The sequence below is a fragment of the Microplitis demolitor genome, chromosome 4 (genome assembly GCF_026212275.2).
Source record: "Microplitis demolitor isolate Queensland-Clemson2020A chromosome 4, iyMicDemo2.1a, whole genome shotgun sequence".
In the NCBI taxonomy this organism is placed as follows: Eukaryota; Metazoa; Arthropoda; class Insecta; order Hymenoptera; family Braconidae; genus Microplitis; species Microplitis demolitor.
In genome coordinates this window covers 7357269-7429357 of record NC_068548.1, presented here as the reverse complement: position 1 = coordinate 7429357, position 72089 = coordinate 7357269, and the positions used below count along the sequence as shown (strand labels likewise).

Sequence of the window (72089 nt, the reverse complement as noted above, 5' to 3'; positions counted from 1 at the left end):
AAAAAACGCCTGTAAGAATCAGAGCTCTTAATATTAATATTTAGAGGTCGCGCATCGCAAATTTCTATTTACCGTTTAAGTAACATGGGAAAATTTGTTTTTTAAGCTTTGGAATTTTGTAGCTCACGGTGAAACCAATACCAATACCAATACTATAAGAAAGGTCTTTTGTCATTTTTTGATATTTTTATTTCGTCAAAAATTATTCGAAGTTAAAGTTAGATTGACGATAAATTTTTACAATTTTCAAATTTTTTGACGCAACCATCAACTTTATCGGAAAATTTTATAGGACATTTTTTGTAGAGCATTTTATTTCCTATAACTTATCTTGAAGAAAATTTTTGATATTTCTCACAAGTCGTAAGTTATTTGTAATTAACTGAAGATTTTAATATAGTTTATTTTAAGCGACAAAATTTGAATTTTTTGAAGAAGATTTCCAGTTAATTGCAAATAACTTACAACTTGTGAGAAATATCGAAAATTTTCTCAAAGATAAGTTATAGAAAATAAAATGCTCTACAAAAAATGTCCTATAAAATTTTCCGATAAAGTTAATGATTGCGTCAAAAATTTGAAAATTGTAAAAATTTATCGTCAATCTAACTTTAACTTCGAATAACTTTTGAAGAAATAAAAATATCAAAAAGTGACAAGAGACCTTTCTTATAGAGCGTCAAATTTCCCATAAGCACATATCTTGAACATTTAAAAGTATTGGTCCCACCGTGAGCTACTAAATTCCAAAGCTTAAAAAACAAATTTTCCCATGTTACTTAAACGGGAAATAGAAATTTGCGATGCGCGACCTCTAAATATTAATATTAAGAGCTCTGATTCTTACAGGCATTTTTTCTTGTCTCTCTGAATATATTTCACAGGGGATATCGAAAAAAAAAAATAGTCCATTTTTTTGAATCAGCCTAATATATATATATATATATATATATATATATATATATATATATATATATATATATAATAATAATAATAATAATAATAAAAATAAAAATCTCGATATCAGAAACTAGGGCTTGGTTTTTCTTTCTTCTTCTTTGTTCTTTTAAAATAATCGATTACCAGTCTCTATTAATTATCATATTAATAAATTATCCAAATTGATTAATTTAAAGAAATAGATTATAAATTATAATTATAAACTAGGACTTGGATTTACCCTTGAAATAGATAAATAATATTAACAAAATGTTTGGTTTTTATTTTAAAATTAATTAATGTCCTCAAGGTATTTCTGTTATTGCACTTGAAAGTGATATACTCAGTGAGTTAATTTGAGTGGTGAGGTTTGTGTCTTAGAGGCTTTTGTGGTAATGTATCATGTCACATATATATATATATATATATATATATATATATATATATATTTACTGATAGTTGTAGTAGTAGTAGTAGATGTATAGTTTCGTTTGTGATGCAAGTTACGCGTTGGAGGAGTTGATGAATATTCAAAGGAACGTCTTGTACGATTGTTCCACTTGAAGACGTCAGAAAACGTCGTCCCACAACCACCACCACTACCATTACCAGTACTAGTACCAGTACCAGTATACTAGCACCAGCAGCATTATCATGACTTAGAAACGACGTTCAGAGCTCTGTTATATTTCATGATCGGCACGTATCGTCAGCGTACTATACCGTCTAAATGATAAATTCTACAGATATTCTATAAAGCATTTTTTATTGAATAGTTTAACTTTTTTTTTAATTAAAAAAAATTTTTTTTTTCCACTAATTTAAAGGAGGAAAAGTCGGTATGATAAATCTCTTGGATATGATGAGACTCGTTATTACTCTTGCAATTTTTAAAATCAATAATTCAAGTAAATGTTTAAATTATTCGTAAATATTAAATAAAAAAAAAAAAAAAAATAATAATATTTTTATAAATAATTTTTTTTTCTTGTACATACAAGTGAAATCGTACGTGCTATTAAGTTTTCAATAAATGTTTACACAAGTGCTCGTGACACATTCGACCGAAATGACGTGTCGTATATATATATATATATATATTTGGATGTGAATATTTGCATCAAATACCCGATGAGATATTTAAATAAAAAACATGTTATTATTATTATTAAAAAAGGAATAAACGAAAGCACACCTTTATCATTGTACCAATAATGATAATAGCTGTCAGTATTGTTTGTTATAAATATCTGAGATTTTTTTTTCCACACGAATAATAAAAAAAGAAATAAATTATAAATATTAAAGATTATTGGATGAATAATTTGTCGTGTTGCAAATTATTAAACAATTGGCTCATTTAATGAAGCTGACATTTAAGTGTACTCTTGACAACTAAACTTTATTCAGATATATGTGAAATACAATGTAAATTATAAACTACAAATGATGAGTTTGTCTTGATGTCTATTAATTGTTGGTAAACACTCGTAAAATGAATAAATAATAAAATAAAAGTCGAAAAAAAAAAAAAACAAATAGAGATAGAGAAAAAAATATAGTTGGTAATTTTTAGGTGTACAATAGACAGTACAATAAAATAATAATAGATATACTAGTATAAAGAGTTTTAAATAAGCTAGGTACGGATTGAGGTAGCGAGAGGGTGGGTACAGGTATATAGAGATAACCTGGAAGTGTGTCAAGGCGAATAAGAGGCCAACACTCTCGCCTGACCTAGATCACTAGTTCACACACCTGTGCCCTGCAGGCTGCCGGGGTAGCGGTGGTGCCGGGTAAGGTGTGCAGCTAACCCCCATGACCCGGTCATGTACAGGGGTAGTTGTTATCACGCTGCTACTCTGTGCCGGCTCCTGCTACCACTCAATTTTATATATATCTATAAACTACCAATGCACGAAAGGCGTGTCCTTTATGTAGCTAACAACATCAACAACAACAATAACAACAACAACTGCTACTACCACTACTACGATTTCTGTGCCGACATCACGATCGACAATATTATTTAACTTTTTATTAGTTTCCTACCTACGACAACTAATTATTATTTAATTTGGCCTTTTAATTATATACCTTTGTCGAGTTTTTTTTTTATCACAAATAGTCCTTACGATCATCATTTAGTTTTTTTTTACTCATTACGAGGCTTGTAATTCTTTAATTTTAATTTACTTTTTTTTCCCAATTTATGAAAACGAAAGAAAAAAAAATTGTAAAACTTGATAAGCTATAGTTTGAACTGGTGTGTTAAATGTTGAATTTTATAAAAAGTAATCGAAAAAGCTTTGGAGTTTACTTTTTCCAATCATGAGGCTATACAAAATACAAAAGACTGAAGCTTTAATTTAGTTGGGTTTACTAAATCTAGTTTGTAGTTTAGTTTACTGTCAGAATAAGAGTGTGGGTATTTATCCAAGTCCACAGAATAAACGAGTAAAGCTTAATTACTCGAATGTTGTTAGTGTTGTTATATGACTCACAATTCACAACTCACCGCCCCACAAGAATACAACAATAACCTGACCTACGACAAGTCTAAAGGCGTTGAGCGTACCACGCGTGAAATAGCCAACATTTCACTAGCAAACCCATTGTATTGCTAAGCGAACCCGGTGTCCGAAGAATCTTGACTACGCCGCTTGGATCGTTATTAATCTTGTTCGTATAGGACCTCCTCCTCTTCCAATAGAATCCCATATGTGCGTTTATTATATATATCCTTGGATCTATTTTTTGACAGAAATAAGAATGTGTATATATTTGATGTCGAGCTGATAAGTGATATCGACAGGAATGGGAACATTGCTCTTCGCTGGCTTTAAATTCTTCTCTTACTCCCTCTATTATATGGAAGTATAAGTGGGTCACTAGATCAAATTGCGGTGGCATTTTATTGCTTATTAATTCGATTATTAAAGATAGATTGATAAATAAATAGTTTGATGATTTTAGTGCTATTTATTGTCGTTAAATTATTTTTTTTTTTATCAAATAAATATAAAACAATAGAATTTGTTAGATTACTGGTATTATTATTATTATTATTATTATTATTATTATTATTATTATTATTATTATTGTGTGCAGTGAATGGAATCGTTGAGAATTTAAAGCTTGCTAAGCTTTTGCTCCTCCTTTCAGCACAATAATAAATATCCTTCCTTAAAAGCTGAAATAAGATGAGATTCGTCGAGAAAATCACAAACTATCTTTTTTTCAACTCTCAATCTTTTTTCTCTCACTGGTACTCGTTGCAGTACCAGCATCAGTAGTAGCAGTAATAGAAGCAAAAGCAACGGGCCGGTCGTTTTGTAAAAGTTAAAGCGACAGAATTGCTCAAGATTGCCACGAGAATCCTGCACTACTTTTCTTTTTACACACTCTCTCTTATTTTTTCATTTTTTTCTTCTTTCTTGTCGTACCAGTAGATTGAGTACTTAGTGGTCTATTTTTTCCTAAAATCAGTCTTTATAATTTATTGAATAGTAATTAAAATAATTAAACAAATAGTGGATTTATATTTATGTTGAAATAAAAATAAATTTAGTAAAAGATTGGATTAAATGTGAGTGTTGGTGTAGTAGGAGGGTAGGGAATGGATGAGTAGCGCGATGCGATTCTGGTGCAACGGGTTGATGTAGGGAGTGGGAGTGGGAGTGGGTGGGCTAGTAAAATAGGCAGAAGGGTCGCGGTAGGCCGCGCTAGGTAGACAGACGGAGACATGGCCTAGTTTATATACTTGCTCTGTTCAAGGTCGTGCCTCGTGAGAAGATAATTACGTATCTAGGTCGCAGACAGTTGTTCCTGCTTTGGGTTTAATTTTTTAAGCAATTATTCGCTGATGATGATAATAAATTATAAGAAAAATCTTTTTCAGTGAATTTTATTTATAAAGTTACATAAATAAGTAAGTAAATTTATTGATGGAATAGATTATTTAATTTAGTGACTGATTTGTTGCTGGATAATTTTGTAATTTCCACCTGGTGAACAGGATTCTCGGATTTAGATGCATTGTATTACTACCACGATTATGCTGAATTTCATCATGTTGGCGAGGTTTTGTCGAGTTTGGATTCGCTCGTTTGCTCATGGCTACTGAAAATTTATTACTACTGTTATTGTGTATGCGACCTTCTCTCTCTCTCTTCCTCTCTTTCCCCAATTCTACAACTCATGTTAATGTTAAGTCTGTATGTGTCTAGTTTGCTCCTGTCCAATCTCACATGCTAATCAATCATACACCAGCATATCATCTGGTAAATTCAAATTCAATTTCACCAACCACCGACCATCCGTTCAATTCACCCCCAGCCTTCCCTTCCGCGGCTCTTTTGTTTTGTTTAAAAAAAATAGACAAAAATTTATTGCCCAGATATAAAAGGCCATATCTTAAATTGTATAAAGTTTATAATCCAGGTCATTTAGATTACAAGTAGTTATATAGTAAAATATCACTTGTTAAAGTCTTTGATGGTGTTTGATAAGTGTGAAAGGTCATATTCCTGGTCCTGATGTCCCGTTGCACCCAATGATAATTAATCGATAAGTGATGCAGACCAAAGAGTTATTATATATATATATATATATATATATATATATATATATATATCCATGAAACCCAAAGAATAAGGTCGCGAGGGTTTGTGCATACAGCAGCAATAGCACTACCATCACTACCAGCAGCAGAAGCAGAAGCAGTAGCAGTAGTGGGTCGGCGAAACCTTGAAGGCATTTGAAACCGGGGCAGTATCCTCAGTAAGGTGCAACGCGTCTGCGCCTACCGATACCTTTATAAAACTATATAACGAATCCAGTAGGCTTGAAGTACATCAGCAAGCAATCTAAACCTCTCTGGTAAATCTTAGCCTGCTGCAGAACCCAACAAATGTACTCAAGCTTTAATGTTTAATGCCAGCCAAAGCCAGCCAAAGAGCATTGAAAGCTGGCATTTAGGCTGTCCCTTTTTAATATTTTTCCATCCGCTCATCTTTTAAAACTAAACATTTCCGTTTTTTTTCTTTTTCTGTTAAATTTTTTATCTTTTATTCAGGCGTTTATTTAAAGCGAATGTCAGGATGTAATAGTCACGTGTTGTATATGAGTGCATTCATGTGCTTTCTTTACTTTTTTTAATGTTTTTTTTTTGTTCTTTCTCTGTCCCGTAACCCCCCAGTCTCTTTTATCATACGGATGTTATCATTTATACTTGGTGTTTGTGTTTATCCACCTATAATTATTTATATATATATATATATTTAAAAATTTTTTTAATTTCTCATTGTTGTTATATATTGAGTCTATTGGAAATTTATTGAGGGCGATAAAAAATATTGAGGGTAAAAATTTAGGACAAGATACTGATGATAGATATTGATATAGAATAGATGTCTTAACATCTAAAGCAGCAACGGCAGTTAGTAGCAATGAGGTTGGTACTCGATGACCGATAGAACGATAGAACGTGATGTAAACTAGTTATAAGTAAGGCCCTTTGAGAGTGTTTTCCGCAACGACCGCACTCTTATGAGATTATCTGATCTGTGCACTTGAGGTGTCGATGAGTACTCAGTACTCACTCACTCAGTCCTTTCCTTAAGGGGCCAAGTGATCTTAGTCGCTCTAAATTGCTCTCAGTAGAATAAGTCCGCTTGTGATCAGACGCGATCAATAAATTAAAATAATAATAATAATATATATTTGTTTTATTAAATTTATTGGGCCACTACTTTATATTCAGTTATGGGCACAATGTGTGAGTCCTTGCACGACTTTTACAACCAAGTTTGATCGATAATAAATCACTATCAAGTATTCCAACCAGGTTTTTTCTTTACTTTCAACTCGTGAAAGTTTCTCCGGAACATTGCAATTATGATACCACAATAACTTTTTTTTTATTTCTATGTATTTTAAAACTTTTTATATGAAAATAGAATAATACCACATGAATGAAACCTAAATTATGATATATATTTTATTTATTTATTTAAGTTGGGTGGTAAAAGTTTTTTAATTTAATATTATGACTTGGCCATTTCTTCTGTCTATTGACTTGTTTACTTTTTATAGATCGTGCTTTTCTATAATTATTTTACAAATATTCTGGAGATCTTGTCACTAAATAATTATTTAAAGAATAAAAAAAAATTATTTTTTTTTTTACACCAAGAATATTTTCTGGCAAATGAACAGGATTTTAAAGAAAATATTAAATATATAAGATCCTCAAAATTCATGTTTTGTGTTTCGATACATTACAAGAAATGAATGAATGAGTACAAGAGTTTGTCAAAAGTTTTAGTAGCTAAGGATAAAATATATATAAAGCAAGTTGATTCACCGCCAAGTGATAATTTTAGTTTTAGTGATCGAGCAACGGGATTTTAATTCAAGGTCTTGGTCAGTCCGTTGGCTATTTTATTCCTGTTGTGTAGAGTTTTTATTCGATCTTATTTGGTTATATATATGTATATATCATGTAGAGTATATAAGAAGAATGGACATGTGATTTACCCCGTGGCCAAGGCCAAGTGCAACGGAGTTACGGAGACATAGGATTTCTATTATAACGTTTAATAAAATGTTGGTATACCGATGCTGCCACTGGAATTTATATATAATCTCGTCGCGTCATTCCTTTACTCCAATCACTGGCATTATTGTCTTATTCATCTGATGCTCGACATTCATCTGAGGATTGTAAGGCAACGGCTGTAAAGAGACTGTGCTATTATATAATCTCATTTTAATTCATCATCTAATTGGATTTTTATTATTTTTTATTTTTTTCTAAATTGTAAAAAATTAGCGGAATGGATCCGGAGTAAATGCGGAGTGGATGACTGTTTATTTATTTAATTTCGGAGTGAAATTCACTCCGAAGGGGAGTTCAATTTAATTTCGAAATTCCGGGTCAGATTGAAATTCACTCCTTAAAAGAGTTCATTTTAATATTGAATGCGGATTTAAATGAAATTCAGATCACTTCAAAATCACTCCGCTAAAAAAACAAATTCCCTATTTACTCCTTATGCGGAGTGATTTTTTTTAAAACTCCAAATGATGAAGTGAATTCGGATTTAATTAAAATCCGTAATTACTCCGAACTCACTCCCAATTTTTTACAGTGTAGTGAAAATCTTATGTACATAGTATGATTTTATAAATTCATTTAAGAAAAAAAAAATTATTATTAACGTTTTTTTTTTCTATTAAATGTTAGCTTTGATTTGCAATTTTTGAAATAACTCGAAATAAATTGATTATCGTTTAATCATTAAGACTCTGATGTACTTTATTTCAAGACCTAAAAGTACCAGTTCAAAAATAAATTTTTAAATTTGTTCAACCGTAACTTGGAAGAATACAGAAGACATTGGAATTTATGGGTCTCAAAGTAAAACCTTTAAGCTTTAAAATGACATCTTTTCTCCCGATACGATAATCTGCGCCGAAGATACAAACATTTTGCGAAATTACAATTTTTAAGCAGTGATTTTAAATGTATTTGAAATAAATTAGATCAAAAAATTAATCCTAAAAATATTTAAAAGTAAGAGGAATAAAAATGTGAAAAAAAGCTTCTGAATTAACGAATTTAGTTTTTTAAATCAAGGACAATTTAACAGATATTTTCACACGTACACATACATATTCAAGGCGGAGGAGGAGAATCCATTGTATACTATTCAAACTGTGAATTTAAAATACGGATAAAGAACAAAGTAGTTCATTTTATCATGCATCACGATCTGTTGATACTCTCAACCGCATTAGTAAAAATTTAAATTTTTATAAAATCTTTTTAAATTATTATTATTTTTTTGTGTCATTATCAATGAAGATAAAGATAAAACTAAAAGGTGTGGCAGATGATTTATATGTATAAGAGGAGAGAGAAAGCGTTGAATTAATCGGATCCTGGTGTCCCAGGTGAAGAAGATCCGAGTAGGGCACTGACGAGGAGCAGCGGATTTTAACCTCTACCTCCCCTGTGGCACATCCATCGGCTCGTCGAGGGCGTCGACTCGTTCTCAATGATCGATACATTCTGCATTCGAGCTCGTCACTCTTCGTTCCTGGCTAGCTCTTTACTTTTTTGATATAATACTACCAGTTTGACTGATGCTTGCTAAATCCTTACCGCATTCATCACCTGGGTTACTTTTTGTAGAATATATATATATATATATATATATATATATATATATATATATATATATATATATATATATATATATATATATATATATATATATATATATATATATATATATATATAGAGGGACTTTTTAAGTTTGTTGATGGGTGAATGCTGACCAAGATTTTGTTGAAAAAAAAAAAGAAAAAAAAACTGGATTTATTCTTTTTAAAAAGTTTTAGCTGTATATCGTCTTATGGTCTTAGATTTTTGTTCAAGGATAAAAAGTTTAAGGTTTAATTTTTTGTGTTTATCATCCGAAGGCGGCAAAAGACTGAACTTCGGTAGTTTATACTTTGCTTACCTGAATATTCATCGACCGATATTCCCAAATTCCTCCTCTTAAAACTCTAAATATTATGATTTGACTGACCTACTTATTTATATATTATTTTTAACAAAAGATATACTTTTTACTCATCTCATATATATATATATATATATATATATATATATATATATATATATATATATGTATATATATATACCTAAAATACGAAAACGGGATAAATTATTTATTTTCAAAATGAATAAATTTTTTTATTAAATTGAAAATTGAATAATTATTGTATGTTTATAAAAAAATTTTATCCACCAAAAAGTATGTATGTAATATAAAGAAAATTAAGTTTTAAGTAAACAGTTTGAAAGTTTCGAGTAGTTTACAAAGTTAATATACTTTAATATAAATTTAATTAAATATTTTGTTTTAATAAAATTATTATTAATAAACATAATTAAAAAGTCGTTAATATTTATGCATTTTAAAAATCGGTATAATCGACTTAAAGTGTATAAATACACATACAAGCTTTTACAGTATATGCCAATAGGTTTAACCGTGAGATCGATAAGCTGTTAACTACCACATCTATATTGACCCCGTAATACTCAATACCTATATAGTCTTTAAACTATTAAGTCTCCATATATCGATATAGTACGATAATAATATTAGTTGAATAGTCTATAGAGATAACCAAAATTCCTTTTCCTAAATTACTATTTTTATTATTTTTCACACAACACAACAAAAATTTATTATTTTTATTAAAATTCGCTATATATCTATTTATATACATATACAAACAGGTGCCATTTAAATGGCTATTTCTTCTGAGAATTAAACACGATTGCGTACTTACGGAATGTCATGAATACAAGCCTATCGTTTAATTTCATAATATAATAAACATGAGGATTTGTGAAAGTATTATGTTCATTATAATCTTTTGATATTTAATTACTTATTATTACTTTAAAAATAAAAATATTGATTTATTAATTTGTCGTAATATTTCAAAGCTTGGAAGAAGTTATTAAAATTAGTATAAAAAATAAAAATATAATACTAATAAATGAATTTACAACGGTGAAGTACCAAGTGGTTGTAATTCAGTTGGGTTCTGCCTCGGTATTTATACTGAAGCTTAGGTAACTGGGTAACTGTCAGACCGGGTTGCTGGTAAAAAAAATCAACGATGTATTTATTTGAAATGTCTGGATGTGTGTATATATGTATTACAGAAAGGGAGAGTGGAGAAGTACAAGAGAGTACGACTGTAATGTAATATAATATAATAGAAGAAAATAGAAGATAAAAGTTTGAGAAAAGAGATAGAGTATGGAGGAGGAAAAGGTAGAAGGAGAAGGAGAAATAACAGACCAGAGATAAATTTATAGACCGAGTGTGTGGGACATGAGGGTCTACATATTTTCCCTGGTCGCCTACATCTTTTTATTATTGCTCCTGTATATATACATAAATTTTTTTTACGTATACTATTGCCTTTTTTTTACAATTGAGATTATTCTTTTTTTCTCTTTAACCTTTTTTATACCTCATAAAATTCGTTAGATAAATAAAAAAACAAAAATATTATTTGCTAGTTGATATGAAGAATTTTATTTATTATTCGTAATCTTTAATCCTTAATTCCGAATGTGATTGTATCGGTATTGAAAATAATTACCATTTAACGGTTGATCGGTGATTCGCTTTTCTATTTCTCTGGTAACACATGTAAAATGTTCAACATAATAAGACCCTTCACTTTTATTCTATAAGATATTATAAAATACTCTCACACTTACTTATGTATAAAACACATACATATTTATGCACATGAAACCTATAACTGGTTACAACTTTAACCAAATAGACGGTCTATGTCCTGCCTGGGAACTTATTCATTAAATTAATTCCGTGACATTTAAAATGCTGGATAGTATCCTCAGCACATCTACCCTTTTAATGTATATTTTATACCTTTTATAATAATAAATAAATAAGTATGAATGATAAGAAATAAAAAAAATAATGAATTATGTTTATATTTTTTTTTTTTTATCTTTTTAGCTTGGGTTCTAGGACGATTTATGTGCAAGACTGTATCCTATATTCAAGGAGTATCAGTGGCTGCCTCTGTATATAGCCTGGTTGCCGTTTCGTTGGACAGGTGAGTAAAATAAAAAATATAATCTCTTGAGTGAGGTAGATTTGAAGAGGGTCAATCATCCTCGGTAGCTAAAAAATAAATAGCATATGACAAAAAATTTCAGATAAAAAAAAAAAATTATAAAGGTTCTGTTTATGGTTTCCGTGAAATTGCGTCGATTTTACAGATCAGACTGTCAGACACATCGGGTATCTAGAGAACAAGGCGACAACTCCGAGAGAGCAGACTGGCAAAGTGCCTTCTGTTCGCCGGAAAAAGAAAACTCTTTCCATATTCACATATTACAGAACGTGGGATTATTTTATGTATCAAAAAATTGTCTTTGTACCCTTATTTGTTTTTTTCTCCACTAAATTTTATAATATCCATATTATAGTATTTCAGTTATCTTGATTTTCTTCGGCTATTTTTTTTTTTTTTAATCAAATTATTACTTTTTTTAAATTCAGTTCTTCTGCTAACCATTCAAAGTAATCAGAAATCTCATTGCCCTAGAATGTATGTCAATAAATAATTAGATTAAATTATTCAGTAAATGAAAAGTACAAAGTTAGCATACATTTTTTTTTATGTATTTTTTTTTCACACAAAAGGTATAAAAAAAAAACGTCTGTCGCAATATTTTCTTATATCACTCATCTAATATAAATAAATTAGCATGAGAAAAACCACATATTGAACTATTTTACAAGATATACGATCTACTTGATTGTCGTTGTAAAACTAGAGCCGCGAGTTTAAACAAACCAGAGAACCGACCATGGACTATAGTATTATTTATCCAATCCACTGATAGCTAAATATTCACACAACTACATATATACATAGATATATAGGCTTCCTAAATGTTATGTAATAATAGGAATATTGTAGCACAATATACAAGACAATAATCGATAATTTATGTAAACAAAAGTTTGATTTAGGATGTTCTGGTTCGTTTGATGAGCCCAAAAAAAACTTAAAAATTAAAATTGGCGGTTACCTTACTGATAATTGGGAATAGAGAGGAAAGGGTTGATGTAATGAGTTATAGTACATATATGTATCTACAAAGATAATAATTAGAGTGTAAATGATTGTGATTGGTCGAAGGACTGTCCCACTCTGAACAAAGAGATCGGCTGACTCAACATTTGCCGTTTAGTCGTCATTCTGGTACCACGTGACTATTTTTGTTATTTGATTTTTTTTAAAAATCTATTTGTATAAAAGGATCGTTAAGTTGCACTATTGTCACAAACTTACTGACTACCAAACAGTAAACTTATCAAGATGTTCAAGCTGGTAAGAGCATTTTATTTTATTTTTAAATTAATTCACTCTCTGATTATTCTGTCCTCATGACTAATATTATTGATTCGTTAATTGAATTGGATGTGTGTACGTACTGGCCCTACAATCTACATATACTACCCCAACTAGTATTGACTCGGCTTGTTCCGACACGTTAATTATTCACGATTTAATCAGCTGTTAAAAAAAAAAAAAAAAAAAAAAAAAAAAAAAAACAAATCTGCTTTACGATTTAATTTACTTTTATTTTTTGTTGATTAACTCACAAATCCATAGAATCAAAAATATGATTTTTTTTACATATTAATTTAACGATTATAATCTTCATTAAAAACTCATTTATACTAATTTATTTATTAATTTTTTTTTATAAAAATCCCAAGAGTGTAAAGTGATAGGAAAAAAAAAATTTTTTTAGATCGTTGTCGCTGCTGTTTTGGCTGTAGCTGCCGCTGCACCAGGAGGATACACTGGAATCCACGTTGATCACGGACTTGGTCCAATCCACGCACCTCACGTCGTGTCTCACGTCGATCATCACGTGGGAACACACGTTGTTCATTCAGCACCTGCTGTAGCACCAGCACACGTAGTTCATTCTGCACACGTAGTTCATGCTGCGCCAGTAGTTCATCATGCTGCACCACACGTAGTTCACGCTGCACCACATGTACATGTCGCTCCCATTGTCACCAAGACAGTCCTTCCTGCCCATGGACACCATGCACCTCTTTTCTTGGGTCATCATGACGTCCACGGACACTACTAAGCAATGGAATTCATCTTGAAATTAAAATAAAACTCGCTCTGTCTTCTTCCTCCTGGATCTAATCAGCCTGCTATTTTTTAGCAGGTCACCAAAATTATTTTGCTTCGGACATCATTTCCATTACCCAGCTTTTTATATTTTTTTTTATAATTATTAATTTTATATTTTTTTATTGTAAATTTTATTTTTTATTCATTCCCCGATTTACATTACCCTGATTGTTATTAAAGAATTTTTAATAAACACTAAATTTTAAAATCCAAATAAAATTTTTTGTATACTTTTTTATTTTCCTAAACTGAGAGAAGGATTATTGGACAATGTAAGCGATCCACGAATGAATTTGCAATTTATTGGCCATACCTCAAAGTTTATATAAAACAAAACAAAAAAAAAAATGTAAAGGAGAATCTAAACTCAACGAGATTAAAATGCAGGTTTGTTGGACGCGCGTGCACCAAGCACAAGAATTAAATTGGTCTTTCTTTGTTGCTCGATCGATCCTCCTACTCGGTGTTCTATGTCGAGTACAACAACTGACACACCGTACTTTCTTTCATTGCTTATTGTAGTCCTAGCCCTCTCTTTTGGTTCTCTTGTCTCTTCAACAACTAGAACACAAGTACAAATAAAAATTTATTTCTATAACTCATTACACCAAAACTTAATTATCAAACTTGTTTATTTAATAATTATTGTCCTCAAACACAAATAATCAATATAAAACAGTGTTGGGTTAAAGTAAAGGTTTATTATTTGCCGTAAAAATAATAAATCCACGATTATAAAGAGTAAAGTCAGATTAAAAAATAGATAGAGAGTATCGTTGTTGTAAAACGTTTTGGATTCTGCACTATACGATTATTCGATTAGTAAGAATCTCGTGAGATTCCTAATAAAATACGTGTAATGTTACTTCTGGTACCAGTACTACTATTAGGATTTGTTCTTGGTTTATAGTTAAATTTAAATGCAAGTGACATTAAATAAGTCATAATGCGTAGTAGTTTGATGTGCGTGAGCGGTCGCGTGCCCGAGTTTATAGAGCGTAAAAACCTCATCTGATTAATTATCTTTTTAAGTGCTATGATGTTGTTGTTGTTATTGATAAAATTAATCGCGTAATATAATGATAATGATTAAATTAAAAAAAATGAATAAATAAATAATAACAACAACAAATGATTCAGCATTAAATGGATTTTAACTGTTTACTCAACCGTGACTCGTATAGATTCATAGCTTAAGAATAAGCCAGTGGCCTATTGTGAAAGGGTTCGCTTGGTACCACTAGGTACATAGGTTTATATATATATATATATATATATATATATAGAGGCTGGCGAGTTAGATTGATAAACCGGTCTTTGGAGGTCTAACTTGGAATCCCAAGAGTAGTTTAGCTATTTCTGTCAGGTATAGAGGGTGTTATACGATATGTCTAATGTATATCATATCCCCGTTCTTATTTCTCAAAGGGCTATGTATATTTTTTTATTTTGTTATATTTTATTATATTGTAACCAAGTCACTGACCTGAAGTTACATAATAAGTTTAAGTTTACCTCATAGAAAATGATTTTTAAATTTTTATTAAAACACGAAATCATTTATATATTATGCTTATAATGCAACAGTTGAATTATATATAAATTGTTCTACTTTTTTGCCCTAGAATACATAATCATTAAAAGATAATTAATAAATTTAAATTTCTGTTATAATAATCTGATTGAGATTGAAAATAAAAAAATATAGAAAACAGTTTACTCTGCAGGCCAACCCCAAAACTTCCCGCTGTTTTCGATCTCTTTGATCTCAAAAATACTCTTGACTGCATTTGTATTTTTTTTTTTTGAAATCTATAAGCTTAAAAAAAAACTATGTATTGCATCGAACTACGAAAATTAAAAAAATCTGAAATAACTGAAAAACATGAAATTTTCTATTTTTCCAATTTATTCTCAAGAAAACGCATCAATTTGGGTAGAACTAACTGTAAATAATCACGATAAAGAGTGAAAAAAGTTTTTTATTAGATCATAATCTCGAAATATGAAACATCCGAAAAACATTCAGAGAACAGTAATTTCTTTAATGTTTTGTTGACGATAAAATCCATACTAACGAATCGATTGCTATAAATTATTCAGTAATCAAAAGAAACCGTGAAGGTGAGGATCTGGTATAATTTTTGAATCATTTAGTACATTACATCATGAGGTATTTAGGGAAAATTGTAATTTTCGAAATTTTTGGGCATCGATATCTCTCGAACAAATGAAACAGTTTTGACATTCGATACAGCTATCGACCCATTTTATCAAATTTTAGAGCTGATATGATTTAGAATGGATCGGTTCAGTCGCCTTAAAGATATTCGAAAAAAACTGTTTTTTACCATTTCTTTCTTTAACGATATCTCTCGAACAAATCAACCATTTGCAATGGTTTTTGCGGCAATCGGTACTAAAGCTGAATAAATTTTGGAATTGATTAATCAAGTCATTTTAAGAAATTTCAAAAAAACTACAAAAAATATTTTTTTTTTGGATATTTGAATTATTTTAGAGCCTGTTTTCGAATGATCTGAAATTTACAGGAAAGTTGCTAACCAATACGCTCTTTTGATTGTCGCAAGATCGGTTTATTATCGATTAAAATGCACACACACACACACACACACCTAGGATCTTAAAGTGTTGACATCTGATGAATATGCGGTTTTTGAGAATCGGAGTAAAAAACTATAATTTCTCCAATTTTTTGAAAATTGCCGATTTTCGAGGCGGGAATTTGAACAAATAATAATGATTGTAAATAAAATAATTATACAATTTATAAAATTTTTGTTACAGATTTTTGGCGATATGGTGGCCAATGAAATGTCAGATAACAAAACGTCGAGCCCGAATGATTATAGTTGTAATATGGTTTATCGCATTAACAGCAACTTCCCCTTGGTTGTTATTTTTCGACCTGATAAAATACGGTGATGACCCAGAGTTGAGGTTCTGCGTGGAGCGATGGCCGCGTCCGCAAGACGGTACACTCTTCTTCCTAATCGGTAATCTTTTGCTGTGTTACGTATTACCGATGATACTAATATCCTTGTGCTACATTCTTATCTGGATAAAAGTGTGGCGTCGTCACATACCAACGGATACCAAGGACGCACAAATGGAAAGGATACAACAGAAATCAAAGGTTAAGGTTGTAAAAATGCTCGTTGTTGTTGTTATTCTTTTTGTCCTGTCATGGCTGCCACTGTACGTTATATTTGCGCGAATAAAATTGGGCGGGGAGCAGGCCGAGTGGGAGGAAGAAGTACAGACGATTGTTACACCAATTGCCCAGTGGTTGGGATCAAGTAATTCATGCATTAATCCGATACTCTATGCATTTTTTAATAAAAAATATCGACGGGGTTTTATGGCAATACTGAAAAGTGGACGCTGTTGCGGTAAGCTCAGGTACTATGAGACAGTTGCCATCATGTCTTCTTCAACAAGCATGAGAAAATCATCATATTATGTTAACAATAATTCATCAACACGCCGTACTTATCATGCGCCACCAGTACATCAAGATAGTAATGTGTCTTACATTTTTAATCATACTGGAGTGTAATAATAATAATAATAATAATAATAATAATAATAATAATAATTATAAAAATTAATAATAATAATAAAAATTAATAATAATAATAATAATAATAATAATAATAATAATAATAATAATAATAATAATAATAATAATAATAATAATAATAATAAATCCATCACTGGAGTTTGATAGATTTTTTGTCATTTTTGTAAGAAGTAACAAATATTATATATATACATACATGAATGAAAATATAAAATAAAAAAGAAATTGTTTCATGAAAATTGCTGGTCCGAGAATTTGGATCAATGATCGATTGTAACTCGGATTAGATAAAGATGTATGATTTAAGTGGGAAAGTAAAGCAAAGATGTAATTTAATTTTGGTGGTAGATAGAAAGACAGAAAAGATAGAAAGGCAACTGGTTGTTTTCAATAAAACGTCTGGCAGTCTCTTATATATTTAAATCGTTGTCACGAGCAGATGGAAAAGTTGATTGATTACGGTCTCTTTCTGAGATCTTAGAGCAGTCCGAAAGATAAATTTATCTCTTAAAGTCAGCGACACGTGACACATGAGACGAATCACTTTGTCATGCTTAATAAGCATTTTTAAATATTATTATATTTTAATATTTATTGAGAAAGAAAAAACCGTTTTTAACAGTTATTAATACACTTTTTCACGCATGGTTCTCTAATTGTGACGCATTTCGCGTTTGTTGTAACCGTATATTAACTATATTTATATAAATATATAAATAAATAAAAAAATATATATTTATTGAACTATACATATTTATCATATCCGGCATTAGCTTGGCCGAACACCCAACACCTTATTCTGAAAAATTAATAGTAATAAATATATATAATATATATATTTTCTTACCGAATATCCAATTTTATCTGTCCGATCAAGTGCGATTTTTGTGTAGAAAATAAACGAGAGTTTAAAATAATACATATTTTTTTTTCTCTTTGTATACTGGTAGGCAATTTAGGTTTAAAAAAAAAATGGAACAAATAAATTTTTTCATTGGATTTTGAGGGCTGGATATCGTACTGCAATACGCTTGAATGATAATAACAATAAGAATAATAATAATAATAATAATAATAATAATACATATACGTATGTTTGTGTGTTTGTAAATGTGTGGTATGTAAATAGAGTACATATTTTCTTAATAAATAAAATAAAAGTTCGTATAGTTGGTACAGAAGATGAAAAATTTTGTTGGAGGATTTTTGAGAGTAAGTGGTTCAAATCCACAGTGATAAGATTCAATTTAAATTATTGAATTAAACAAAAAAACAATAAACACATGTAAAATGCACAAATTATCTGCAATACTGAGCTTTCAGATATTTTATTATTTAATAATTAATCGCTTTACCAATAAATAACAACAATAATAACAATAATACATAGTCTATACATATTTATCTATATTTAAAGTTATTTACAATATTGTAAAATACTATCTCTTTTATATATAATAATAACAATAATAATAATAATAATAATAATAATAATAATAATAATAATAATAATATTGAATTGACTTGTGAGCTTTTAATCGTTGCAATGTTACTATTTAAATAAATATAAAATTTGCTTGAAATAAATATTTTTTTTAAAGCTTTTGATTTTTATAAAATAAGTTTTAATGTAAAATTTATTGAAATATTTTAACTAATATATATTAGTGCAAGGTAGAAAAAACATATTATAATATTTATTGATTATTGGAATTAAATAAAATATGTATCAAAATATCACATCGAATACAGATTTATGTAGATTATATATTTAAATGTTTGATTCGATAGATAAAATAATTATGAGTGCAACGAACTTATTATTATATCAAAGGTGAGCTATAAATGGAGGAAAGTAGAAATTTTAAAATAGTGAATGAAATATAATAAAAAAATTAAATTTAAACTAGTAGCGTCCATAAATATATATATGTTATATATGTATATTACAGAGACTAAAAAGGTATTAATAGCAAATACTTTTAAGCAAAAACAAGCTACGTCCACCATCTTATTTATTTTCTTTGGTTTTTGAAATATTTCTATTGTGTTCGACATCGCAATGGTTCAACGAATCAACTACTATGTTCAAGGTAACCAAATAAAAATAATGAGTTGAAAAAAATTAAATTATTTTATGATTTTAGAGTAAGAGGTCGAGGTCAACGATAGTTAAGGCCATTCGATAATCGTTTTTTAATATTTATGTATTACTAATTTATATTAATACAACGGTGATTATGCAGTCACGCATTTTTGGTCCTAAATATCTCTTTTACGTTTTTTTTGTTATTGAAACTAATTAGGTTATTTTACTTTGTTTAGAAATGAAAAAATTTAATTAATTTAAAGTAGAATAAATTGAGATTTAAATGAAAAAAAAAGTGAAAGATGATTAATAATGACCAAAAATATATGAGCCCCAAAACTGCATAATCACCAATATTCTTTTATTTAATGTGTAAAGCTAGGTAATTTTAAAACTATTGTTAAAAAATGTATTCTAAAAAAAAAAAATTTTTTTTAAATCCTGTTATTAGTTGATTTATATCTACTTTTGTACTTTTTTATACGATTTTTGTGATTACTGTTGAATAATTTTCAGTTTTTCACAAAAATAGTTGAAGAAAAATATGTGTGTAATAAATATGAATGTATATTAATATTATTCAAAATTAAATAAATAAAAAAAAAAAAAAACGACTACCGAATCGCCTATAGATCGTCTTCGTGGTGCAATAATTAGATTTTATGAATTTTTTTTTAAATAATAAATATAATCATTTGAATACTAGTTCAATAATTAAACAATTATTATAATAAAAAATAAATAAATAGTTATGAAATAATTAATTAAAACATAATACTTTGCTGTTGCTGTATTAATAGACGCTGGTCGCAATTTAAATGATAAATAATAATTAATTAGATTAAATGTTAATTAAATAAATATGTGTCCTTAAATTATTAAAATGTGTAAATTATACTGGGACCTGTATTGCCATTATACAAAAAGATGAGTATATATATTTAATAATACAAGTATGGTACGAGGACGAGTGATTTTGTATAAATGAGTGTAAGTAAACATGGCCTAGGAAATGATATACTAATTGCCTGAGTGGCTGCAATTATTTATGTACATATATATTTAATATAGGGGTGTGTGAATCGTGTCCGAATCGAATAACTCAAATCGAGAAAATTCCAAGTAGCTTTGGAATATTCAATGTTTATTAATGGTAAGCTTACAAGAAAAAATTATTCTCGTTTGAAATATTATGGGGTGATAGTAAAGCAGGATCATGATGGCCCCCTCAGGGAAATTGAAATTAATACATGTAAACATGACAATGATTATAGTAAAATTCACAATGGTTATAATAATCTGCAATACAATTATTGTTGATTTTACTATGGTCATTTGCGATATCCCGGGAAAAAATAATCAGACCTGATCATGCCTGTTCATGTATGATCAGGCCTGTTCATGTCTGTTCATGGCTGTTCATGTCTGAAGCGTTAAATACGCTCAGGCCTGATCATGCCTGTTCATGGCTGTATATGTCTTCTCATAGATATAAAATTTTGTTGACCAAGAATCTATCACATATAAGATTTTTATTACTTAAAGTTCATACAAAACTTACTTATCACCTAAATCTCTTAGGTCAGTGGGTAGCGTGTTAAACTTTCGAGCGCAAGGTCCACGGTTTAAATCCTGCACACGCTCGAATTTTTTATTTTTTTTTATATTTATAGCAATAATTATATATAATAGAATATAGTTATACATAATTATATATAATTATATAGGGCCATTTTTTATATATAATTTGTTTTCCCGGATGGGCATGAACAGATATGAACATACCTGATCAGACCTGAACATGCCTGATCAGGCCTGGTCAGGCATGGTGATTTTTCATGTTTGATCAGGCCTGAAGACTCATGCCTGTTCATGTCTGATCATTTTTTCCTGGGTATGTTTATTTTAATTTCTGTATACAGTCGAAAGTATACTCTCTTAAAATGAATCAGTGAAAAGTTCTGCAAATCAGTGAATACCCGAGTCGAAATTTAGCTTCGCTTTAGGTATTCAATATACTTGAATATACCTATTTTCATACTTGACATTCTTAAGCGGACCTAAATAAGTATTTTTCATACTTTATACTCTTATTAGCTCCTATGAATTCTAAAAAATCAAACTTTAATATCTCTTTAGAACCTATAAAAACTATTCATTCTTATTTAGTAGGATAAATTCTTGAATTCTTGATTAAAACCAAGTATTCTACGTACGACCAATTCCCAACTTCTACATTAGTCCTTTAAATTCTAATTTTTTTTTTCTTTAACTTGAAATATTTCGGTGGACCTGTCGAAGCTCTAGTAGCACTTTATACGATTAATAACTTATAACGATTCTATATCAGAAAAATATCATTCTTTTTAAATTTAAATTGATAGGTTCAAATAAATATGTTAAAACGGTAAGTCTATTAGGCCCTAATAAATAATGTAGAATTCATAGGCTTGAATAAGCTTTTATGGTATGTTTTAGGCTCTGATAAGTATTAATAATTTTAAATTTTAGGGCCTATATAACAAATAACATGTCATTTTCTCCCGTAACTGAAATTTGTAGGATTTATATAAGAGTTATTTTTCCATACAAATTAAGTACTTAGTGAGTCTTTTTCTTTTTTGATCCTAGAATTTCTAATTTCTAGCAAGGTTCAAATTTTAACTCGGGTATTCACTGCGAGTCAGTCCCAAGTATATCACCGATTGAATTAGTTATATACTTGGGACTATTTCTGCAGTGAATATTCACTGATTGGAGTACTTCTCAGTGATTTATTTTAAGAGAGTAGGTGGCAGACATGGGCTGGCTTTATCATGACACCATAGCATTTATAAAAAAAATAATTTCTCCGTGTAGTTTTTTTAAAGTAATCAATAGTAATTATCTCGTGAACTCGGGTCTGAGCTTTATTGACCTATGACAAATATTTGAATTATTGGAAAAAATATCACAATTTTAAGTTGTTTAAAATTGTGATGTTTAAAAGTCAATTTTTAAATTATTCGTAAATTTTTGAATGATTCGAAAAATTACAAATAATTCGAAAAGTTGCGAATCATTAGAAAATTCAAATAGTTCGATTCGATTCGAATAATTCGTAAGTCTGAACTATTCGCACACCTCTAATATATAATAGATACGTAAAGATATTATTTATATTTTTAAAATAATGATAATTATAATTATAATGGGTTGACAGGTGTTTAAATAAAATGAAATAATAGAAACATATTAGGTAAGAGTACCACAAATATTATAAATATTGTGGGTGATTCAATATATTTTGATTGGATTTGTGTCTGGGACAAAGGTAATAATTAAGAATAAAATAAAATTTTAAAAGTAGTCTGTTGAATAAAACCAGTTATTATGGGGTGCTTTTATTTTTGATTGATTTTCAAGCTGAAGTAAAACGGGGCAGAAATTTAAAAAAAATTTTATGTTCCATCTTGCCACGAAAATTTCTTTTACTAAATTTATTAAAAATTCATCGAATATGAATAGTGAAATTAAAATTAGAAAATATTGAGTGCTAATGTACCCTGTCATGGTTCGTTCTTTATTTTTAGTTGACGCCAAAAAAAAAAAACTTTCATGCTGTTCCATAAAAAATAAAGAAATATTTAAAAAATGTATCCAATGCACGCTTGTGTTTATGGAATATACACGTCTTGAATTATCTCAAGCAATATAAAGTTTCACAAAATAATAATAATAATAATAATAATAATAATAATAATAATAATAATAATAATAACAGAAAAAGAAATAAGATATAATATTAATAATAATTAAAAAATATATAACACTCTGGTATTACTTTCGAGCTTTGAATTTGGTATTTAATACACATAGGTAATAATAATAATAATAATTATTATAATTATAATTAAAATACCTGTATACTATGTAAGACACTGAATCACTCGCAAGAAAAATAAAACAATAAATTATACGTATTTTCTGATAAAATAAAATTAAAAAAAAAAAAACACCTGGACTAATAAAAAAATTAAAAAAAAAAAAAAATTAATTAACAATTTTCTTTAAACCTTGATCCTCATTTTTTTTTAATCGCAATTTGATGGAACAAATGCACGAGATTTAACTCGAGTTTAATTCAATCTTTAGCTTCTTGAGTCATAAGTTAAATAATAAAAAGTTTATAAAATATAATTAGCAAGTGCAATTAGTGGGAATATACAAAAGTAAATTAAATAGAGATATTACTTGTTCAAGAACTGAAACTAAACTGACAACTGACCCCCTGAGTCTTGGTATAAAAATTAAAAATTCAATAAATCTTTGATGTCGTCTACGGTATAATTTAATTAATAATAGGAATGAACAAACGATAGAAGCTTTTATTCAAGTTTCGATCGTATAGAGAAAAAAAAGTACTAAAGAATATTCCGATCATAGCAAATTATAGAGTATTACATTTGATGCAGTTTCTTTAGATCTTGAACGCTTTGATTCTTTTTTTTTATTGTAATTTAAAGGTAAGAAAAAACAAGAATTCGATAAAAAAAATGTCTAATGACAGACTGAAATTTCTTTGTCGTTTGATAGAGAATAAAAAAAAATACTAGCTCCTGATGACTACATTGCCAGAAGAGAACGTTAATAGTCATATTGCTGTCAAGACAACGCGATTTTTTATGCGGATGATCGGCATGTGGCATGTTGAAAAATATCGCGACAAAGTTATAGAAAATATTGGACTTGCTATCATTACTTTAATAATGATTACTACCGGTATCATTCAGTGCATGGAAGTTTATTATCGCTTAGATGTTTTGACAGTAATAAGAAATTGTATTTTTTAAATTAAGCATTGTCAACAAAAATATAAAATTATTATTAAAATAAATTTAAGGAACTAACAACGACTATGCCGCTAGCAGCTATTGGAATGACAGAATTATTTAAATTCACAGGATTTTTAATCAGACGAAATGAAATATATCAACTTAATGCTTATACGGAAAATAAATTTTGGAAAATAAAATATAATGAACGTGATGTAAAGGTTTTCAATGATTGTAATAGATTGATAATGTATTTTTATCCAATTTTCATAATTATTGTTTATACTATACCTACTCAGTACACATTGCTTCCAATTCGAGGTAAGTTTATGATAATTAATTAACAATTATAATAAATAAATATTATAAATTTTAGAATATATTTTGTCAAATGGTACAGTCAGAATATTACAATATAGATTTTATTTTGGTGTTGATTGGATGAAAAATCCATTATATACAGTAGCATATATTGAAGAGGTAATTTTATATGTAATTTTTATATTCCTGGTTAATAGTATAAATTTTATTAGATATTTGGTGGTTATGGTGTATCATTAAGCGCAATGGCGACAACAAGTTTTCTTTTCACGATAAATATTTATGCTGCTAAAATCAATTTACTGAATTTTGTTCAGATATCACTATTTTTAATAATAATTTTAGATTATCTGAAATTCATATAAAATTAAAAAAATTAATTGGAAAACATCAGTTGTTGCTAAGTTATATATCTAGAATCGAGAATCTTTATAATTATTTTCTTCTTTTGCAATCATTTGGAATTCTTTTGGCTATGTGTTTCAATGGGTTTGGAGTACTTATGGTAACTAAATTACTTTAAAAAAATAATTTCATTTTCTGAACTCGGTCTTTTCGTTTTTCAAAAAATTACTAAATAATCAAATTTATAATACTTGACAAATTATAGAAGTTAGGAAAAAATATAAATTTAGTTGTGACTAATTCATTATTTGTCATTGGATGTACAATACAACTATATTTATTTTCATTATCATGCCAAGTGATAATTGACGAGAGCGCAGCGATTCAAGAAGCAATTTACAGTGGTAATTGGTACAGCATTTTTCATACACTAGAGGGTAAAAAAATTTGCCGATCTTTACAAATAGTAATGATCAGATGTTTAAGGCTATGCAAACTCACTGTTGAAAAGTTTACTCCAATGTCTCTACAGACTTTTGCATTGGTAGGAGAAAAAAAAAGTTTTATCACACGAAGAGAAATTTATGGTAAAAATTACAATATATTTTGGGAATGGTCCCCATATCGTATAGTAACAGGTTTTTTTTTTAAATTATCGATCATAAGAATAACACCCATACAAATTATGATAACCACTCCTACCTATAAGGAGTTTCATTTTTTTATGATATCGGAGTAACTCCTACAAAATTATGGCAACAATTCCTATATTATTATGGTAATCGTTCCCATACTACTATGGTAACCGTTGTCGAATGTTATGATAATGATTACCATAATTTATAATAAAAGTTACTATAATATTATGATAATGGTTGCCAGATTATAATAGGAACTGTAACCATTAGGGGTGTGCGAATCGAGTTCGAATCAAGTCGAATTGAAAATAACTATTCGATTTGAAATTTGAAACTACGAATACATAGTTCGAATTTTTTTAAATTATTCGTCAATTTTAGAATTATCTGAAAGTTTTTTAATTATTTATAACTTTTCACATTACCCGATTCAAGTCGAAAAAATTCTCATCGGCTTCCGAATATTCAATTTTTTTTTTTTTTTAATGAATTCGAGCTTACACAGAAAGAAAATTATGGGAATGGTTCCCATGATTTTGTGAAATTTCATCCTATACTAGTATAGGAATGACAACCATGAATTATGGGAGCAGTTCCTATAATTATAGGAATGTTACCCATAATTATAGGAATAGTTCCTATAATTATGGGAATGATACCCATAACGTTATGAAAATGGTTCCTATAATTATAGGAATGGTTCCCATAATTTATGGGAATACTTCCTATAATGCTATGGGAATCATAATGTTATGGGAATAGTTCCCATACTATTATAAGAACCATTCCTATAATATTATGGAAATGGTTCCCATACTATCGTGAAAATATTAATTTAAAGGAAAGTGTGGAAACGACTTCTACAATACACAGAGATATTATTAAACATAAAAACAAAAATTCAAACAATGAAAAAAAAAATTCGTATTTGGCAAAAAAACGTTAAAATTTTTAACAGAAATTTTTTGTCAGCACAGAACATTCAAAAAAATTTAAATTGTGGAAATGAAAATTTAAATTTCGATAAAAACTCAAATTTGGAAAAATTCGCGAACTTTCAAAAAAGCTTCATTTGAATCTTTCCATATCACGAGGGAAATTTCTACACTATTTAGCGAAAAAAAATTTTATGACATTATAGGAATAGATCCTATACCAATAATAGTATGGGAATAGTTCTCATACCATTATGGGAACGGTTCCCATAATATTACGAGAATTGTTCCCATATCGGTATAGGAACTATTCTCATACTATTATAGGGATAGTTCCCACAATATATAGGAACCGTCCCTATAATAATATGGGTGTAATTCCTATGCCATTATAGAAACCATTCTCATAATACATAGGAATATTCCCCAAAACATTCTTTCCGTGTAGTTTTTTAAAGTAACCGCAAATAATTTTTTCTTAGATTCGTGTCTGGGCTCTATTTACTTCTGACAAAAATGTAAATTATGGGAAAAACTTTTACAATTTTAGGTCCTTTAAAAGAAAATTTTGGAGGTAGTCGTAGATTTTTGAATTATCCGGAAGTTGGAATTATTTGATTCGAAGTTTAAACCGAACAGTTTGATACGATTCGATACAAATAATCTTAAAGTTTGAACTATTCGCATATCCCTAATAACCATATATTGAGAAATTCCTCATATCATGAGAATAATTACGATAATATTATGGTAATGGTTCACTGAAAAAAAAATATTGCTGTAATAGCAATATCGTTAGGTTAGAGTATCCATCTAAAGTTTGGAAAATCGTATATTGTTAATATAGCAATACTTTATTTGCGTAAAGGCTAAATTGGGGAATCTAGTATTCCCAAGTTAACGATACATTTTGTTATGACAACTATCTACCCTTAACAATATTTCAGATGGTTACGATAACCACATTTTTTTTCAGTGTTACCATACTATCATAGTAATCGTTACCGTACTAGTATGCTAACTATTACCACACTATTATGTTAATAGTTATCATATACTATTATGGTAACTATTACCATAGTAATTGGTATCGTTTGCTATAGTAGTATAAGATCGATTATCGTAACATTACAGGAATATTTTACATATATTATGGGAGAAGTTACCATGATACATAGGGTTTATTTTCACATGCATGTAGGAACCATTCCAATGTGCATATACGATCTATTTCTATGTGACTATAGAAACTATTGCCGTGAATATGATAATTACCATTACCATAATTATGGAAATTATGCTCATGATAATGGAAACTTTTACCAAAAGTTACAGACGTATATCCCATAATTCCAACGCGGAGAGAATTTTATAGTAAAAGTTATCATTTAGTTATAGTACACTTTTTTGTCGTAGTACTGAATTGGGTATTAGTAAATATCATTTACTAAATAAACAATCTGAATAGTAATATTTACCAGTTATATGTTAAAATCAACAATTATTGATAATAGTCAGAAATTAAAACTTCCCGAGAAAAAATGATCATACCTGTCCATGCCTGTTCATGTCTGTCCATGTCTGATCAAGCCTCATATATGGGATTAAATTTAAAATCTTAGTTATAATTAAATATAACTACCTTAGTTATAATTACATATAGCTAACGTAGTTATAATTATATATAACTTATATAGAATTTCATATTATTAATTAGTAATTAATAAATTAGATATAAAACTTTGTTGACTAAAAATCTATCATGTATAAGATATAAATTTTGTTGACCAAGAATCTATCACGTATTTATATATATCACAATATATCACAATTTCTTGCAGTTAGTGTGCAACTGTAGGCTCGAATGAAATGTGTTTTATTTATGAATTAATGCTTCAATATTTATATTTATTGCATTCTAGAGCAAGATTATACTCTTTTATAGTAAAAAATTCAACAAACATTAAATTTAATCAATTGTCACTTTTAATTTACTGCCGCGGTAATTGTCACGAACTTTTGAAGTATGTCAGTATTACCCTGGTTTCACTATCATTCTACGGTAATAGAAACGTACGCAGTAACTTAGGTGAATGCGACAATCGCCGCGGTTGAAATATAATTATTTATAACCTCAAAATTAATATAACTCATAGGTTATCGTGTACACTCGTAATTAATGCTTGGTCCTCTGTCTGGTTAAGAATTTATAGTCTAAGGGACCATGCAGTAATGACAACGAGTGCACCCCTTGTATTAAACATTCAGAATTGCAAAAACTCAAAAAAATTCTGAAAATACGAAAAAAAAAGTTAAAAAGTAATCAGTGAAGAAAAAAAGTGTAAATAGAAACATATAAATTTATTATTAGTCGTGAAAAGAAGCGCAAAGTGGCAACATTATTGCAGAGCTGTCAAGAAAATAATGATACTGATTAAATCGTATATACTTATATCACTCATAATATTAATTATATTGGTTAACTGTACCATATTTTAAACGTGATGTGCGTTATTAGAGTTAAAAGTTTGTTTTTTATAAAAAAAAACTATTCATTATTTAGTTAAACGTTTGCTTTTATAATTTATTTCATTGATTTTTGTTTTATTGGATTCCGCGGTAATTGTCACACGGTAATTGTAACATTGACGGTAATTGTAGCGGGGTAATTGTCACAAGTCTCTGTAAGGTCCACGGTAATAGTAGCATATGAAAATTTTTTTAAAATGCTAATTATTTTATGAAATCGAAATTAAATCATACGCTTAATTTTTCTTGAGGTTTAAGATAAGTTCATTATTATTATTATTATTATTATTATTATTATTATTATTATTATTATTATTATTATTATTATTATTATTATTATTATTATTGTATAATATTGTTATCTGATCAGGCCTGAAGACTTATGCTTGTTCATGTTTGATCAGGTCTGATCATTTTTTCCCGGGTAACCTTTAGTGATAACAGTTACCATCGTCGATTGTAACAATTATAATATTTAATAATTACAATTAGCATCTTCGATAGTAATCATCATCGCAGCATCAATTGCCTTTGTGTTAACTATTCGCCGATAGTAATAGTTACCATCTAGATAGTAATATTTCTTATATTTGAAAAATTTTTTAATTTTACCGTCTGAGATAGTAATGATTATTATTATTCTTAATAGTAAAACTAATTAATTGACCACTGAAAATTTTTGCTACCATTCCAAGTAGTTAAAATAAAAAATTTAGTATTCTAGATAGTATAATAAAATTTTCTCCCTGAAGTAATTATTACTTAACATTATGGGTTGATATTTCATAAATGTACTACGAATGGTTACCGAAATTTTCTCTCCGTGTAGCATATTAACAAAAATTTTTTTAAATCATTCCAAGTATTAAAAACATCATTATCTTATTTTACGGTCCTCCGATCATCAAGTCAAGATTAACTAAATATAATTCCACTGATTGTTAATTTTTAGTAATTCAAAAATTTTTAATTTTAAAATAGTTAAAAAAGTAAACCAAGTTCAAATAAATTAAGGAGTTACTATTAATTCTATTTAAGTAAGGGAAGGGGGGCAAGTGGGCCCCTTAAGAAAAAGGGGCTCATATTCTCTGTGGCTCTCACTTGTTTTACTTCTTTCAAGCCCCTTATCATGTTGTTGGTCTTGATATGTCACGTCTGTTAAAAATTTAAAATCTTTAAATTTTGGGTAAAATGCCCCCCCCCCCCCAAAGTTATAGGTTTTTTTTGCCGCTTTTACATTTTCGAGTCTTTTGATATGTATTTATAATCAATATGCTGCAAAAATAAAAAATTAAAATTTGGGGCAAAATGGGCCCTCTAAAACATCTACTAAAATTCGATTATTATTTTATTTAATCTTAATACTATGTTACACATCAAGAGAGAAAAGTAGGACATTCCAAACTGAGTGTATAATTATACCTACCCGAATCGAAGGTAAAGGCCGCAAACACTCGGATCGGGATTTCCTACTTTCCTCCGTGGTGTGTATACGATTTTTCACCAAATCTGCACTAGTGTTGAAACAATCGAACAAAATGATCGATTGTTGACAATCGATTATAATCGAACTGAAATTATCGATAGAGCTGATTAATCGTTTGCAAATAATTGATTTTTCGAATAATCGATTATTTCCGACTCAAAAAAGCGATTGTTTCTTAAAACAACTGTATAGTTGCACAATCGAGTGTAGAACAATTGATTATAAAAATCGAATTTTTGACTTATATTTTTCAAAATTCAAAAGCCACACCTACTAATTAATTATAATCCCAAATGACACAAAAAATTGTTGTCTTTTCGTTAAATTTAAGGTAACAATTTGTTATAATAACACACATAAAAAGTAGATGACTTCTTGAGACATCTACATTTTCATAGCGCATAATTTTTGGAATTAGAATAAATCAATTAGGGTATCAAAGTAACAATCAATTAACATGTAAATATCGAAGATAATTTTCTTATGAACATAATAAAAAATGTTTTTGACAATTTCTTTTTAATAATCGATTATTTAAACCCAACTTTAAAGTTGCAAAATCGTATAATAAACAATCGATTGTGAAATAATCGATTTTATGTTTTTAAAATATCAGTTTGGGAAATGCTAACAATAGGTTAAATGGTAGACAATGGTTTTTTGATAATTTGTTTTTACTATTTAAATAATTATTTTTCTATTAATTTTTTTGGTTGTTACGATTTTGAGACAATCGAATGTTCAATAACTCCAACTTTAAAGTTGCGCAATCGCATTACTAGCAATCGATTATTATAATCGATTGTGAAAAAAATTTTTTTTTTTAATAAAAATAAATTTTCTCTCAATATGTGTTTAATGCGCTCATTAAATTAATTGAAAATTATTGTAGGTATTAATCTACCAAATGAAAAGAAAAAACTTTTTTTTATTATTTTGTGAAAAAAATCGATTTTTAAAAACCGTATTTTAGAATTTTAATCGATTTTCTATCGATTAATCGAAGCATGTAAAATCGATTTAAAAAAATAGATTGAAATTAAAAAATCAATCATTCGATTAATCGATTGTTTTTTTGCAACACTAATCTGCACCTGTAAGTTTAAAATTTTGCCTCTGTTTTGTGGGAAGAATGGCACATGTACTGTTGTTTATCATTTGTTTTTTCGTAAAAGAAAAGAACGAATTTCTTCCTTTTAAACAGGGCAATAATTTAAACTTTCGGTGTATGTGTGATGAAAACGCTAATTAATAAATTTCTTTAAAATATTGTTTTTTTTGCGCTTAACTATTTGAATGTTTTGTATACTGATACATTAAACGGACTATGGCATAAGCTCGGATAGCTCAACTGAAAAACCATTTTTAAGCATCAAAAAAAAAGAAAATAATAATTTTCAAATTTAAGTTCAGAAAATTTAGACATGTTAAAAGCAAATTACAATTTCAATAAACACGTTGCAAGGGTTCCGTATTTATATCTCATTTAAACTGAACAAAAATTTTGGGGGCCCATTTTGCCTCCTCCCTTCTCCGAAAAACTTTAGGTCTGATTTGTAAGGCAGTTTCTATCAAATTGAAGAACATTTTATCTTTCCCTTAAAAAATATGTATGAAATTTCTTTTGGTATCGTATTGTTTATGTATTTTTCTGTTTGGAATACTTATGGCAAGTATTTTATTTATTTTTTATAAATTACTTAAATGAACTTTACTGGATTTAAAAAAATATAAGTTATTATCTAACGATAAAAATGATATCAGTTATCCACAAACGAAAACAAGTCTACTGTTGATAAGAAATATCAGACGTTATCGATTGTTTATCTTTGCTATCTAGAGGAAACCAGAGTTTCCGCTCAGAAATTTAAATTAAATTTTTGACATCTGGATGACGTACAGTGTATATAAAAAATTTCAGTTCAACTTTTTAACTCTCATATACGTAAAATAACATGTAAGTTTGACGTAAAATTAAAGCTGCTATTTTACATCAAGATTACATGTAATTTTACGTATGGGAGAGAGCAAAAAATTGAAATGAAATTTTTTATGTGTACTAGACGTCATCGAGATGTCAGATGTTTCATATCAACTTTCGAGTTAAAATGTTAATCATCTAGAAAGTTCTCATTAAAGTCAATTTTTGCTACCTTAATTTTTGATTTCACATATATGTGAAATATCTGTTTTAATTTTTCTGTTGGTTAAGCTCAACTGGCCGTTTGGGATCCAACGTGGGTTTTGTTATTCACCAGCTGTAGCTGTAGCAGTAACAGCAGCGGCAGTAGTAAGAGCAGAGTAGCATTAAAATTCTATTTTATCAGCTTTTGATAACCCGGTCATCATTAAATGATAAGAAATATATTTAAACACTGATAAGGACGATATTGATATGCAAATAAATTTATTAAGTGAATAAAGTGGCTTTTAAAATCAATAAAACTAGCATTAAAATATATGTGTATAGATAACATAGTGAGTTGAAAAAAGGAAAGGGGTGAGGAAGAGAGTGAATGTAAAATATAATAATTTATTCACTCATTGTCATTATTATCATCTGGTTGAGTCATATAGTTTTTCAACAACTCGACACCCTCACCATTAGCAGCTCTGTATCCTGGGGCAGAACTTTTCACCCTCTCCGCCCACTCACTCACGTTCTTATAGTCGTCGAGCCCGAAGCCAACTGTCTGCAATTAAATTTTATATGAGAGAGAGTATGCTGCTGTATATATACTGGTAAAAAGAAAAAAAAAGAACAAGACTACACACAAGTGCCCAAGTATCAAGTAGTTTGTTACTTGAAGCAGACTTGTATAACTGTTACATAGACTTGTATTTAAAAGAAACTCAAAAAATAAGAAAAAAATTTAAGTACTTCGGCTGTTGAAACAGTTGCGATCAGAGCTAAATCGGCGATCGTTAAATTTCGTCCGGCGATGTAGTCATGCCCCTCAACAAGTTTATCCAGCACTTGGAATGCCTCCTTCACTTTATCGTGTTTCTCTTCTTCATAACCATCTTGTCCTCTAAACAGCCATCCATACTAAGCATACACAATATGTATTTATAAAATCTACAGTATATAAAAATTATTATTTAATTATCATTATAATTTATAATTATTTTAATGTACATAGCAATTTACGACTGATGGATTTAAAATTCCAGCGTCAAATTGTAGACGTGCATTAACTAATGCACGAGCTTTTGGATTTGTTGGATACAGCCGTTGATTTTCTTCACCACCGTACTGATCCACTAAGTAACACATTATTGCACGACTAAAATAAAATTTTATTATTTATAATTATTACTTCTTCTATTCATTCAATTTTTTAATAATTTTACACTGAAAAAAATAATCGGTAGCAGCTACCGATTATTTTTTGGTGGCCGTTACCGATTAATTTTCGGTAACAGTTACCGATTACCAATTGGTAGCTGCTACCAATTATTTTTTTCAGTGTACTAAACGATTATTTTTTTCCGAGTTCAAGTATATTGATTGAAAAAACAGTTTGCTAAAATTAAAAAGCAACTACTGTCTGAGTAATGAACGAAATAAATGTAAAGACGACTTGAACCTTGAGCGTATAAAATTATTAAAAGTGTAAAGATTTAAAATAGGAAAAAAAAAAAAAAAAGAAAAATTTAATACCTTTCACTTAATTTATAATCATCATCAATCAATAGCGGAATAGTTTGCTGAGGGTTTAGCTGGAATAAAAAATTAATATATTCAATTATTATATTGGCAATTATTCGAATAAAAAAAAATGAAAATTAAATTTTACTTGTTGATACTCATCAGTTAAATGTTCTCCATTTAATACATTAACCAATGTATAATTAACATCAAGACCCAGAGCTTGTATTACAAGTCGAACAGCACGACATGGACTGCTTTCTTCCATATGATAGAGCTCCAGTGACATTATTAATTAAAACAGTAAAATATTACTCCAGTAATTTGATAACGACAAAAAACTAAATTATATTATTATTATTTTTAATTTATTGGATAATAAATAATCGGTAGATTTTAGTTTTTAAAATCACCTGCACCTACACTCGCCGGTATTTATCGACATACTGAGTTACTGTGCCACTAGAACGCCAATATATATTTATAAATGTTACTTTTTACGTTTCACTACTATTACCTTTATATTTTATACCCTTTCAAGGCTATATTTATTTATTTATTTATTATTATTATTATTATAAATCATGCTTAAATTATTTATTTAATAGCTGAAAGTAAAGTAAAATGGTTTACTAAGAAATATAAGTGAAAAAAAAAAAAATAATAATAAATAAATAAATAAATAAATAATGAGTTTTATTTTCTTCCTCAGGACTCGAACCCACGACTTTACTTTCAATAATAGTTGTTTAAACAGCGATAACTCAACAACTAGTTAATCGATTTACATGATCAAGGGTTCATATAACTCGGGATCGAATTCTCTGTCAGGAGTTAAACAAGTATTAATCGAACCGGATAAGTGGGCCTAACTCCACTGTGATTTCTCTTATGAAATCATGGTGCCCGAAAAAGTTCGAAGATGAGATTATCACTTAGTGATGGATGAGGGCAACTTTGTAACAATAACATAACTGAAATCTTAGTGATTATAATTAGAGAAAACCCTTTTTAGGGTATTGAATTTGCGACTCACCAACTATCACGATGATGCAAACTGTCTTCCAGTATAGGGAATTCCGACACGAAAAAATATATATCCCGGGAAAGTTGTATATATCCGGCTTATATCTTCAGTATTGTCGTATGTATGCTATTTTGCCGGCATATATTTTTTCGTATGGGTTAGTACCACGGGGGGCCTTTCCAAGTCCATTTTGACTACATGGAGAGAAAATTATGGTAACTGTTCCTAGTACGTTTATGAAATATCATTCCATACCGTTATGGTAATGATTACTTGGGATTATGGGATATAGACCCATACTTTCTGGGAAAATTTTCCATAAGTATGGGAACAATTCCTATCATTATGGTAACAGTTTCCATATCGCATGTGAAAGAATCATGGTAATGATTACCATACGCATAGGAATAGTTCCCACAAGCAAATAGTAACCGATCCTATAACCACATTATAATGGTTCCTAAGTGTGTATGGGAATAAGCCTTATATATTACGGTAACTATTCCTATAATATTATGGTAAACATAACCATCATATTATGGTAATCGCTCCCATAATGTATGGAAATTATTACCATGATATTATGGTAACCATTATCATAGTTACATGGTAACGATTACCATGATTCCATAGGAACTATTCCGATACCATATGGGAATTATACCCATAATTATAGGAATGATTACCATAATATATATGGGTGCCGTTCCTATAATCAACATTTGAAAAAAACCGGTTACCATGCAGTATGGGAACCATTCCCATAATATATTGTAACTGTTACCATAATTTTCTCTCCGTGTAGAGACTGTTTATTTCCTAAAATGATAGCAGTGCTTGGCCCAAGAGAGGTATGGACTCGTGGTGGCTGCTAGTCAGGCATCCACACGCAAAAGGATCTTTGATCTGATCATCGATCTTAGGGTAAGATTATATAAGCTTATGCTTAATATTTTGCTGTGATTATATTATGGTGGAGGATAAGAGTGTTACGAAGCGCGTGTATATCCAAAAGGGCGAGGAAACAGCCTTCCGTAAAACGGAAGTGGACTTCAGTCCCGTTACATTAGTTAATTATTAATCGAAACGGTTAAAAATGGGTCAGTGATAAATATACATTTAATAAGTCGAATTAAAATCAAATTGTATACGTAATGAATTATAAAAATAAATAAATAAATGTATGATTTATGAATACAAATAATTAATATTTATTCGAATTATTAACCCTGAACAATGGATTTTAGAATCGTATTGTAATATTGCCGTCGGAACAATTTTAACGTAATTTGTTAACGTATAAATGCATTAGTGGTTGGTGGTTAACAATGTCGAAATATCGTACTATTGTGGCGAGTGAATTCATCGACGCATAAGGGATCTGGGTGGTGGTGCATTGAAATGTTATGTATACATATGTTGTAAATATGAGGAATGGAATATATCGTGGCAGTATGTAAGCTATTTGAGAGGGTATATCGGGTATGAATGGTATAGATGCTTTGACTTGGAATATAGACTAAAGTTTAATATGTCCACGGTCATTTTTCCTATAATGCTCTATCAAATAGAGTATAATGCCGTACCATACATACTCCAGGGCATTCGTTCAGTCTTTCTTTATATGTAACGATCCTTTAAGGTTTTATCTTACGAAAATACTATCTACTTTAGTCTACTTTATCTTATGAATTTATAAAAAATATCTGCTGCTTTTTTATCTGAATAAACTATTTTTTCTTTTTTTTTTTTTTTTTTTTTTTTTTTAAATATAGGAAGAAATATTCAAGATTTCTCCGTGATTTTTTTATAATATGTGACGGATGATATGAAATGGACTGGAAAATTGAGAACATTGTTGTTTGAATTCCAGACTCGTTTAAAGTGATAAGAAGACTACTTGATTCGGCTTTTACTTTATAAACTTGTAAAGTTTTCAACGATTTTGTACTTGTAGTGAAAAGATAAAGAAAAGAAAATCCACTTTTCCCATGAATTTAAATCACACTATTGTTTTTTTTCAAACAATAATCATAAATATTCATTTTCAATTCACTTAAACTTCCAATTATCAATAATATGATAACAATTTATACAAACAAATTCGTATAAGATTAAATTTCTTTAAAAAATGATTTTGATAAATTTTTACGTAAACTTAGTAGTAAACGAGTTAAATATAAAAAACTTTTGATAATAAAATAAAAATAATAAGATAGCAATTTCATTTTTTTTTATTGTGCAACTATCAGAGTTTATAAATTCTTAATTATCAAGTATACAAAATTTAATAAAAATTTTCTATTAAAATATTAAATGAGCAAAATAAAAGTGTTAAATAAATTCAATTTGAGGTGAGTAATACTTTGAAAACAGTATTAATAGAAAATGGGATGAAGTAATTATATAAATGTAATATAAAATTTAATTCTTCAAGAGTTTATCGATCAAAGACTGGAAAGCTTTGAGACCTTCGCCATTCACTTCGTCATACTTGACTGCTTCTGATTTAATCTTTTCAACCCATCTTGTGACATTCTTGTATTTACTTATGTCGTATTTAATCAACTGAAAGATAAACAAGTTACATTAAGTAATTATTCATTAAATATTAATTAAAAATAAAAAAAAACGTAACGAATTAAACTAATTTGAATATTTATTTAAAATTACCTCAAAGTTTGAAACAGTACAAATTAAAGCGAGGTCAGCAATAGTCAAACGTTCACCGGCAACGTAATTCTGACCTTCTAAAAATTTATCAAGGTAATCAAAGGCCGGTGCTATATTGTCATACTTTGATTTATCTTCCGGTGCTCCTGCAAATATGATTGGATACTGTCCAAACCAAAAACACGTTAATATTTATATTTTTAATTAATTAATATTCACTCTTATTACACTTTTTATCTTTATAGGATTATCGTTCATTTTTGTTCTTTCGCTCATTACTGGGGCTGCGAATATTTAATTTTAACAAAATTTTTTTTTCCATTAATACTCCAGAAGTAAAAAAAACGATTATTTGAATTAATTAATTACTGCCAGAGTAATAATTAACGTAAACAGAGGTTGACTAATCAAAGAGGTGGATAATTAAAATGACTCACGTAATAATCAGAAAATGCCGGATACATTGTTCCCATATCGTAGTAAAGTCTTTGATCAACCATAGCCCGTGCCTTGGGGTCTTTTGGGTACAGAGAATCATTTTTTCCGTATTGATTAACCAGATATCCCATTATTGCACGGCTGGAAATTAGTAATTATTAGGATTAATAATTATTAGAAGTTTTCGAAACAATGATAATGATAACAAATTTATTAAATAATTATAATAACAAAATAAAATAATAATAACCTTTCCCAAAGACTAAATCCATTGTCAACCAAAGTTGGTACAGTGTGCTGAGGATTTAGCTGTCGAGATAAATGAAATATTAAACTCAGTTTATAATACCGTCTTATCTATTAACTTTTAAGATACTATTTAATGTCACAGCTTCGCGAAATACTTAAATACAAAGTATGTAACTGTAGCGAAATTCTGAAAATGTCAAAAAAAAAAAATTAAGTAAATAAAAATACTTGCCTTGATAAATTCGGGTTTGAGGTGTTCACCGCCCGCGAGGTTCAGGAGTTTAAGATTAAGATCAACTCCTAAAGCCGCAGCGACTAAACGTACTGCTCGGCAAGGCGAACTTCCGGGTGTGTAGTAAAGGTCAATAGCCATTCTAGTCTACGGCAGAATGAAAAAGAGTCAGCTATTTATTTAAACTGGTCTTTTTTGAGCAACTTTCACCATTTCGTTTCAATGGCTTCCTTCCAAGATCTCATCACCTAAACTTTTTCTTTAAATGTTTTTTAAATTTTTCTTTCTTTTTTTTTTTGTTCTATTTTATTCTACTCTATATTTAATTGTATAAAAAATTCCTACAGTTATTTATCCATGATACAATTCCATATCAAGGGAAGCGTCAATGACCGCAGTGACGTTCTCTTAACCTCGCTCCACTATTTTAATAACGACTCCTTGTAACAATAGTTTTTTATATTATCAAAAGTTTCGACAAGTACTTTTTGAATTTATTATGACAATCATCGATATTTTCTAATAAAAAAATTTGAAAGCTTTAATAAAAATAATTCACCGGTATAATGAATTGCAAATGTATTAAATAAAAATTTTGGACAATTTAATTTGCTCGGTCTTCTACTAAATAATGTAAAAAAATTCATGAAAAATGAATACTTATTGTGGTAAAATATGAGTTAATATACTTACTTGTGTGGTGTAGTAAGAAATATTGTAAAACAAACTGAGCACTCACTAACGCTGGCACTTGGACGACTAACTGGGATTATAGTTAGTCACGACTTTATAATAGGTGTATGGTGGGGCCATTACTACTTGGCAATGTAGTAAAATAAGTAAGGTAGTATAGTGCTGTAGTACTATACATAGAAGTAGAAACGGCAGGCAGAAGGCGGCAGGCAACCCGTACCAGTACCCCTACTACTAGTCCAGACTTACATACAGACACATTTACTGACTGGCTAACTAACTAACTAACTAGCACAGTTAAGTATGAGAAAAAGTTTCCGTTCATACTTGTATCTCACCACGATACACCTTATCCTTTCATTATAACCCACACAATCCGGAGTTATCAGTATATTAAAACGCGTAAATATGCTAAGATAAACCCCAACTCAATGACGCATTTTATTATCGCGAAAAAAAAAAAAAAAAAAAAAAACTTAACATGAATATATGATGAAAAATTAATAATAAATTTATGATGGCGATGCTGAAAGTTGGATTGATTGTTAAATATTTGTTTAAGTCGATTTATATAGATTTAAAAAAAAAAAATTTATATGTATATACATGAGTGAAGAGTGTGAGTGCCTGTATGTTTAAGTAGGTGGGTTGAAAATGCTTGGCACGAATTTCCATAGTCTGGAAGGTACATCGCGTATGCGATTTAACTCGGAAAAATGTTGGTCGCGTGTTAGTGCCGCGGGTATGCATGACACAAAGAGAGTAGAGCAAAGGAAGTCGATATTAGTTTGTCGACGTGTTTACACCCACGATCGATTCTTTCGCATATCGGTTCTACCAAAAAAGGAACAAAAAAAAAACAATGAAAAGTACTGAAAAAATAGGATTTTTAACATTTCAACACGAAAATAATGAAAGAGAATCGAACTCTGAATATATTTTTATGAAAATAATCCACATATTTGCTGTGGTTGGGAATAACTACACACTATAATTCTTTGTTTATTATGATGTCCTCTAATAGGAGAAACTCGAAAATGTCTCGAGAAAAATGTTTTTTTGACTTATAACCCACATGAGTATGGATGAGGATGACACTGTCTATGTATTTCGATGGAGAGTAGCCTGTAATTGTTTTTCTGTTAGGAATAATTACATAATACATACGTTGCTTATTCATTATGATGTCCTCTAGCAGGAGAAATTCAAAAAAGTCCCGAAAAATTTTTTTTTTTTCCTTATGACGCTATGTCGAACCGGAAGAATGGGGAAGGGTCGTAGAGTTTACTGCATAAAATTTTTAGACTCATAACTGATATGATAATAGTTGAGAATATATTTATTATAGTGTACCCGGGTCAAAAATAAAACTTGATTTAGACTTGGTTACCAAGTCGAAATTTGGAACCGTTTTTCACAAGACAAACTCGACTTTTTTTTTACGGAGATATGAAATACATTGAATTTTCGTTTTGGTTTCGACTTAACTGGCTTACTTAGTCACGATTTAAGACAAAAAAGTTAAAATCAAGTCGAAATTGACTTGATGTAGACTTATTCGACTTAAATTATAAAGCGAAGAAGTCAAAACTAAGGTGAAATAATTTTGATATATTAAGGCGAAGTAAGGCGACTAAATAACTTTTTTTCGACTTGGTTTAGCAAGTTAAAAGTAAGGTAAATGATTGTCGTGCTCGAAGTGAAGACGAATAAGTTCAAACTAAGATCAAAAAATATAAACAAGTTGAAATTAAGACAAAAAAAGTTCAAAAAGTTGAAAAAAATGAAATTTAAGTCAAAAAAGTCGAGATCTTATCGAAAAGTCGTCGGCAAATCGATAACTTCAAAAGAAAATAAGTCGAAGCGAGCCTGAATAAAGTTTTATTTTTGACCCGGTTAAATTGTTGCGTTAAATGATTATATTTCAATCTTACAATCTGCTAATTACGCTGCAAATAGTTTGGCTTTACACCCATTCCATGTCTTTTTTATTATACAGAATATTTTAATATGAAGATTGGCAAGAAAAAAAAATGATTGTGGAATAAATTAAACGATCGTAATAAATGAATTATCAAAGAAATAACAGTAAAATGTATATGGAGGTACTTAAGGTTTTATTTGCAATTGTTTTTACCATTTTTCCATTTCACTGTCTTTACACGTCCGGGATAGAAGAGAAATGTCTTTCTTTCTTGATTCCATTTCGTTTATAATTTTTGTTGCATTATACTTTTTATTTTCCCTCTTTTCTTTATAATTTTTTTTTTTAGTACACTGTCGTTTTTATGCCATGTCATTGTTGAGCAATCTTCCGAATGGCTTGGGATTGTGAAACCGCTTAGTATTATACCATCATGAACGACGTTGAGTAGACGCAGGGAGACAGGAGGTGAAGGAAAGGAATATGACTGTTTACGTCCTTGGAACGTCTACCTAATGGATTCGCATCTCAAATAAAAAAAAAACCGTAGTGCACTAAAAAAAATAATAATTGTCAAGCGTTTCTGGCTCTTTAGGATAATTAAAAAATAATTTTTAAATAATTGCATCGCGATAAATTTATATTTTTAATTATCTTAAAGTTTTATAAATTTTATTTAGCAAGTTTTATATAAAAAAAAATACTAGAAATTCCTAGGTAAAATTTATAACTGATACTGCGGCATATACTTCTGTTTCTGACAGTGGGTGAACTTGATACAAGCATTTCCGACAATAAATACCCTTCTACAAAATGCTTCTGCTCAACTGGAGAGTGAAATTTGAAAGGTCCTGTCTAATGCAATGCGTTAAAATTATTATTTTTTTTTTTTCACAGACCGGACAGCTATCTTTAAAAGAATAAATTTTTTTTCTCGGTGGAAGTATTTAATTTTTTTTAAAATGAAAAAATTACAAAAAAAAAAAAATAATTAATCATAATTTTCAGAATTCCGATAAATGTGAGACACCCATAAAATAAAAATGGCAACACCTATTTCTACTTGACTTGTGTTTTCAGAATGTAAAATAATAAAAATATAATTGAATATCCGGTTGAATTAAATTTAAAAGTATTGAGTGTGCATCAACCATTAAATTTCTTAATTCTATTTTTAATAACCTCGTTAACGGTAGGATAAACATTACAAAGAAATCTTTGAATTAAATTCTCTTTGATATTAAATAATAGAGATTTTTGTTGAATTAATAATATTTTTTTATTTCAGATAGTAGGATAAATTTATTAGGTAGTATATACTAGAAGTAGTTAAATTTAATTAGTTATTATGTAGGTATCAGTTGCGCTTACAAGTGATTGGTGAACAGATATAACATTAATTGGGAATATTGATCTAGATAATAGTTGTATGGGAGTGTTGGTAGTGTTGGTAGTAGTGAGTAAAATTGAGTACAGAGTGGGAAATTAAAAGGAAGTTAAACAGCTTCCAAATTGGCTTGAAACCACTCGCCTAGTAATTGAGCCGGAGCATTAACTTGTTCGTATTCGTATTTTTCAAGAGCTTCTTTGCAACGCTCGTACCAGGAGACTACATTATCGTAAGCTGTTATGTCAAACCCAAATATCTGAAATTTTTTTTTAAATTTAATTAAAATTTTACGCTATTTTATTTGGACTTTTCATATTTAAGGCACACGTTAAACTGGCATACCTCGGCAAGGTCAACGCTTATGACAATCGAGAAATCAGCGATTGTTAAATTTTCGCCGGCAACAAACTCACTTGTTCCTAAATAAATGTTTAACATTTCAAAAGCACGCTCTATTTGCTTTACTTTGTCTTCGTCTACGACCTTTGACATTCCAAAAGTGACAAAAATCTGTAAAGGAAGAAAAAACAACGTAAAACTATACTCAGTTTTAAAGTTAAATCAATTTTTTTTAAATTACATAAGCGTTAAAAATATTATAGTAGAGCCTCGTTAAGTCAAAGTATAATCTCTCGTCGACAATTCCTTTCTGTTTGGGATCCTTTGGATACAGAGAATCATTCTTAGCGTATTTGTCCACGAGGTAACCCATAATTGCACGGCTAAAACAATTAGTTTTTTTATTTACTTTATATATTGATTTTTTTTAATTAAAATTACCTTTCAGTTAATATAAATCCATTGTCATCAATTGTGGGAAGAGTATGCTGTGGATTTATCTGTTAATTTAAATAAAAAACTTTTGCTAAGTTATGTACACATAAAGTTTTAGCAGCTCTATGAACCTGACAATCGACCTTTGAATTTTGGACGGAAAATTCTGGGAATAGATTGTAGTGAACCTAATTGTACCACTGATTTTTTCGTTTGAACTCGAAATGATATAGTGATAAGATGAGCCCATAAAAGAGCTAAAATAAAAAAAAACATTTTTTCTAAAAAACAATCGACAACCATGAATTAGCATATACACGGAAAGAAAATTATGGGGATGGTTCCCATAATTTTGTGCAATTATTTCCTATACCAGTATAGGAATAATGACCATACATTATGGGAGCATTTCCTATAATTATAGGAGTGTTTCCCATAATTATAGGAATAGTTCCTACAATTACAGGAATGTTACCGATGCCATTATAGAAATGGTCTTTATAATTATAGGAATGGTTCCTATAACTTTATAAGAATGGTTCCTACAATAGTATGGGAACGATTCCCATAGTACTATAGGAAATTTTCGTATGAATATTGCCATGTTATTTATTCTAATAATTACTCTAAATCGAGTAATCTTGGGCCATTACGGCTTTTTACTCTTGAGTTACAAAATTTTACTCTCTCAGTAAGTAAAAATCAATCAGATTAATTTTTACTCATACTTACGAGTAAAAATTACACCTAGCGGCTGTCTAAATAAATTCTCTCTAGTTCAATTTGTACTCGTCGGTTATGATAAAAAGTTGATGATTCAATTCATAAAATTTATATTGAATTATAATCAAAATTGCAATGAATAGGCTGAAATTTCTATAATAAATTTAAAAACCATCTAATTGCCTTAGAATATGAATTAATATAAATATTTTGATAAAGAATGAAAAAAAAAAAAAAAATTACTCATATTGTGTTGAAAAAGTAAAGATACAATTTTTTTTTTTAATTTTAAAATAAATATTAAGTTATAGAGAGATACAGAGATCGTCTTTTTTTCCAAGCCTACGTTTGTGTGCGTAACATGTCAGTTGTCGCAATAATACAGTCTAGCAATGTTAATATTTAAATAAAAAATTCTGATTTATCACAAAAAATACCAATTTTTTGCAATGGCCCAGGATTATTCGAAAACGCAGAGTAATTTTTATCAAAAAATTTTTTCCGTGTGGGAATCGTTCCTATACCATTATGGGAATCATTCCTATAATATCATAAAAATATTAATTTAAAGAAAAGTGTGGAAATCACTTCTACAATATACAGAAATATTATTAAACATAAAAACAAAAATTCAAACATTGAAAAAAAAAAATTCGTATTCGGCAAAAAACATCAAAATTTTTAACAGAAATTTTTTGTCAGCGCAGAACATTCAAGACAATTCAAATTTTGGAAATAAAAATTTAAATTTCGATAAAATCTCAAACTTTGAAAAAATTTCTACACTATTTTGCAAAACAAAATTTTAATGATATTATAGGGATGGTTCCCATAACATTGTGGGAATAGTTCCCATAATATTATAGGAATACTTCCCATACCATTATGGGAACTATTCCCATAATGATATGGGAATACTTCCCATAATATATAGGAACCATCCCTATAATAGTATGGCTACAATTCTTATACCATTATGGGAACTATTCCTATAATGCATTGGAACACTTCCCATAATTTTCTTTCCATGTAGACTCGATTGTACTGTCCTTGATTTTTATCTGAATATTAGAATTTTTAGAAAAAGTGGTAAGGCTGCTGATGGAAGGTCTTTGCAATCGATCGGGATCATTAAAATGAGAAAACGAAAAAAGAGAACATTTAAGTGTGGTACAATTGGTATTGACGAAGTACAATCGATTGGTAACGTGTACAAGTATTTAGATGACAAGCAATAAAATTTTTATAATGGTCCTTACGTTTTTTTTCTTCGTAAGACGTTCTTAAACTAGTATTTTAGAGTAGTACAATTGGGTACTAACGGAGTGCAATCGATTGACAGCGGATACAAGGAATTAGACAGAAAACAATGAAATTTGTACGGTGGCCCTTATGAATTTTTCTAGCAGGACGTTCTCTAAATATTATTTGGAAGTGGTAAAATTGAGTATTAACGAAGAATAATGAGTTGATAGCGAGTACAATGTTTTCGATAAAAGAGAATGAAATTTTTACAATGGCCCTTATGCATTTGTTTCTCATAAGGGCAATCTTTTACTATTATTTGAATGATACAATTGGGTACTGACAAAGTACAAAATCAAATGATAGCGAATACAAGGATCTAGATAAAAAGGAAAGAAATAATTACAATGGCACTTACGTTTTTTTATTTTTTATTAGGACGTTCGCTATATCTAGCATTTTAGAGCGATACAATTGAATACTAACAGAGTACAATAGATTGATATCGGCTATAAGAATTCAGACAGAAAACACTGTCATTTTTACAGTGAACCTTATGTATTTTTCTAGTAGGGCGTTCTCTAAATACTATTCGAAAATGGTACAATGGGCTACTAACAAATTAGAATAGATTGATACCAATTTTAACAATCTCGATCGATTGCAAGGAACTTCCATCAGTTGCCTTAGAACTTTTTCCAAAAATTCTAATATTCAGATAAAATCAAGGGTAGTACAATCGAGTCCATACGCTAATTCATAGTTGCTGTCGATTGTTTTTCAGAAAAAAATACGTGGTACGATTTGGTATCTATCTAGTACACTCGATCCTAAGAATTTTTGGTTAAAAATTTAAAGGTTTTAATCGCCAGGTTCACAGAGCTGGTTATAGCATGACTACATTTTTTTGTGGTCATTACTTGGATTAAAATAATTTAATTTCAAGGAATTTTTTTTTCTTTAATCGATATGCCGAAGGTCAGAAATAAATATACTGAAAACGAAATTATTAAAAAAAAGTGTTCGTAAAAGATATGACAAGAATAGTTATTGTATGATATTTGTGAAAATTTTATTTTAGAATTTTAGCGATTTTTTTTTTTTAATTTTTTTTTCTATATGAATAAATAGATAGCAATAAATAATGTAATCGTCATTCTTAAGCTACCGGGGGGTCGTTTAAAAAAAAATTCATTAAAATTTATGAATAACAGTCTGAGTAAAAATAAAATAAAAATGTCAGTATCCAAAAATCTCGAGATCATAACCCCAAGTGTATAAAAAGATAAAATATATATGAAAAGTTACCTTAATAAATTCTGGGCTAAGTTGCTCGCCTTTAGAAACATCAATAACTTTTAAATTTAAATGAATACCAAGTGCTTTGGCTAACAATATAACCGCACGTGAGGGTGGACTTGGCGGCAAATAATACAAATCGATTGTCATTATTCTTACTTAATTATTTTTCAAGTTCTGTAATCAAGTTCATGGTCATTGAAAATTAAAATTTTAAATTATTATTTAAAATAAATATCAATAGTTTTTAGTAATTACTTATCTTGGAGAACAAAATAAAAATATATATTGGACGTTATTGAAAATATTTCATATACTTGCGTCGAATTATTAGTTGTTTTTTTTTTGTTTTCACTAGTTATTTTACTATTTTTAATATAAGCAGAAGATTAAAAAAAAAATCTGTTGGCGTATTACGATGGAAATATTGGTTCTCGTACACGTCGTGAGTTGAAGTAATACATTGGCATACGACGTGAAATGAATTCGTATTGTTGTCGAATATACAAGCCAAACTGTGCTACACTGATGTCTAGTACCCACTACACCTAAACGCAAGCGCGCTAAAGTTGCCATGACGATGTTGCCAAACAATGAACGAGAAAAATATTACAACCTCGTATATGTCACTATTCAAATTTTTTCACTTTATTGATAATATAAAAAAATTTTTTTTTACTCGTTATTACTATTCACATTGTGCCGTGTAAATAAATAACAACTTCTATACTATCTAAATTATTTATTAAAAAATTTTTAATAAACAGATTTTATTATTTTTTTTATTTATATCTGATATTTAATTAAATTATCAAACATTAAAATTTTTATTTTTATTTTTACATAAAAATTTTAGAAGACCTTTCTTATGAAAAAAAAAAATTGGTCTATCGATTGACCCTGCGGGCCATCCTCAAAACTTCCCGCTATTTTCGAGCTCCTTAAGTTCAAAAATATTGTTGTAAATATATTTTCAAGCTCGAAAATACTTTTGTATGCCTTGATTTTAAAACAAGTTAGATGACATTATACGATGATCGAAAAAGACTATAAAGAAGAAGAGTTGGTATGATTTCAGACACATTTTAGTACATTATATTTTTATTTATCCGGAAAAAAAAATTTCGTTATTTTTTTTAACTTTTCAGTGCCGAGATCTTTCGAACTAATTAACCGATTTTGACGTTTAAGGTTGCAATCTGTGCGTTTTCTTGAATTCTATAGCTGAATAAAATTTGAAAATGATCGGTCCAGCGGTTTAAAAGATATTCGAAAAAAACCGTTTTTTACCATTTCTTTCTCCAACGATATCTCTCGAATGCATTAACCGATTGAAATGGTTGTGACGGCGATCGACGCGTTTTATCAAGTTCTAGAGCTGATTAGATTTTTAAGTGGATTGTTCGAGCTGTTTCGGAGAAATAAAAAAAAAAATAATTTTTTCTCCATAATTCGCAAATGTTTTCGAGTCTCCTTGATCAAATGGTCTGAAATTTTCAGGAAAGTTGATGGTCAACAAGCTCTTTCGATTGCCATCTTAACAATTGAAATCGGTTCATTAGTTAAAAAGTTGTAGAGCGTTCACATCCACACACACACATACACATACGGACACTCGAACATCATTCTGAAAATAGTCAGAATAGCTTTCTACGACCTCAAAACGTCGACATCTGATGAAATTTCGATTTTCGCAAATCGGGGTGAAAACAATAACTTCTCGAATTTTTTGAAAATTATCGATTTTCTTAGCGGGAAGTTAAAAAGCGTAAGTAGAACACATCTCATTGCTTCGCAAATGAGTTGTGCAATAAATAAATCTCTTTGAATTTTTAAAAATTCTAATAACATAAGCCCAATTTAATTTAAAAATTATAATAATGTAAATCAAAAATTAAATTTATAAGATTGAGATTGATTAATATGTATCAATGTTAACTTTTAATTATAACATTTATAAAATGTGTAAATAATTTATGTACTCTTTGGATCGAGGTATGGTAAAATCAATATAAATTGATGATGTGTTATAAAGGGTAGTGAAAAACAGCCAGTATTTAATTTAAACGCGGGAGTAGTCGAGCAGAGCAATAGTGATGCCTTTTATAAATTGTGTAGCAATGCTATTTCAGAGAGTTAATAGAGAATAACTTTTTGTCTGATTGTATTCACGATTGCGTTATTTTATGCACATAAATAAAGTCTGCGTTAATGGACGGCAGTATGTGGACATTTTGTAATTGAATGCGGATATGCACTACACCGCCAAATACCTTCAATATATAGAAATATATATATATATATATATATTTATTTATTTATTTGTGCGTATCTAGCTCTATATGTGTATATATAAATATATGCTTACCATTGCCTACAAGGGAATTGTTTAAATCATTAATGGTGATTAAAACGATTGTACAATCGTACATCACGCACGTATTTCACCAACTAGTTTAAACGGCTAAAATTAACGTTCTTCCATCCTTTCCCACTCCAACTCACACTCATTCCACTAAAGTTATTTATGTTCATAAGTCCTGCTATTATTTACAAATAATTTCACCAGAATTTACCAATTTATACTTTATCCAAATCTCTACTTTGTCAATTAGTCGTCCCATAGATTTTGATATTTTTTTTTAACGTTTTGCTGTGAAAATTTAAGATTAAAAAAAAAGAAAGTTAGTGAATTCAGTTTGATTCATTAAAATTGAGTTTCATCACAATTTCTTATAAGGATTTTTTCTAAACAGCCAAAAGATTACTGAGATATTACTTGGCTCAAGTAATACAGGCCCAGTAGTTAAGTTTGGCTAAAAAGTTTTCCAGTCCCTTTAAATATTTTATTTACAGGCTAAAAATTAAACAAAGTACAAATGAATATTATATAAAAATCACGTCAATCTTTGCAGCACGGATTTTTTTACTTCTTCATCAGTTATTCTTTGACATCATAATGAATATAATATTTACACTTACAAGATCACATATGTATGTCAGCGCAGTGGATAGCATAAAGGACTTTGGATCGTAAGGACGCAGGTTCGAGCCCATCGGTCATCGGGATTTTTTAATCAATAAAAAATCGGTCGGTTAGTTGACCCTGCGGACCAGCCCCAAAACTTCCTGCTGCTTCCGAGCTCCTTGAGCTTGAAATCATTGTTGAGAATACATTTTCGAGCTCGAAAATACTTTTGTATGCCTTTGTTTTCGAAAAATAACGTTTTTTACCATCTTTGCTACAACGATATCTCTCGAACGAATTTACCGATTGAGACGATTGAGGTGGTTATCGACACGTTTTATTGAGTTCTAGAGCGGATCAAATTTTAAAATTGATTTATCAAGACGTTTTTGAGAAATTTCAAAAAAAACTAAAAAAAAAAATTTTTTTTAATTCTTTCGTTAACGGTTTCTCTTGAACGAATAAACCGGTTTTGATGGTTGAGGTAGCATTTGACGCGGCTTACAAAGTTTTAGAGATAATTAGATTTTGGAATCAATCCATCGAGCGAATTAAAAGTTATTCAAAAAAAAAACATTTTTGAGAAAATTTTATTTTTGAAATAATTCTGAACGTATTCTACCGATTAAGCACAAATTCTCAGTGCTTATGGTAAATAAAAAGCCGCGTCGAATGACACTTCGACGATCAAAATCGGTTCATCCGCTCAAAAGTTACAGAATATTTACATGCGTACGTACATACATATATGTATACGTTCAGAAATCATCTTGAATTTAGTCAGAATAGCTTCCTAGAACCTCAAAACGTCGACATCTGTTAGAATTTCGATTTTCGCAAATCGGAGTGAAAACAATAACTTCCTGAAATTTTTGAAAATCATCGATTTTCTTAGCGGGAAGTTAAAAACATGTTCACTTCCTCTAATTAATGCTTTTAATACAATAAATAACATTCCCGATCGAATTAAAATTCTCTTATTTTTTTTTCGCAATTTAATATTTTTTTTTTAAATAATTACTGAACCTTATTTAAAATAAAGTTAACCTGATAAGGACCTCGTCAGGCCCTTATGAAAAATTCTAGTCGAGATAACAATTAAAATTTTTACATCTCAATTCAAGATGTAATAATTAATTTCGTTTCATCTTTTAAAAAATTTCTTTTTAGTTAAATCTTTTCTCAAAACTTTAAAGTAAATATTAAGAAATGTATTTCCATTTCGGTTGCCAAATAGACTTTTTTTTACTATAATTTTTTTTAAAAAATAAAAAATGGTAAATTTAGGTGGTATAATTTGTTCAAGTATTTACGCGCAGGATCGAATGAATCTTTTCAGGCTTATTACAATCGATTTAGCAGTAACAGGTGCACGCAAACAGGTGGCAATATCGTTTGAATTGCCTTAAAGACTAATTTAAATAACATTTTATTCGACAATACTTATAACAGTAAATATTATTTTTTGTCGGTACATATTTTATTTTGGTTGTATTTAATTAAAAAAATAACGACGGAGTATACGTTGATAAAACGCAATGTTTATTAATCATTAAAACTGATAGAGATAGGGGTGGGTATGGGGATAGGAATGGGGATGATAATGTAGAAGTAAATATTAAATTGAAGGTAATAATTAAATAATTTATTAAAACAATAATATTAGTTATTTAAAATGGAATTATTATGGAAATATAAATGAGTTTAATTTGTTGATAGTTGGTAGTTGAGAAGTTTATGGAATGGTAAGGTCAGGGGTAGGAGTATAAGGGTGGAAAGAGGCTAAAAGATATACTTGATGAAGTTTTGTTGGAAATGGGATAGAAATGAAAATACGTAAAAGGGTAAATATGATAAAAAAGGTTGGGAAAAGTTTATGAGGGCAAAGTGATGCACAATTTCGTTTGTTTGCTGTACATAATGCGCTTCTGGCACGAAAATTGAGTGTAAACACCCGTTTAGTAAGGAATTATGGGTATAAGAAAACAAGTTTAACTCTATAGAAAGTCCAACTAAAAATATACTCATAAATTTAAGATAACCATTTTTGTTTTCTTATTTCAGTTCCATTAAAAAATTATTTTAACTGTGAATATAATGTTAGTTTGAGTTTTAAAAGATAAAAATTTTTTTTCGAGCTTTAAGTCTTTACTTTTAGGGAACGGCTCTGAGCAAAATGTTCATTAAGACAATTTTTTTTTTTTTTTTTTTCAAAATTTTTTAAAATAATATATTTAAAAGATAGATGAAAATGTTCCCACTTGCCTTAAATAATTTAAATTGCTATATTTAAAATTCCGGCTATAAAAACCACTGAATCTATTGCACTGGTCTACTAGCATTTGAAGCTATGAAATATTTTTTAAATTTCTATACGCGAATATTAGTTTTTTTTAATATTAATAAATAAAATAGTAGTTGAAAAAAAAAAAAAAAAAAAAAAAAAAAAAAAAAAAAAACATTAAAAACTGAGCAAATTTTTTTTATTCTTTTATGGACAGATGTAGTGAAAATTTAAACATTAAAAAAAACTAAAAGCATCTGAAAAGCACTCGAAGCTGTAAAATGTAATTTTTTTATTACCATACAATTCTGACTAAAGTTACAGCCTTCGACATGAAACAATTTTCATGAATAAAAAAATATTGTTTTATTTTCACTGAATAAAGAGTATTGGTAAATATATTTTTATAATATCATAACCATTAAAGAGATAAATAAATATAATATTTTGATAAAGAAACTTAAATAAAGTGGAAAAATATCAATATAAATATTATCGGTACTGAAAGTTTACTCAAATGTTTATTTTAGTGGTGAAAAAATATAAAAATCATAAATAAAAAATAGTTGCTGTCATTTCGCTTGGATGCATTTCATCCTCTTTCACTTGGACTGGCTCGACATTTTCCAAGCTTTTACCACGCGGCGCTATTGGCGTCATTGCACTTCTGGTGCAACAGTACCAGTACCAGTACCAGTACCAGTAGCAGTAGCAGTAGTGGTTCCAGTTTCAGTTCCAGCAGAAGCAGTAGTAGTAGCAGTTGCAGTCGCAGTTGCAGGGTGAGTGAAATAGAATTGTTCCGCAGCTTCACGGTACCGTATGAACAAATGTATTTATTTTTATCGTGAGAACGTTCAGCTGCAGCAGCAGCTAACGTATATACGTATATAAATAAATATATACTGGTGTGTATTGTACACAGAACAGTACAGAAAAGAATATAGAAAACGGATTTCACATAGGATTCAACACAGTTAAAGAAAATAACAAGAAATAGGTACAGATGAGTCAATGTTACTGGTCCATATGTACACTCAGACTCAACCAATTCAACTCGAATGGTTTTTATTGAATCCGAGCCGTGGCTTTCTTTTCTTATTCGCTCACCTCACTTGCTCACGTTTTCACTGTCTCTTTAAACGTTCGTTCGTACCAAAAAATCCCTACGTGCCATTTTATATATATCTCGTCTTCAATCTTTATTATGGTCTTTAACTCTGATCTTTCTTTATACCTTTTAAATAAGAACAAAAGAATAACTTTTAAGACTTTTAAATCAACACTTGAGTGTAAGACTTTTCATTTTTTTATTTTTATTTCTTTTTTTGGGCAGATACAATTTTTTTATGGTGCCCATTTAACCCAATTTTAGATTCCAAGCACGATTTTAGCTATGCAGTCTTTTTTAATTTTTTGTCTGTTAATTCAAAAAAAGGTTGATTAAAATTGAACAATTACATCGTGAGTAATAAGGAGAATTAAAAAAGTTAGCTGTATGTGAAAGTTAAAAATAGATGTAAGAAATGTAGTTTTAAGTATTAGAAAAATTTCTAAACACGATAGAGGAAAGAAAGTTGGATTGTGAAGGTGGTAAAAAAAAAATAAAAAATAAAAAAAAAATTAAAAAATAGATATCATTCTTGATTTGTGGTTGAAAAGAGATGAAAAAAAAAAAGTAGTGAAGCAACATAAAGACGATACCATGATATATTGAAGCAGAAGAAAAGAGAGAGTAACAAGAAGAATGAGTAAAAGGGGTTGTGACGACGGGTAATAGCGCAGTCGCATGGAGGGAACCACCCTCAGGCTAGTCGGGGTGCTTTCAGAGTAAACCGTGAGATCCAGTAGTCGACTCGTGTAGACCGTAACACCAACACCTAAGCTCTGACACACGTGTTGACAGTGATCGAGTACGTCTGGTGACATTTCTATACCTCGATATTTTATATTTTTTAAATTCACTATTAATGCGATTTTGAGAATAAAAAAACAAAAAAATATAACTTTTAACAATAATAATAATGATTGTTATTTTTGTATCTGTGAATAAATTAAAAAAAAAAATTAGTCCTTTTGTATGAAGCTTTTTTTAATAAACCGTGGGTGAAGTTACTACGCAGACTTGAAAGAGGATTATTTGGATAAAAAAAAATTATAATAATAATAGTAGTAAAAATAATAAAGAGTATAATAATAAAACAAGTTGGAGACAGAAGAAATGCATAATAGGGTGCTAAAAAAGGTGCAGCTATAATCTTTCATCTCGGGGAGTCCAAGGAAGGATAAAGTGGTACGGAAAGAATAAAAAAAGTAAAAAAAATTAAAAACAAAGTGATTATTTATGTGATATTTGTTTTATATATTTTTTTAAATGTGATAATTTTGTTGTGATGGTTTCCTTTGTTTTATCCACATTTTTTTTTCCGACATCCACTAGGCTAATGGATTTTTCAAAAAATTTTTAATTAATTACACGGTAAATTATTTTTAAAAAAATACTGCACGCAAGTTTTTTTTTATTAAATTTTACTATACTTGTTGCTTCCTGATTTAATGTGTCACAATTTATCATTGTCACGGTAATTTTAATGTAAAAAAAATTTTTTTTTGCATTTTGTTTATAATTTTTTTCCCGAAAAAAAAAAAATTATGAGCTAAAAAACAAAACTTTAATGAGTATGGCACTTGAAAGAAACTATTTGTTATATTTTGTGTTACAAAACCGTAAAAATTAATTAATTTTAATTAACATTAAATTGTTAATGAACTCATTTTTTTTCCCAAATAGGTATCGACTTCATCGACGCGTAATTAACATACATTAGTGGAGGCTATAAAAAAGTAATGGGGACGCGCATTAAAATGCAAATATAAAATATTTTTTCTCTAACTTTATCGATTGGTAAAAAAATTCATTGAGATTGAATAATTACAACTTGCGCAATCAGCTTAAAAAATTCAAATAGAATTTTTACTCAGCTATTTTTCAGTCTTTTATTTATTTTTCAATGTTATTTCAATAATCTCCATAGTATGAATTGAAGTACGGGAAGGTGGGGGCAAAACGAGGTACTTAAAGAAATACTAAGGTTTTTAGAAACCAAATATGCTAAATCTTTTTTTTTTTTTTAATGATATTCAAAGTAAATAAAAAAATTCAGTTGCTATTAAAACAAAAGAATTTTCACTTTTGCGAACAAAATGGGGTATCCCCTAAAAAAGGTGAGAAAAAAATTCCACTTATTCAATAAATTTGATTTAATTAAATTTTTTTGTGAGTAATTTACACAAAGAAAAATTATATTTTACACAATTATTGGATGCAACGGAAGAAAAAAATTTTTATTGGTTTTTATTATGAAACAAAAGTCATTAACATTTTTTAATTGACACTCGATTTTTGAAAGAGTTTAACAAAAAATATTCAAAATCATGCTTAATTATATTTACAAAAGTGATTTTGGAATTTTTCAAAAACATTCAAAAAATAAATTTTTTTTTTATGTACTTTTAGGGGTACCCTGTGTTGCCCCCTCCCTCTTTCCCTTAAAATTTTCGTCATAGTATAACTAATAATTAAAATTAAAAATTACAGACAAGTATTTTAGCTTTAATTATTGTTTATAATTATTTTGACTATGCAGTTTTTATTTTACACCCCTGGGGCATCGATTGATAGAATATTTAATTAAATTTTCATAATTCCAATTCGAGTAATAATTAAAATAAAAATACTGAATAAACATAAAGTGACATTAATTTTTGGTGATACTTATTTTTAAATAAATTATTGATAATTCGAACCAACTAATTATGAAATTTCAATGAATATTAAATTAATTAATTTTGCTAACAAACGAAATATTTATTTTATCGATCTTAATATAATTAACAAGCATTAATGAGAGCTATAAAAAAGTAATAGGAAGGTCATTAAAATGATAATAAAAATTTGATAGGACAATAAAAAAATATAATGATAGGGGTAATAAAAAGAGCAATCAATAGCCAATAGAAAACGTAAAGGCATTAGATTATGTGGAAAGAGGACAAAGTTGTATAGCCAGAACTAATGGATCCGTCCTGTTGCTAGTTGATTGTGGTTGAAACTAGCTAAATCACTTAATTGTTGTTGTTGGTTGGTTGGTTCAGTGGAGTTAGCCGGTTGTTGTTTAGTTGTTGTTTCTTCATACTTTTAAAATCAAATTAATTGAACTAGTCATTGACAATCTCCTTAGGGTCTCAAAACTTTACAAGTCCAGAGACTCGTTTATAAATAAACGGATGAAAAGTCAAAAAAAAAAAAAAACATAAAAATAAAAAAATATGCTGACAATGATAAATTTTAGTTTATATCCAGCTTGAATTTAAGTCACGAAACTCTGGTTCATGGATTTCACGATCTTCTATTGATTTTTCCTGACACTTAAAAATTGTTATTCGGACCATACACTAACCCGTAAAGGAGTGTAAACTACTCGAGTAGTGAGTGAAACTCACAAGTTTTTGATGACTTCCGGTCCCAACATAACGCCGGATACATTCCACAATGCTATACACACACATACATATATATGTATCCTATATCTTATATCCTTGTGTCTTGAAGTTGATACTTGAGCTAACTTTGATTGCTGTTGTTTCACTATATAACCACAAAAATATTCAACGTATACTCCTACTGAGTTAAAGTTTCTATCAGATTTCATATTTTTATATATGTATATACATCGTGTCCAAATAAAGTTATATACTTTTAGATTGACAGGATATTAATGTCTGTTTATATTTGGTCATGTTATACTTAGTGATATTTGACAATATATACTACTAGAAGAAACTTTATGAAAAATCACTGCTCAAAGTTTTTATCAAAGTATTTTTTCAATAGACGAAGAAAAATTTTTTTTATTAATTTAAATATCATAATCTATTAAATCTAGCTTATCTCATAGAACTATGGAGGTTATCGAGCTCGAAGCGACTATTACTCGAGTTATGAGCGTCAAAGCTTATCTCGGGTTTCTGATTGACAATCGATAACTCATGATCTAATCATCATAAAGAAATAGGCTTTTAAAAGCTTTTAAGTATTCTATTAAGTATTTTGATAGAAAAACAAAAATTTTATCGCTGAAAATATATTTAAATTCAAATAATTAACTAAAAGCACCCCCGAATCTGAAAGGTTTTAAAAGATGGTTCCAAATAATTAATTCATAAATATCATCATAACCTAGTTTAGTTGAGTTCCATATACGAGTAGAGGGAAAATAAATTCTAATATAAACCTTATTCCCCTTGATTTAACAATACATTATTTCGCATAATTTATAACAGACATTGAATTTTATTTTTTCAATTATTTATGTAACGTCCATTTGATATACTTGTTATCCGATTATTTTCCGTAACAAAAAAATAATAATAAAAATTGTTAAATTTACTTTATCGAATATTTATGGTGCTCGTAATAAGAAAAAAAAAAAGAAAAAATGATAGAATTTTATATCGAATCGAATTTCAGCTTTCTTTCTTATATATAGATATTTCTTGGCAAGTCGTAGTAATTTCATTTTTCTCTTTAGCCCATACGTTTTTCTACGGTCGTTTTACGTTTACGATCCCTGCCCAGCATCGTTACCTCTCTCTTGTGCTCTTAAAACACCGCATTGACCTTTCGAACACGAATGTAACCATCAAGACTCTAAATAACTTTCTAGACATTTCAAGATTCACACACCGCAAAATAATTTATTACTGTTTTAAAAAAATGGCAAACATAATTATAAAGTTATATACATGTTAATATATAGATTTTAAAGTTTTGATAATGTGTGTACAACATTTTGCATGATTATATAATACACTGCAGTGTATGTGCATATGTGTAAGTGTGTCTATATATATCTCATCCGAATGGATAATACGTAAGGAGTGTTGGGTTAAATTTTACGCAAACTCAATGAATCCAGGTGGAATTAATGTTAATCCAAGTTCGAGTGTTAGAAACTCGATTAAACAAATTTCACACAGTAACGTTACTTGAAACTAGTCAGCATTGCCACCCTATTTCGAGCTTTAAACTTTATACTCAAAGAAAAAAAATAAACAAAAAAGATAACAATAATAATAAAATTTAGTTTTGGCTATGGGTAGTTGCGGTCCAAATGCTGTACATTATTTTGTGTGAATCCTTTAGTAGGGCATTGCGATGGAGGCAAGTGTATAAGCCAATATCGTTAGTGGTCCTTGATAACGGATAGTTTCCAACAACTTGGCAACATATATTTATACGGAAATAGCAGGTGCGTTGGCGTTAATGTACAGACACAAGGGTTTTAGTCCTGGTTTGGGAAAATACCCGCATCATACATGCTCAATAGTTGGTTATAATGTATCAGTAAAATACGCAATGGCAAGCTAGAGGTAGAGGTAGAAGTAGAGGCAGAGGTGGAACCAACCAAATACACATAAGCCAATACATTATTTGGTTTGTTGGTCTAAACTATCGTAATAATATTGAGGCTCAATTGAATCCTCATGCTCCTGATTTAATAACCCTATTTGTATTTATGTTTTTATATGAATTTTTGAATATTTATTTTATTGATCGATCCAACAATGCCTTGTGAATTCCATACGCCAAGGGTTTCTATTAAAAAAAAAATGAATGAGAGTATTAATTTTTTTCAATAGGATTCATTTCAATAGAACGAAAATTTTTTAATCAAATTTTATTTTTTAGGACCAACTCGAGATGATGATACATATTTATTTGATGCTTTTATGTTCATTTATGGTCCAGGGTAAAATAGGTATGAGAAATATTTTTATTAAAAAATTTTTATCAAGACTCTCTCTCAATTAAATTTATGTCATAGTTATTTCAAATTATGATTTATCAACAGAATATATTTTATTTTTCCAACAGGATATTTTTGGCATATAACAGACATCCATTACGATCCAAAATACTCGTCATCTGGAACTGGAGGAGGAAGCAGTGAGTTTTAAAAAGACATTTATCTTAATATATCAGCATATACACATATACTTTCTTCTCCAACACTTGTTATATAGTATTATAATGATAATAATAATAATAAAGTAGTGTTGATGAAAAGTTTTGGGTATTAATAGAGCTGGGTACTTGGCCCTACTCCTTTCTCATCAGAGCTTTCAACGCTTACTTATCCAAACTACCCTACTGACTAAAGTAGTCTCGGCGTGTTTACTCATTGAGTAAGTGACGCTTTTTGCTCTCATTTCATTTCTCTTTCAAGTATCCATAATGCTGGTCCACTTCAACTTCTTTATCCCCCTCCCAATACTTTTTTTTCCTTCTCTTCACTTCTCCTCACTTGCAAGCTCGATCATTTTTTTGTTCATTTAAGTACACATTACAAGAGTCTGGAAAGTTGAGGAAAGAAAGAAATAAAATTTAAAAGATTGAAATTGGAACGAAAGTAACTAAATTTGAAACCTATTAAGGTCAAAATGCACTTGTATCTCTTCTTCAACTCGTTCATCTTCATTTTTTTTTGTTTTTCCTTCTTCTTCTTCATCTTCATCTCCTCAATCTTGTTCATTCAGCTGGTACTGGTACTTGTGTCTTGGTAGTTTTAATTAATTAATTGAAAAGTTTTAGATGGATTCGCTGCAAGAGATCCAACAACTTTTATTATCTCTTATTTTTGTTTTTATTTTATTTTATTTTATTTATTTTTTTTAACAGCATGCTGGAATACACGATCCAGCAATATAGATACTGGACACATAAGACCAGATAGAAGAGTGGCCGGAGTGTTTGGAAACTACAGCTGCGATTCACCATGGGCACTGATCGAGTCTGCGGTACAGGCTATGAAATCAAAGCAGGACGAAGGAATCGAGTTTGTTTTGTGGACAGGGTATGCTCTTCCAATACTTTTTTATCTTTTTTATCCTTCTATTTGTGATACTCAAAAGTACTTTTATATCGGAACATGTGACCGCACTCGAAATTTCTTACTTATTTTTCTTTCTCAATTCTTTACGTCATTTCATTTTTTTCATTATATTTTTTTCATAATAAAAAAAAAAAAATCATAAATATTTTATTATAAAGGTAATTATTAAAACGATTTAGATAATTAAGTAAAATCAATTTATTAAAACAGATGTAAAAATATTAATAACGAAAAATATAAAAGTTGTAAAAAATTCATCTTGAACTATGATTAAAAAATTTATACGAATGTGAAAATTACAGTACAACAATAAATAGGTGCACGGTAAAATGTATAATAAAATATATAGTTTGAGTTGAAGTTGCGTACAACAGTAGCACGTTTCAAAGTTTGTTGAATACAATGAATGGTATTCTACAACTCTCTCTAAATAAAACCAGCTTGCTCATATAAATTCAAATTACTCTGTGTTGAACAGTTGATAGTTAAAAATTACAACTTTATAAAAATTTAAACAATCTCAACATTGTTTAAAAGCACACTTTTTATCTGTAAACAAACTCTCAGTTAACGATAACATTTTTTTTATTCTGGTCAATAAATGAAAAACATGAAAAAAAAAAAAAATGTTTAAAATATTGTTGCAGTGATGCATTGACCCACGCCGCAGAAATGAGTGAGGAATTACGATTGCAATCTTTAAAGAATCTCACGGATTTATTATCCCATACGTTCACCAGCCAATTCGTATTCCCGGCGCTGGGACACGAGGATGTGGGCTTGAATTTTAGCCAAACCGCTATTTTGTGGAAACATTGGCTACCAAGCGAGGCACTTCAAACATTTGAAAAATGTTAGTTACTTTTATATATATATATATCTTCTTTATTCTTTACTCAGCACTGTCACTCGGACGGACCTTTATCAAAAACTTTTATTTTATTTTCTGATAAACTTTTAACTTCTTAAATCATTTTTTATTAAAAACCCAGTCACCGAATTTCGTTTCTTTTCGACACTTGATATCACGGTGACAAATGCTCGTATTGAAGTTCAAAAATATTTGTTTTCAAGCTTCGAGTATTTAATTTAATTAATAATTTTATAATAAGTCAATACGATAATTTTAACCCAAGTTACAAAGTACAATATAATTTAAAGGCTGGGGATGTAATTTTTTATTGAGAAAATTTAAGTTTTTTTTGTGACTTGATTACGTCAACTAATTTAGGTTGAGAAAAAAATAGAGGGAAGAAAAAAAAAAGTAAAATTAAGAAGTCAATTTGTGATGCATAAATTTACAAGTTTTAACGTTGGCTCGTTGGGAAACTGAGAAGGAAAGTTTACTTTTTCAGGAAATACGATCATAGTAGGATGTATTTAAGTAACTGAAAATGAGGACTAACGGTACATACTTTAGGATTTGTTTTACGAAATCTCATTCTACTTAGTAAACTTTTCTCTTAAAATAAAATAAAAAAAAAATCCCTTAAATAAAATTATACATCATAAAAAAAGTTTTGAATGTAAATGATAACAAGGCTAGAACATGATAATATAACAAATAAAACATATTTATTTTAGCTGGGTACTATATGGTTGAACAAAAGTCGAAAAAGTACCGAATAATACTGCTGAATACAAATCTTTGGTTAGACATGGATAATATTGACAGTCGATTTCACACTCACCAGTATCACCAGCATCAACACCATCAGCAGCATCACCAGCAACAACGGACTAGTGCTGGTTCAACAACAAAGAATTCAAGTGATCCACACAATCAATGGCGGTGGTTTGAATCTGTTTTACGAACTGCAAGAGAAAAAAAAGATACTGTAAGTTTTGTTTTAATAAAATTCAATGGTTTACCCGACATATTAATCGAAAGAAATTTAATTAACGCTTGATTAAATAAAAAGAAAATTCAGAAACGTAATTCCAAATAATTTGGTAAGAAAAAAAAAGTAATAATTTAGTGTAAGACCAAGAAAAATAATTAAAAAGGAATTTTATTAACGGAATGAAAAATAATAAAAAAGGGTTAAGGGCTGGAGGCAGTGGAGCAGTTGGGAATAATTTTGGCGCATTGACAAAATGAATATAAAGGGGTAGCTCGTGGTGGATATTTGGGGTTAGATATAAAGGAATGAGGAATATTCAGTAGAGCGCGCGTGACAGTTGAACATAGGCGCCTCAGTAATCCGGTTTAATTCGGGACACGAGTAGGGCGAGGCGGGAGGTAGTTCTTATTTCTACTTGCCAGTGGCGAAGTGCCCATTCGTCTTGTTCGAAAAGACCATCTTTCACCGTTATACTAAAATGCCTTCTTCTCTTTTACTCCACACCCCACACTCATACCCCCAAACTCACTCTCAACCCTCGAAATGATAAGTGGGTTGTTATCTGCTTGAAATATCTTTAACTACCCTCATTAATCACCATCGTCTTTCAATACATTCCCACCTTCTTTTTATATTTTTAATTTCGATTCCTGTAGCGTTCAATTGTTCGTTTAAATGTTGTCAGCAAACGCAATTATCATGGGTTTGTTGAGTAAAATACAGCGATAAATTACAGATATCCAGGGGAAAAGAGATATAGAGAATTCGAGAGAGTAAGAGAGAGAGAGAGAGAGAGAGAGAGTTACGCGTTGATGTGAAGTGAAAAGTGATCAATCAGCGTTTCTATTGTTAATTCGTTGGAAATTGTCTGTCTCTTTGTATCGTTCAATCAAACAGTATTCTTTTATCTTTTTTTTTTATATTTTTTTTTTTTAGCTGTTGATTTTATTGCCATTCGACTGCAGAATTCGATACTGAAATTTTCAATTGATACTAATACATTTTTCTTTTACTCGTAATTGTAAATAAATACAGTCCATAAAAACATTTAGTTGGCAAAATTTTCTATGTTATCTTTTAGTGAAGTAAAACATTCGAAATGGAGTCCAATGGAGTGAAAAATTTTATTTTATTATAATTAATCATTATTTTCGTAATGTAATAAATTTTTTTCATCTTTTGATAATTAAATAGAATAAAAAAAAATTACATTTGCTATAAAAAATACCTCCTAAGTTATGTCAATACGGTAAATAATTTAAAAGTTACAGAGCTTTAAAATAAAATATTTACGAAATTACTTGTGGCCGCCAAATTATTTATATTTCATAGGAATATCACGTTACAGGTGTCATACAGATGTATCCTAGCAAAAGATGCCAGTGTAAAGACATAAAGGCGTAAAAAAAATTATTTTCTTCCAAATGATGTCTCACTCATTTAAAAGTATAAAGATACAAATTTTGCTCATTTTGAATTTTTTTGTACACCTTTATAGTTTTAATTGATAGATACCGGGGGCCATAAGGGCGTGTAAATTTTTTTTTACTTAAATCATTCTATTTTAGATCTAGAAGATGTAAAATAAAAACAACAAAAACGTATTTTGATTTTAAGTTTTTGTCAAAATTTACAAAAAAAAAATCCAGTTTTATTTCAGTCCCAGAAGCTTCTAAGTAACATGTGTCTGAAAAGTCTCTGTAATGTGTTTAGGCACCACCTCTCTGTGTCGGCCGATTACATTTTTTCATTCTGCCTTCTGATTATTATTCCACATTATATTTGAGATTCTTTCAGTGCAAAATGATATAATATAGATCAGGGCGAGGCTAGTTGATCACTTTTTGGTTTGACCTTCAACAACTTTAAGACGATGCATCGGATTTAATCAATTCATGTGCTGTTAGGTTCGTAATTTAGTCTTTTTTAAAAGGTCTATCTCGACACAAAAACGATCCGAGTGTAAATTTAAAAGTTATTCCCAGAAATGCGCGAGCGCTCGAAATTGTTCAACATGCCCCACTAGTGGAGCTAGTTGAACATAGGATGGGGCTAGTTGTGCAATGGCTAAAATAAACAGAATGACTGTATAAAATGATATGAATACAACATGAAATTGTAATTATACGCCCTTGTGGCACCTGCAATGCGATATTATAAGACTATTTCATAAAGAATCGAATACACTTTTGAGGATTCTGACTGATAAAGGTGATCAAAAATTATTTTAAAAGTTAATTAACTAAGAAGTTGTTAGTTGAGCGCCAGTTTTGTAGTGATTATCAAATATCTAACAGAAATTGTCTATCTGATCTATAATATATTATTTGTTCATAATTTAGTATCGATATTTCCTGAACGTAAAACAAAGTTATCGTGATATAATAACGGAATTGGAATCCCTGCAATCCTTAAACTTGGGATCGGGTAAAATGTTTCCAACAGAATTGCTGTTGCTATAAACATAGATAACCTAAGAACGTGTAATAACAACATAGGGTTTATCAACAATATATATATATACAAGCTCCGGATATAGTACATAAATTGTACAGCTAAAGAGATGAAACTAGATCTCAATTTCTATAATTTAAACTCTTGAAAATCTGGTCTATATAGGTTATATAACTCGAGAAGAAATCTCTTATTTTCGAGTAGCATACGTCCATCCATTCGTCTATTTGCACTTTGCTGCGTGATCTTCTTGGCACTCTACTATACATCTAGAACAAATTACGCGTGTATAATGAAAATTGATCATCGTAGGAAACTTCAGCATGGGCGCGGGTAAGAGTCGAGTGGAAATGCTGGTAGCACGACGTAAATAATTGTAAATTTCTGTACCCATTCCTCAAGCCACCTACCGGCAGACATCCACCCTTGTCTTACTCGACTTACGTATCACATCATATCATATATGCAGTATACACTGTTATGTAATGTGATGTAATGTATATGCATATCCACGTAATATCTAATACATAATACCTAGTACGTAATAATATGTATAATGGATGTTTACTTATGTGTGAACAGGTATACGTTGTCGGACATACGCCGCCTGGGGTAGACGAGAGAGACAGTGGCGCCAGGCCACTAAAAGAACAACACAACAGACGTTACTTGCAAATTGTAAGGCAGTATGCGGATATTATTGCAGGACAATTTTTTGGACATTGGCATTCTGATACTTTCAGGACAATCTACAGTGATTTAGGTATTATTATTTTTTTACAAAAATATGTCTAGTGTAAACTGAATTCGAGTATCCGAATATTCAACTATACTCCAATTGCGGATACCCAACCGAATACCTGACCAGAATATAATGCTTTTTGATTCGGCGAGATATGTGTAAGTTGCTCGGGTGTTGGAACAGGTAACATTTTTTGTTCCGGCTCTCAGCCAGATACTTGACAATCAGGCTATGGATTTCGCCCCGAAAGAGTGCTAATTTGTGATCGGGCACGCAGGGAAAAACTTCTATTAGAGATTTTATAATTATTACACACTTTAAACGCGAAGCGGTAGCCCTGTTTAGAAAATCTCATAGAATCCAATAGATTTTCATAAATTCCTATAGAGATTTTATTAGAATGAATGAGCTCTATGAGTGCTATAGTTAAGTATAGGGACTTATACATACAGCTATAAGAATCTATCGGATTTTGTTAGCAGGGAATACTCTACTGTCGCTAAACTTAAAAGCCAGGTTTTTGTCAATTTAAGTCATTTCCACTAATCTTATATAGCACTTGAATAAGAAGAAAATGCACCAATGTCAAAAAGATATTCTAATAAACAATTGAAATATAATTTTTGTGACAGACACTTGAAATGTACGACATTTAGCGCTTATAACCGGCAGCTAAAAATATTAGATAAAGCACAGCTGGTAAAAAAGATACCTAATCGTTCTAATAGTGACGTCATCAAAGGATCAAAAAATATTTTTTGGTTACATATGCAATAGCAAACGATCAAAAAATATCGAAGTAACTCAACGAGCCATTTTGTGACAAAACATCATCATATTAATTCGTACACTTACCGACTTCTCTCTCATTTCCAACAAATACTCAAAACAACCTTACTAAATACATAAACGCGAATTTATAGGCACTAAATGTAGTACATTTCAAACATCTGTCACAAAAACTAATGTATTTATTTAGTACAATCGAGCCTAAGACGCTCGTGTGTGGGTACTTGATAGATAAATTACTATTAAAGTATTCTTGTTGAGTATATTATTAAAAAAAAGTTGATCTAAAAAAATTTTTGGTATTTATAGAGAAGTGCGGCTGCTAACCTTTGTGATGACCAAAAATCCAATTTTAGACATATTGCTTTGAAACCATTTCTAACAGCAAGTATTTGACGGTGGATTTATGTTATATTTGCATAATTAGGTGTTATATAAGCATCGATAATCTATAAGTTCATACAATAGTTATAAATTATGCTTAATTTCCAGGTTATCTTTGAAATTTTATAGTTCCGTGCCACACTGCACTATTTAACATAATTTCCTTATTATCCTATGTATTGACTCTTAAGTCAACCACCAAAACTTAAGTTATACGTCTATGTGCCATAATAGGTAGTAGTTTCGTCCTGAGTACGTTAACGGAATCATTAGTAAGGCTATGCTAACGTACTCTTGCCTTGAACTGCGCCTAATATAAGTACGAACCGAGTCAAAACTGTGTCGTGGGCTTTGCTCAACACTATACTATTAGAGGAAGGCGAATACCTTCCAAGCTACTTGCATCTCAATTTTAGGTGAGCTGTCGTATGACGTAAAAGTGATGAAATAACAGAAATATGACAATCTTCAAGTATTAGAAGAGTTCCAAAATTATTGTAGCTCTTAGATCGACCTTTAAAACCCCACCGTCCATCTTACAGTATTATACGAAAATTTTGAGTATATATTTTAAGTATAATTTAATCTGCCGAATAAACGAATGCGTGGAAGAAGTTTAATCATAGATATTCAAAGTGTAAGCACTTGGAACTTTGAAAAATGTGTGCAGCTCCACTTCTATATAAATAAATACCCAATTTTTTTTGGACGTCAATTAGTCTATTTATAGGGATGTACGTACATAAACACGATATCTCACAAAACATTCACAGTAACGACTTGTTTTTCTTATTTTCGGAGTTCTGTCTAGTTGATCTCATCAAGTTTGAACTAACAGACAGTTTGAATGGAATCTCTAAATTACCTGGATGCTGAGAAACAAATTTTTAAAAATCCTTAAAATCAACTTTTTTGATGTTTCCAAACATTTTCTAACGGCCGGATCTGGTCGGATTAGACTCAAATTTTCAGGATCATCTCCTTTTTTAACTTTCTTTCATAGAAAAAATCAGCAGCAACATCGGTTACTAACCCCCGCAAACTTTTGTCGAAAAGTAATGGATCTGCCCATATATTATATATTCTATTATGGATCTTTTACCGGTGTTGCACCTAGATGACTTTTTTGCACACCTATTTTTTTTATTTCTGGCTATTTTTTTCCGTCAAATATTAACACAAACAGTGACGTAATACTACACAAATAGTAACAAAATAAAAAGATTAAAACTGAAACAAGAACTGTTGACGACATTTAGCAGAGCATTTAAATTAAATACAAATTATAAAATTTGATGTAATTAGGTTAGTTTTTAATTTATTTTACTTATTATTTAAAACTGATTTTTTTTCATTAAATCGAAAAGAATTGTTGACATCGTACCGTCAAAGAATCGTGTTATTATAAGAATAAATTAATTAATGAAAATATAATATGAGCGTTTGAGATGTGCACTTCTGGATCTTGCAAATACTTTTTTTCCATTCGAATTCAATTTAAGTTGAAAGTCTAATTCAATTTTTAAAAAAAGTATGAAAAATTAATTTTTTTATTTGATTATTAAAAACTTTGGATAAAAAATTTTTAAACCCGGGAAAAAAATTTAGATCTGTTCTGATCAAATTAGATCAGCTCAGATCAAATTTGATCATAATTTATACTGAACCCAGATCAGAGTAGATCTGATTTGATCTGTTCAGATCAAACTAGATCTGATCAGATATGACATTTTTCTTTGGGGAAAAATAGTCTAGATCTACCCTGATCAAATCTAATAAAGTCAAATCAACCTAGATCAAGTTAGATCAACCTAGATCTAGTCAGATCAAAATAGATCAACATTGATTAAACGATCAATTTATGAACTAAATATAAATAGATCTGATTGGACCTGTACGGATCAAACCAGATCTGAGCTGATATAACTTTTTCTCGGGAAAAAAAGTTCAGATCAGCTCTGATCAGATTAGATCTGTACAGATTATAAAGAAATATTTCTTCACAATATATGATAATTATAAGATTAACTAACTGAATTTTGACACATTTACCTAAATGTTGATAATTATAAAAAGTCTATCGTAATTAAAATAAATACGTTTTCTTGTTTATTCGGCTAATAATTCTTTTATCATAGAAAATATAAACATGATAATAATCTTCTATCGATTTTATCTGATATTCATATAGGTACTTCATATACATCGTTACATGACTTTCTTAAGTAAAAAAGTATAAAATACTTTAAGAAAAAATTCTTTACGTATCTTAAAATAAGATTACTTTCATTATTGTTTATAAAAAAGTGATCCTTTATATTTATGCAAAATGTTTCGTATTGATTATAATCATTTTTATTTAACAAAAAATCAATCTAATTTATGACAATATTTCATTACTTATACTCATTTTATATTACCGTCAAGATCAATAACTATTGGATATTTTGTTTTATTTCATTTAGTATCTTCTTAATTATATGTTAATTTGTATTGTTTGGAGAAGCGTGATCTTCATTATAAATTTTTATCAAGTTAAATTTCAATTGTGTCATTTATAGGAAAAGATAAAGCTGATCTCATAGGGAATATGAAACGTTTACTTTTAATTTTAATGGCTTCAATTCTATATATTTTATATTATTGTGATATATTTAATATATTTTTAATCAATTCCTATTAGGATAGAGATAAAAAAACAAATCTATTTAGATCTAGCGAATTAAATCAAATTTGATCTGAGAAGATCTAAGAGTTTTTTTTATTTACCTTGATCTGTTCAGATCCAAGCAGATCTATTCTGATCAGAGTAGATTTAATTTCATCTCAATAGATCTAAATTTTTTTTACCGGGAAGAGTTTAATTAATTTAAAAAAATTAAATATTTGTTCTCTCAACTATTCAATTATTACAACAACCCAAAAAACATTTATTTATTTATTTTTTAACTTTTAAACTGTTTAATTATTAAAAAAGTATTTTCTGAATTTAATTATTAAAGTACTTTAATAAATGTAATTTTTGTGAATTAATTACTAAAAACCAAGAATTAAAAAATATTACATATTTGATTTAAAAATAAAGTCATAAACTAATTAATTAAAATGCTAAAAATACCGGGAAAAATAATAATTAATCTGAAAATAAAATCCTCGATATTAAAATGAAATATTTAATAACATTGGAGTTGAAAAAATTAATGAAAAATGTATATATAATTAGTTTGAGTAAACAAGGGAACATGAAACTGAATAATGAAATTACAATTAGTTAAAAGTAATGTGTAATAAATACAGGAGTACCCATTTCGTGGATTATGATGGCACCAAGTATTACGCCGGGTCGACCGAACGGACCAAATAATCCCGGACTGAGGTTGTACAAGTTTGAAACAAGCACTGGACAGGTGAGTTATTAAAAAACAATTACTTTGAATAATTATATTTAGGAAACTCTATTTATATTTGCGTCTTAACGTCAATCAACTAAAATTATTCCTTACATTTTCATTATTGGAAAATGGTAGAAATAAATAAAATAGTATTGTCGGTTATAATATTTATATTTGACATTTACATATTGTATAATCGATTAAGTGACAGGAAGTTACTAAAAATAAATTTAACTCGGCAATAGATTAAATAACACGTTTATACACCATTCAGCTCAGATAGTCGCCCGATACATTTTAAATCTGGGGTAGAGAGAAATAAAAATAAAAATAAAAAAAATAATAATAATAATAAATAAATAAAATAAAAGATTAAATATTCCATTGAGTTGATAAAACGCTTTGACGTAAAAAAAAAAAAAAAAAAAAAAAAAAAAAAAAAAATTTATTGGATAAAATTAAAAAAGTATAGGATTGAAAAAAAATAGTGGTCTTAAAGATTAAAATCTAAAATCGTTGGGTTATTAGATTTTAGATTACATTCAGTACTACCTTGATTTACCAAAAGCTAATTCAATCGGTCGTGCCAACTGGGTCGTCGAGTATTCTCTTCTGGATTATTATGAATTAAAAGAGATAAATGCACATAGTCTTCATGACCTCGCTGATCGATTTACTAAGACTAATGACAACGCTTTCGTAAGGTATATTTCATTAAATACTATTTATTGTTAAGTGTCTTTGTGCCTCTTATAGATATTGCCTTCTGCATTAGATTATTATGACATAAATATCTATAGTCGTGCTAGACATCTATAAAAAAATTATATTTCAAATTATTCATGGAAATTTATCATTTACAGTCATATAGTAAATAATTTGACTTATTTTTTATAAATGGCAACTTTCAATTAATCCTTAAATGACACCGGCTGCCATATTGACACCAGAACATTTTCAATTGATTTTTTTGAAAATTTTTCCGCCAGAAATAGAGCTATCTACGTTCTTTATTATCTATTAAATTTTTAGCTTATTTCCTCAATAAATTCACCACTTATTCTTTAGAATAAAATTCCCGTTTTGTTATTTAAAATGAACATCCAAAAAAATCTGATTTAGTCAGGATTAAGTCTTCTCTAGAAAGGTAAAAAATATGTTAGAGAAATATGGAGTGTTAAATTTTAAAAACTTTTGGAGTATTGGTAATTTTTTTTTACGCTGGGGTCAAAATGTCACTGTATGCCTACACTTAATATGACAAAGTGTTTCATTTAAGGATTAATTTTTAAAATGTTTAAAAATAAAAAAAAACTTTTATTTAAAGATATTATGCAGCAAATACAGTATCATTACCTCGGGACGTAGAAGAGATTTGGGGATGTGGGGGTGCATTTAGTGGTACCTGTATGCTGCAACACTACTGTGCAGTGACACGAGTAAATCCCGAGTCGTACAGCAGCTGTTTGTCCTCATTCGCGTATCCTCTGTCCACAGACTCGTCATCCAAGCATCATCTGTACATTATACTTTACATTTTAGGATCGATGGCTTGTCTACTTACCAGCCGGTAGACCTATTACGAAATTATAGACTTTGTTATACTATTTATTTTGCTACGGTATTATAATTTTACTTTTACTTTTATTATTAAATCTGTGATGTCAGCTGAAATATTTTTTTATATTTTATTTTTCCCTGCTATGGATATACCTCGTTCGCTTATTTCTCACCACATTTTTAATAACTGCGTGTGTGTATGCATACAGTCTGGTGAAAAGTGTCAAGAGTTATTATCTAATTAATAATAATTATCACAAAGCGACAAAACAAATATATATATATATATATATATATATATATATATATATATATATATATATATATATATATATATATATATAATTATTAATAAAATAAAAATTAAAAATAAAGCTTGCGACGAAAATTTATCAGCGTCAGTGTGTAACATCTAATAATGTAATTCATGTTATTTCTTAATAAAAAAAAAATTAAAAATATGTTATTTGTTTTTTATAAAATATTTGTTTTTAATTTTTTAAAAGCTATCAAATTTTATTTATCTTATTTCTCTAAACATGAATTAGAGGAGCAAGTGAATATTCACTAATTCAGAGTGCCGATTGAACCACATTTTGGAATTAGTATTTCGATTTGCACTCTGAATCAATGAATGTTCACTTATCTTCACTAATTCATGTTTAGAGAGTAATTAACTTACCCAATACAAATCCGTTTCCTAATACATTTATGATGATAAAAAATATCAATAATTATTAAAAAAAAGAAAATAATAACAATCACTGAATTTAGTAATTAAATTACGCTGTTAGCGTTGATTACATTTGACAAGTTGGATTCAAAATGGTATGGTTAAACAGACGGTACAAGGTAGTGTCTCTTCAGCAATAGCTTTTCTAGACCGTTAGCAGCAGCAGT

General features: G+C 29.1%; 6 protein-coding genes across 8 annotated transcripts in view; 3 read left to right on the top strand and 3 right to left on the bottom strand.

Moving 5' to 3' along the window:
• LOC103576125 (neuropeptide SIFamide receptor) overlaps positions 1-17320 on the top strand; it is a 21159-nt gene extending 3839 nt beyond the window's left edge. The window contains exons 2-3 of the mRNA XM_008556177.3: positions 11526-11625; positions 16549-17320. Coding sequence (XP_008554399.3) covers positions 11526-11625; positions 16549-17320 — 872 coding nt within the window. The remainder of the gene's footprint in view (positions 1-11525; positions 11626-16548) is intronic.
• LOC103576124 (histidine-rich protein PFHRP-II-like) lies at positions 12896-13870 on the top strand. Its single transcript, XM_008556176.2, has 2 exons — positions 12896-12912; positions 13340-13870. Exons 1-2 carry the CDS (start codon positions 12901-12903, stop codon positions 13688-13690), a joined length of 363 nt encoding a protein of 120 aa, XP_008554398.1. The 5' UTR covers positions 12896-12900; the 3' UTR covers positions 13691-13870.
• Positions 17321-22316: 4996 nt separating the features above from the next.
• On the bottom strand, positions 22317-34442 carry LOC103576130 (glutathione S-transferase 1-1-like). The gene is made up of 7 exons (XM_008556184.2): positions 34302-34442; positions 34166-34224; positions 33641-33788; positions 33383-33550; positions 33104-33194; positions 24813-24831; positions 22317-22350 (listed from the first exon to the last, which is right to left on the bottom strand). Exons 1-7 carry the CDS (start codon positions 34440-34442, stop codon positions 22317-22319), a joined length of 660 nt encoding a protein of 219 aa, XP_008554406.2.
• Positions 34443-37398: 2956 nt separating this feature from the next.
• LOC103576127 (glutathione S-transferase D1) lies at positions 37399-39575 on the bottom strand. The gene is made up of 6 exons (XM_008556180.2): positions 39466-39575; positions 38773-38919; positions 38542-38600; positions 38291-38432; positions 37854-38018; positions 37399-37748 (listed from the first exon to the last, which is right to left on the bottom strand). Exons 2-6 carry the CDS (start codon positions 38911-38913, stop codon positions 37605-37607), a joined length of 651 nt encoding a protein of 216 aa, XP_008554402.1. The 5' UTR covers positions 38914-38919; positions 39466-39575; the 3' UTR covers positions 37399-37604.
• Positions 39576-42809: 3234 nt separating this feature from the next.
• LOC103576126 (glutathione S-transferase 1-1-like) lies at positions 42810-47152 on the bottom strand. The gene is made up of 6 exons (XM_008556179.2): positions 47079-47152; positions 46830-46997; positions 43560-43618; positions 43360-43501; positions 43122-43289; positions 42810-43035 (listed from the first exon to the last, which is right to left on the bottom strand). The coding sequence occupies exons 2-6, from the start codon at positions 46968-46970 to the stop codon at positions 42886-42888; spliced, it is 660 nt and encodes a 219-aa protein (XP_008554401.1). The 5' UTR covers positions 46971-46997; positions 47079-47152; the 3' UTR covers positions 42810-42885.
• Positions 47153-53946: 6794 nt separating this feature from the next.
• LOC103576128 (acid sphingomyelinase-like phosphodiesterase 3b) lies at positions 53947-71434 on the top strand. Of its 3 annotated transcripts, none has more exons than XM_008556181.2 (10): positions 53947-54362; positions 58821-58890; positions 59007-59078; positions 59811-59985; positions 60672-60877; positions 61609-61862; positions 64905-65085; positions 69535-69644; positions 70158-70333; positions 70957-71434. In XM_008556181.2, exons 2-10 carry the CDS (start codon positions 58833-58835, stop codon positions 71201-71203), a joined length of 1479 nt encoding a protein of 492 aa, XP_008554403.1. In that variant the 5' UTR covers positions 53947-54362; positions 58821-58832; the 3' UTR covers positions 71204-71434. The 3 variants fall into 3 exon arrangements, with proteins under 3 accessions (XP_008554403.1, XP_053594204.1, XP_008554404.1); XM_053738229.1 differs by having other exon boundaries at positions 53947-54382; XM_008556182.1 differs by lacking the exon at positions 53947-54362 and adding an exon at positions 54514-54548.
• The last annotated feature ends 655 nt before the right edge of the window (positions 71435-72089 follow it).

Bases quoted from the DNA above. Each gene is read 5' to 3' on its own strand.
- LOC103576130 (XM_008556184.2), bottom strand. From the start codon at position 34,442: ATGTCACTGGAGCTCTATCATATGGAAGAAAGCAGTCCATGTCGTGCT. The intron at 33,789-34,165 runs GTATTAAATTTT...ATTTTATTTTAG, and splicing joins GATTATAAATTAAGTGAAAG to TCGTGCAATAATGTGTTACT. The intron at 33,551-33,640 runs GTACATTAAAAT...GTGTATGCTTAG, and splicing joins CATCAGTCGTAAATTGCTAT to TATGGATGGCTGTTTAGAGG.
- LOC103576127 (XM_008556180.2), bottom strand. From the start codon at position 38,913: ATGGCTATTGACCTTTACTACACACCCGGAAGTTCGCCTTGCCGAGCA. The intron at 38,601-38,772 runs GCAAGTATTTTT...TTATCTCGACAG, and splicing joins TCAAACCCGAATTTATCAAG to CTAAATCCTCAGCACACTGT. The intron at 38,433-38,541 runs GTTATTATTATT...ACTAATTTCCAG, and splicing joins GGATTTAGTCTTTGGGAAAG to CCGTGCAATAATGGGATATC.
- LOC103576126 (XM_008556179.2), bottom strand. From the start codon at position 46,970: ATGACAATCGATTTGTATTATTTGCCGCCAAGTCCACCCTCACGTGCG. The intron at 43,619-46,829 runs GTAACTTTTCAT...TTAAATTAACAG, and splicing joins TTAGCCCAGAATTTATTAAG to ATAAATCCACAGCATACTCT. The intron at 43,036-43,121 runs GTATGCCAGTTT...AAAAAATTTCAG, and splicing joins TAAGCGTTGACCTTGCCGAG to ATATTTGGGTTTGACATAAC.
- LOC103576128 (XM_008556181.2), top strand. From the start codon at position 58,833: ATGATGATACATATTTATTTGATGCTTTTATGTTCATTTATGGTCCAG. The intron at 59,079-59,810 runs GTGAGTTTTAAA...TTTTTTTAACAG, and splicing joins TGGAACTGGAGGAGGAAGCA to CATGCTGGAATACACGATCC. The intron at 61,863-64,904 runs GTAAGTTTTGTT...ATGTGTGAACAG, and splicing joins CAAGAGAAAAAAAAGATACT to GTATACGTTGTCGGACATAC.